General features: G+C 51.8%; 1 protein-coding gene across 5 annotated transcripts; it reads right to left on the bottom strand.

Moving 5' to 3' along the window:
• Positions 1-11,857: 11,857 nt before the first annotated feature.
• Positions 11,858-57,485, bottom strand: fam83h (family with sequence similarity 83 member H). 5 transcript variants are annotated; one of them, XM_031903482.1, is made up of 5 exons: positions 57,406-57,485; positions 27,276-27,764; positions 25,966-26,130; positions 16,262-16,386; positions 11,858-15,610 (listed from the first exon to the last, which is right to left on the bottom strand). In XM_031903482.1, exons 2-5 carry the CDS (start codon positions 27,729-27,731, stop codon positions 12,523-12,525), a joined length of 3,834 nt encoding a protein of 1,277 aa, XP_031759342.1. In that variant the 5' UTR covers positions 27,732-27,764; positions 57,406-57,485; the 3' UTR covers positions 11,858-12,522. The 5 variants fall into 5 exon arrangements, with proteins under 5 accessions (XP_031759342.1, XP_031759345.1, XP_031759346.1 ...); XM_031903485.1 differs by lacking the exon at positions 57,406-57,485 and adding an exon at positions 50,705-50,834; XM_031903486.1 differs by lacking the exon at positions 57,406-57,485 and adding an exon at positions 32,846-32,870.
• Positions 57,486-58,320: the final 835 nt, after the last annotated feature.

The raw sequence follows: 58,320 nt of genomic DNA on the forward strand, positions 1-58,320 counted from the left end.
TGTATATAGTGTAACGGTAAGTACCTGTATATAGTGCCAGTGTAAGTACCTGTATATAGTGTAACGGTAAGTACCTGTATATAGTGTAACGGTAAGTACCTGTATATAGTGCCAGGGTAAGTACCTGTATATAGTGCCAGGGTAAGTACCTGTATATAGTGTAACGGTAAGTACCTGTATATAGTGTAACGGTAAGTACCTGTATATAGTGTAACGGTAAGTACCTGTATATAGTGCCAGTGTAAGTACCTGTATATAGTGTAACGGTAAGTACCTGTATATAGTGCCAGGGTAAGTACCTGTATATAGTGTAACGGTAAGTACCTGTATATAGTGTAACGGTAAGTACCTGTATATAGTGTAACGGTAAGTACCTGTATATAGTGCCAGTGTAAGTACCTGTATATAGTGTAACGGTAAGTACCTGTATATAATGCCAGGGTAAGTACCTGTATATAGTGCCAGGGTAAGTACCTGTATATAGTGTAACGGTAAGTGCCTGTATATAGTGTAACGGTAAGTACCTGTATATAGTGCCAGGGTAAGTACCTGTATATAGTGTAACGGTAAGTACCTGTATATAGTGCCAGGGTAAGTACCTGTATATAGTGTAACGGTAAGTACCTGTATATAGTGTAACGGTAAGTACCTGTATATAGTGCCAGGGTAAGTACCTGTATATAGTGTAACGGTAAGTACCTGTATATAGTGTAACGGTAAGTACCTGTATATAGTGCCAGGGTAAGTACCTGTATATAGTGCCAGGGTAAGTACCTGTATATAGTGCCAGGGTAAGTACCTGTATATAGTGCCAGGGTAAGTACCTGTATATAGTGTAACGGTAAGTACCTGTATATAGTGCCAGTGTAAGTACCTGTATATAGTGTAACGGTAAGTACCTGTATATAATGCCAGGGTAAGTACCTGTATATAGTGCCAGGGTAAGTACCTGTATATAGTGTAACGGTAAGTACCTGTATATAGTGTAACGGTAAGTACCTGTATATAGTGCCAGTGTAAGTACCAGTATATAGTGTAACGGTAAGTACCTGTATATAGTGTAACGGTAAGTACCTGTATATAGTGTAACGGTAAGTACCTGTATATAGTGTAACGGTAAGTACCTGTATATAGTGTAACGGTAAGTACCTGTATATAGTGCCAGGGTAAGTACCTGTATATAGTGTAACGGTAAGTACCTGTATATAGTGTAACGGTAAGTACCTGTATATAATGCCAGGGTAAGTACCTGTATATAGTGTAACGGTAAGTACCTGTATATAATGCCAGGGTAAGTACCTGTATATAGTGCCAGTGTAAGTACCAGTATATAGTGCCACCTACCTACTAACCTACCTACCCACCTACATTGCTGAACCTATATTTTGGGCTCTGCATATACAAGTTCCCTGAAACCCCCAGGGCCAATCCCCAGGGGAAGGGGCAGAGGGATATAGGGAGACAGAGGAGGAGGGGCTGAAACACTGGTTCCATTGGAGAAGTGAATTTTAGGGGTCGATAGTGGGGGGCCCCGTACCAGGGCCCATTATAGCGGGGGGGGGGGGGCAAATGATTATAAAACCTGGGAATTTACACAGCTCTGAGCAAAAGGGGGGTACTTACTATATAGGCAGGTTATATATAGGCATTATGGTTGAATGTGATGGACGTATGTCTTTTTTCAACCTAACTTACTATGTTACTATGTTACTATATATACTGACCCTGGGGGTCCCCCGATCACTAAACTGCCCCACAGTGTTACCCGCAGAAGCAGAAAGGAATCAGTGGGGCATTGCCAGTATAAATACCAGGCGCCTTACTGCCCATTGTGCCCGATTGGCATGTAGGGGATTTGCCCCAATCTGTGACAGAGGGCAATGAAATCTGCCCTTCCTCAGCCACTGTGGGGGGCAGAGAGCTAGGGGGCCCCCAGAATGCCCAATCTTTATTGTACAGTGCTACAAGGTATATAGGGGGGCCCTACAGATGTGACTGGGGTACCCCGGCTGCTGGCAGGGGCAATATGGCAGCCAATACAAGTGCTCTAACTGCAAGCTCTTCAGGGCAGGAATAGCTTTCTGCCCCCCCCCCCCCAACTAGAGGTTGTTTTGCTTTACACACACATAAACATTTCTATTGATCAGCCCTCGCCTAGTGATTCTACCCCCCAGGGGGCAAAAAACTTTCTCTGCCTTTGTGAGTGGGAGTCTCCCCTTGAGATGCTAATGGGGGCATTGTCTGGTCTGGGGGCTCATGTCAAAGTCTATGGCCTGATGGAGGGACCCCCAGCGCATATAAATCAGCCTGAAGGGGGCTCCACCCAAACTGAATGCGGGGGGGTCTCTAGAGTGAGTGTAATTGTACCCCAGTGGGTGCAGTGATACTATTTGCCCCAAATAAACTCACGATGGGGCAGTTGTTGGTTGCACGGGACCCGGACAGAACCATTTGCCTTTCCTTCCTGCCTCCCTCCATCTGTTAACTACTAATGCTAAGTGGTTGCTAATGGCCTGTGTCCCTGGCAACCAAAACCCAGACTGCCTGTGAGCCCTGATTGTTTGAATAGTGCATTTTATCTGTTCTCCTTGCTTTTGCCTTTGCCCCCCCCCCCCCCCTTTGCCCCAGTCTGAGGGTTGGAGGTAAGTACATGTGGGGTCACAGGGGGGCATCGGCCGGGGGGGTTGCATTGCTCAGATTTGTCCAACTGCAATGTTACGGTTGTGCGAGGGTGCTGGGAGTTGAAGTTGAACAACAGGGTGGCTGAGATGGATTAATGCTGCCCCCCTTCTCTAACCCAGGCACCTGGCTGCAGGGGGGCCCCTAGGGCATTATATGGCCAGTAGAATAATTACCCTTGGGGCCCCAGGAGTTGTAGTTGCTGTATCACAGCCAGTGGTCCCAGAGCACCCACAGGGGTACAGAGCTCATGTACCATCTGGGACCCCCCTGCCCCACATGCACAGGGTGCCCCCTACCAGCACAGGGTACCCCCTACCAATGCCGGGTACCCCCTACCAGCACAGGGTACCCCCTACCAATGCCGGGTACCCCCTACCAGCACAGGGTACCCCCTACCAATGCCGGGTACCCCCTACCAACGCTGGGTACCCCCTACCAGCACAGGGTGCCCCCTACCAGCACAGGGTACCCCCTACCAGCACAGGGTGCCCCCTACCAACGCCGGGTACCCCCTACCAATGCCGGGTACCCCCTACCAGCACAGGGTGCCCCCTACCAACGCCGGGTACCCCCTACCAGCACAGGGTGCCCCCTACCAACGCCGGGTACCCCCTACCAGCACAGGGTGCCCCCTACCAACGCCGGGTACCTGGCTCCCTGAGGGAAGCTCAGTGGAATTATGGGTAAAGCCAAAAACACTACTCACTACTAATACTTCTCGATCTCTCTGCTGCTTCTGACACTGTGGATCCCCCTCTTCTCCCCCAGACTCCCCGCTCTCTTGGCCTTCGTGACACTGCCTTATCCTGGTTTCCATCTTATCTCTCAGATCCCTCAGTGTCTCTTACAATGGGGAATCCCCTTCTCCCCTGCCTCTCCCTGTTGGGGTTCCTCAAGGCTCTGCCCTGGGCCCCTTACTATTTTCTCTCTATACCTCCTCACTGGGCAAACTAATCAGTTCTTTTGGCTGTCAGTCCCACCTCTATGCTGGGGATACTCACATCTATCTTTCCTCTCCTGATCTCAACCCAGAGCTTCTAACTGGCGTCTCTCCCTGCCTGGCCGCTATCTCCACTTGGATGTCCCACTGTTCCCTTAAATTAACCCTCTCTGAGCCTGAACTGGTTCTCTTTCCCCCATCCAACGCCCACATTGTTCCCGAGGTATCTATAACGGTAACAATTCTACCATCACCCCATCTTCCCAGGCCCGGTGCCTTGGGGTTCCCCCTGATTCTGCCCTGTCCTTCCCCCCTCATATCCAATCACTTATCAAATCATGTCACTTTCACCTAAGAAATATCTCCAAAATCCGATCATTTATCACCCAAGATGCTGCCAAAATCCTTATTCACTCTCTTATAATATCCCGCCTGGACTACTGTAACTCCCTATTAATTGGCCTTCCCCTCCAAAGCCTGTCCCCTCTCCAGTCCATAATGAATACTGCTGCCCGGCTCATACACCTCTCCAACCGCTCCTCCTCTGCCGTGCCACTCTGCCAATCCCCCTGCCGTGCCCCTCTGCCAGCCCCCCTGCCGTGCCACTCTGCCAGTCCCCCTGCCGTGCCACTCTGCCAATCCCCCTGCCGTGCCCCTCTGCCAATCCCCCTGCCGTGCCCCTCTGCCAGTCCCCCTGCCGTGCCACTCTGCCAATCCCCCTGCCGTGCCCCTCTGCCAGTCCCCCTGCCGTGCCACTCTGCCAGTCCCCCTGCCGTGCCCCTCTGCCAGTCCCCTGCCGTGCCACTCTGCCAGTCCCCCTGCCGTGCCACTCTGCCAGTCCCCCTGCCGTGCCCCTCTGCCAGTCCCCCTGCCGTGCCCCTCTGCCAGTCCCCCTGCCGTGCCGCTCTGCCAGTCCCCCTGCCGTGCCACTCTGCCAGTCCCCCTGCCGTGCCACTCTGCCAGTCCCCCTGCCGTGCCACTCTGCCAGTCCCCCTGCCATGCCACTCTGCCAGTCCTGGCACTGGCTCCCCCTACCATCCAGGATAAAATACAAACTAATGACTCTCACATACAGAGCCGCCCATAACTCTGCCCCCCCACCCTACATCTCTGAACTCATCTCTAGGTACCACCCAACCCGCTTGTTACCCCCCTACTGACCTGCCCCCCAACTCCTCCCATTCCCCCCTCACACACTCACACACACGCCTGTGCAAGGGCTGCCCCCCTTCTCTGGGATTCGCTCCCACAAACTGTCAGACTTTCCCCCAATCTCTCTGCCTTCAAGAGATCTCTAAATACCCATTTATTCAGAGAGGCTTCCCCTAATCTAGTTCAGCAACACCCTGTGCCCCCCCTCTCCCAGCTCCGCCCATTCCCACACCTTGTGTCTCAGCCCTTTCTCCTTGTAGAGTGTAAGCTCTTTTGGGCAGGGCCCTCTTCCCCTCCTGTATCGGTTACTGATTGCTTTATATGTTACTCCTTGTAGAGTGTAAGCTCTTTGGGGCAGGGCTCCCTTCCCCTCTTGTATCGGTTACTGATTGCTTTATATGTTACTCCTTGTAGAGTGTAAGCTCTTTTGGGCAGGGCTCCCTTCCCCCCCTGTATCGGTTACTGATTGCTTTATATGTTGCTCCTTGTAGAGTGTAAGCTCTTTGGGGCAGGGCTCCCTTCCCCTCCTGTATCGGTTACTGATTGCTGTATATGTTACTCCTTGTAGAGTGTAAGCTCTTTTGGGCAGGGCTCCCTTCCCCTCCTGTATCGGTTACTGATTGCTTTATATGTTACTCCTTGTAGAGTGTAAGCTCTTTTGGGCAGGGCTCCCTTCCCCTCCTGTATCGGTTACTGATTGCTTTATATGTTACTCCTTGTAGAGTGTAAGCTCTTTTGGGCAGGGCTCCCTTCCCCTCCTGTATCGGTTACTGATTGCTTTATATGTTACTCCTTGTAGAGTGTAAGCTCTTTGGGGCAGGGCTCCCTTCCCCTCCTGTATCGGTTACTGATTGCTTTATATGTTACTCCTTGTAGAGTGTAAGCTCTTTGGGGCAGGGCTCTCTTCCCCTCCTGTATCGGTTACTGATTGCTTTATATGTTACTCCTTGTAGAGTGTAAGCTCTTTTGGGCAGGGCTCCCTTCACCTCTTATATGGGTTACTGATTGCTTTATATGTTACTCCTTGTAGATTGTAAGCTCTTTTGGGCAGGGCTCCCTTCCCCTCCTGTATCGGTTACTGATTGCTGTATATGTTACTCCTTGTAGAGTGTAAGCTCTTTGGGCAGGGCTCCCTTCCCCTCCTGTATCGGTTACTGATTGCTTTATATGTTACTCCTTGTAGAGTGTAAGCTCTTTTGGGCAGGGCTCCCTTCCCCTCCTGTATCGGTTACTGATTGCTTTATATGTTACTCCTTGTAGAGTGTAAGCTCTTTGGGGCAGGGCTCCCTTCCCCTCCTGTATCGGTTACTGATTGCTGTATATGTTACTCCTTGTAGAGTGTAAGCTCTTTTGGGCAGGGCTCCCTTCCCCTCCTGTATCGGTTACTGATTGCTGTATATGTTACTCCTTGTAGAGTGTAAGCTCTTTTGGGCAGGGCTCCCTTCCCCTCTTGTATCGGTTACTGATTGCTTTATATGTTACTCCTTGTAGAGTGTAAGCTCTTTTGGGCAGGGCTCCCTTCCCCCCCTGTATCGGTTACTGATTGCTTTATATGTTACTCCTTGTAGAGTGTAAGCTCTTTTGGGCAGGGCTCCCTTCCCCTCTTGTATCGGTTACTGATTGCTGTATATGTTACTCCTTGTAGAGTGTAAGCTCTTTTGGGCAGGGCTCCCTTCCCCTCTTGTATCGGTTACTGATTGCTTTATATGTTACTCCTTGTAGAGTGTAAGCTCTTTTGGGCAGGGCTCCCTTCCCCTCCTGTATCGGTTACTGATTGCTTTATATGTTACTCCTTGTAGAGTGTAAGCTCTTTGGGGCAGGGCTCCCTTCCCCTCCTGTATCGGTTACTGATTGCTTTATATGTTACTCCTTGTAGAGTGTAAGCTCTTTGGGGCAGGGCTCTCTTCCCCTCCTGTATCGGTTACTGATTGCTTTATATGTTACTCCTTGTAGAGTGTAAGCTCTTTTGGGCAGGGCTCCCTTCACCTCTTATATGGGTTACTGATTGCTTTATATGTTACTCCTTGTAGATTGTAAGCTCTTTTGGGCAGGGCTCCCTTCCCCTCCTGTATCGGTTACTGATTGCTGTATATGTTACTCCTTGTAGAGTGTAAGCTCTTTGGGCAGGGCTCCCTTCCCCTCCTGTATCGGTTACTGATTGCTTTATATGTTACTCCTTGTAGAGTGTAAGCTCTTTTGGGCAGGGCTCCCTTCCCCTCCTGTATCGGTTACTGATTGCTTTATATGTTACTCCTTGTAGAGTGTAAGCTCTTTGGGGCAGGGCTCCCTTCCCCTCCTGTATCGGTTACTGATTGCTGTATATGTTACTCCTTGTAGAGTGTAAGCTCTTTGGGGCAGGGCTCCCTTCCCCTCCTGTATCGGTTACTGATTGCTGTATATGTTACTCCTTGTAGAGTGTAAGCTCTTTTGGGCAGGGCTCCCTTCCCCTCCTGTATCGGTTACTGATTGCTGTATATGTTACTCCTTGTAGAGTGTAAGCTCTTTGGGGCAGGGCTCCCTTCCCCTCCTGTATCGGTTACTGATTGCTGTATATGTTACTCCTTGTAGAGTGTAAGCTCTTTGGGGCAGGGTTCCCTTCCCCTCCTGTATCGGTTACTGATTGCTGTATATGTTACTCCTTGTAGAGTGTAAGCTCTTTTGGGCAGGGCTCCCTTCCCCTCCTGTATCGGTTACTGATTGCTGTATATGTTACTCCTTGTAGAGTGTAAGCTCTTTTGGGCAGGGCTCCCTTCCCCTCCTGTATCGGTTACTGATTGCTGTATATGTTACTCCTTGTAGAGTGTAAGCTCTTTTGGGCAGGGCTCCCTTCCCCTCCTGTATCGGTTACTGATTGCTTTATATGTTACTCCTTGTAGAGTGTAAGCTCTTTTGGGCAGGGCTCCCTTCCCCTCCTGTATCGGTTACTGATTGCTGTATATGTTACTCCTTGTAGAGTGTAAGCTCTTTGGGGCAGGGCTCCCTTCCCCTCCTGTATCGGTTACTGATTGCTTTATATGTTACTCCTTGTAGAGTGTAAGCTCTTTTGGGCAGGGCTCCCTTCCCCTCCTGTATCGGTTACTGATTGCTGTATATGTTACTCCTTGTAGAGTGTAAGCTCTTTGGGGCAGGGCTCCCTTCCCCTCCTGTATCGGTTACTGATTGCTGTATATGTTACTCCTTGTAGAGTGTAAGCTCTTTGGGGCAGGGTTCCCTTCCCCTCCTGTATCGGTTACTGATTGCTGTATATGTTACTCCTTGTAGAGTGTAAGCTCTTTTGGGCAGGGCTCCCTTCCCCTCCTGTATCGGTTACTGATTGCTGTATATGTTACTCCTTGTAGAGTGTAAGCTCTTTTGGGCAGGGCTCCCTTCCCCTCCTGTATCGGTTACTGATTGCTGTATATGTTACTCCTTGTAGAGTGTAAGCTCTTTAGGGCAGGGCTCCCTTCCCCTCCTGTATCGGTTACTGATTGCTTTATATGTTACTCCTTGTAGAGTGTAAGCTCTTTTGGGCAGGGCTCCCTTCCCCTCCTGTATCGGTTACTGATTGCTGTATATGTTACTCCTTGTAGAGTGTAAGCTCTTTGGGGCAGGGCTCTCTTCCCCTCCTGTATCGGTTACTGATTGCTGTATATGTTACTCCTTGTAGAGTGTAAGCTCTTTTGGGCAGGGCTCTCTTCCCCTCCTGTATCGGTTACTGATTGCTTTATATGTTACTCCTTGTAGAGTGTAAGCTCTTTGGGGCAGGGCTCTCTTCCCCTCCTGTATCGGTTACTGATTGCTGTATATGTTACTCCTTGTAGAGTGTAAGCTCTTTGGGGCAGGGCTCCCTTCCCCTCCTGTATCGGTTACTGATTGCTGTATATGTTACTCCTTGTAGAGTGTAAGCTCTTTTGGGCAGGGCCCTCTTCCCCTCCTGTATCGGTTACTGATTGCTTTATATGTTACTCCTTGTAGAGTGTAAGCTCTTTTGGGCAGGGCTCCCTTCCCCTCCTGTATCGGTTACTGATTGCTGTATATGTTACTCCTTGTAGAGTGTAAGCTCTTTGGGGCAGGGCTCCCTTCCCCTCCTGTATCGGTTACTGATTGCTGTATATGTTACTCCTTGTAGAGTGTAAGCTCTTTGGGGCAGGGCTCCCTTCCCCTCCTGTATCGGTTACTGATTGCTGTATATGTTACTCCTTGTAGAGTGTAAGCTCTTTTGGGCAGGGCTCCCTTCCCCTCCTGTATCGGTTACTGATTGCTGTATATGTTACTCCTTGTAGAGTGTAAGCTCTTTTGGGCAGGGCTCCCTTCCCCTCCTGTATCAGTTACTGATTGCTTTATATGTTACTCCTTGTAGAGTGTAAGCTCTTTGGGGCAGGGCTCTCTTCCCCTCCTGTATCGGTTACTGATTGCTTTATATGTTACTCCTTGTAGAGTGTAAGCTCTTTGGGGCAGGGCTCCCTTCCCCTCCTGTATCGGTTACTGATTGCTTTATATGTTACTCCTTGTAGAGTGTAAGCTCTTTTGGGCAGGGCTCCCTTCACCTCCTGTATCGGTTACTGATTGCTTTATATGTTACTCTGTATGCCCAATGTATGTAACCCACTTATTGTACAGCGCTGCGGGGTATGTAGGCGCTTTATAAATAAATGTTAATGTAATGTAATGGGTAAAGTTGGGGGAATGGGGGTTACCACATGGTGGGCAAGAGGGGTGCCAGTGATGCCCGTGGGTAACAGAGAGAGGAGGGGCAGAAGATGGTAAATACTGAGTTCTTACTTGTCCTTTAAAGGGGAAGAAAGTGACTGAACAGGGAAATTCACTTACAATTGTTGGTTTTATTTTTAAAAAAACATTTCAGAATTTCAACATTTTCTCTTTCACCATAAAAATAGAATTTATGCATTAAAATGTCCCCCCGGCCCACGTCAGTAGCCCCCCGGCCCACGTCAGTAGCCCCCCGGCCCACGTCAGTTGCACAGTCCCAGCATCCTCAGCCCACAAATAGGGAACGTACTGTCTCTTTAAATGTTTAACCCTTTCAGTGCTTGTCTGCCGATATCTGTCACAAGCGCTGATATCATGTGACTAGTGAGGTCATTAAAGGGGCGGTGCACCTTGGCCTATTCCTAGCAACTTTGCAATTGGTCTTTGCTATATATATTTTTTTATAGTTTTTAAATTATTTCCCTTCATCTTCTGACTCTTTGCAGCTTTCAAATGGGGGTCACTGACCCCGGCAGCCAAACCCTATTGCCCTGTGAGGCTCCAGTTTTATTGTTATTGTTACTTTTTATTCCTTATCTTTCTATTCAGCCCCTCCCCTATTCATCTATTCAAACCACTGCCTGGTTGCTACGGTAAACAAGACCTTAGCAACCAGATACCTGATCGATCCCCCAAACTGGAGAGCTGATGAACAAAACAACAAAATAACTGGGAAAACCACACAAAAATACAAAATGAAAACCAATTGCAAATTGTCTCAGAATATCAATGTCTATGGCACACAGAGAGTTAATTTAAAGGTGCAGGGCCCCTTTAAGGGAACAAGCTACAAAACAGCCGTATAGCCCAATGGCTAACATGAGATTTTGTCCCCTCCCCTCCGACCACTTTATCCAATCGGAGGATTTGTTTTGGGGGGGGGGGGGGACATATGGCACCAGTTGGCTGCTCATCTGGGCACCTGTTAAAGGGGTTCTTTAAAGGGAATGAAGACTTGGGGTGGCACATTTGCATTAACCCCACTAGGGGCACTTTCTGGGTAAGAGAATCCAACCCCTGCCCTTGCCCTGGGGCAGAGCTCGGCTGCTCTCTTTCCCATGGTCAGGTTATGGGCGGGGCTTAGGTGCAGCTGCATGACTCCAACTGTCCAACTGGCTTCTTAGCAGCAAGCCCCTCCCCTGTACCGACCACGGGGAAGAGAACAGCCCAGGAGCTAAAGGGGGACTTCTCCCTTAAGCAATATGTTGGCACAAATGTGTGGCACAGTCCTGGGTACTAGGGTCCCGCTGCCTATTACTGGCCCAGGGGAATGCTGGGAGTTCTAACTGACCAATAGCAGCAGTGAATCAGTCTCTAATGACGTTGCATAGACTCGAGCCTCATTCTGTAAGGGAAGGTGCCCAACCTGCAGGGGGCGCAGCAATGCCAGTCAGTAGCCGGGCACGGCCGCCCGCAGTCACATGATCACATCTCATGGAATTATGGGTCAGTACCACAGGCCCCACCCCCCCCCCCCCATACACTGGAATTATGGGTCAGTACCACAGGCCCTGCCCCCCCCCCCCCCATACACTGGCATTATGGGTCAGTACCACAGGCCCCCCCCCCCCCCCCCCCCATACACTGGAATTATGGGTCAGTACCACAGGCCCTGCCCCCCCCAATACACTGGAATTATGGGTCAGTACCACAGGCCCTGCCCCCCCCCATACACTGGAATTATGGGTCAGTACCACAGGCCCTGCCCCCCCCAATACACTGGAATTATGGGTCAGTACCACAGGCCCTGCCCCCCCCCATACACTGGAATTATGGGTCAGTACCACAGGCCCTGCCCCCCCAATACACTGGAATTATGGGTCAGTACCACAGGCCCTGCCCCACCCCAATACACTGGAATTATGGGTCAGTACCACAGGCCCTGCCCCCCCATACACTGGAATTATGGGTCAGTACCACAGGCCCTGCCCCACCCCAATACACTGGAATTATGGGTCAGTACCACAGGCCCTGCCCCACCCCAATACACTGGAATTATGGGTCAGTACCACAGGCCCTGCCCCCCCAATACACTGGCATTATGGGTCAGTACCACAGGCCCTGCCCCCCCCCCCAATACACTGGAATTATGGGTCAGTACCACAGGCCCTGCCCCCCCAATACACTGGCATTATGGGTCAGTACCACAGGCCCTGCCCCCCCCCAATACACTGGAATTATGGGTCAGTACCACAGGCCCTGCATAAGTATCACCACTCTTTGGATTCATCATTCTGCTGGTTGCCACAGTAACTAGCCCTAGCAACCACCCATCATTTCAAATGTGACATTTCTGCAAAGTCAAAACAAAAAAGCAAATAATGCAAAACCACAAAAAATAAATAAAATGATCTTTCCGGGATAATTCCCACCTCAGCGAGGGGCTTATTTACTAGCAGAGGTGCTATTGCACCGGTGTAGTTACCCATAGCAACCAACCAGATCTCTGCTTTCATTATCTAACTTGTAGCAGACTGATCAACTGGCGGCTGACTTGTTGCTACGGGCAACTGGACCTGTGCAATTGGGCACCTATGTTATTGCAAATCAGCAGCTAAAAGTTAACTTTCCCTTTAGTCACCCACTGGGGCAAATAGATCAATGACTTTGTTCCCGTTCTTTCAGCACCTACTGGGGGGGGGGGTGTGTAGGCAAGTACAGTGTGCAATGGGGGTCAGTGCCGCTACGTAGCCGACCAATAGACAACCGGCTCTGTGCTTGGTACTACCCTCCCTTGGGGCATGAGTGCCAGGGATTTTGTCCTGCCCTGCACTGGGGCAAGTAGACAATGGCTTTTGTGCTGGTCTCCGAAGGGAGTATCCCTAAGACTCACAGTTCATGGGGAATGGGCAATAACCCAAGGGGCAATAACCCCAGAGAGTGGGGCAGGAGTTTAGTAAATGTCATGTTGCTATATAGAACGTTGGTCTCCAAAAGGGGAGGAGTTAAAATGTAGGCCGTCCCACAGGAAGCATTTAAATAAGGTGGCACTTGGGGGGCTATTTCTTTATCAAGTTTCCCAATAGTTTAGGAATAATTTTCCCGGCTTTCTTATCGTCGTTGTCGTCGGCGTGGCTGGGCTGCTCGTCCTTCTTGCAGAACACCTCAAACCTACTGTAGACGCGTTTCTCTTTACGGATGCTCTCCATGCGCTTCAGCAGGATGTCTCGGTCCTCGGGCGAGCTCGGCGACGGCCTGGAGAAGCGGCTTCGGCTGAGGAAGCTCCCAGTCCTGGTTATGGCCGCCGCGTCTGTACTGGCGGTTCCCTCGGTTTTGCTTTCAGGCTTGGAAGTTGCGGGGTCTGGATCCCCGGTGGCTTGGATCTGCTGCGCCTGTTTCACCATCTCGGCCCGGTTCTTCTGACTGTTGGCGGAAATCTGCTCCAGAATAACCTTGGTGTCATCACGGAGATTACTGCTGAAGATGACATTGGATGTTGAAGCCGACAGTCGGCTCTGAGAAATAGAGGAGGTCTTGGGAGGAGACACGGATAAGGATTTGGCTGACTTCTCCTCCATGTCTGTGCTCGCCGCCACCTCCTGACTGTCAGATTTGGAGAGGCGCCTGAGGGTGCTGTGCTGCTTCTCCGCCTTGGCGTTATCTGAAGCGAGGTCTTCCTCTGCCTTCTTCTCTGCCTTTGACTGCAGAAACTGTTTCAGCCTCATAGAACCTTTGCGGAAGAAGTTCTGGTCTGTTTTGGCCAGGTCCTCCTCCGATTTATTTAAGGAGCTGGAAGGAGTTGGGTTCTGGGACATACTTTCCAGGGCACTCCCAAAATGGAAAGCAGAATTGGGTCTGGTTGGTAAGTTCTCTGAAGACTGGGTCGCCTCTGTGACTTCTGTTATGGTAGGTCCGCTTTCCTTACTGTCGGGGGGAGCAGGGGAGATGTTCCCGATGGTTTGGATGGTGGAAGATGTCTGTTCAACTTTACTCATGGACATGACCTGTTGGTCTCGGTTTAACAGGCCTTCCAGCTTAGACGTGACCACAGATTTGTAGTGGGACTCTTGTTGCATGTGGCTTATGGAGCTCTGTTTATGGACCTCAGAGAGTTCTGGTACTGTAGGTCCACTTTCAGAAGGAGCAGCTGAGATGTTCCCTATGGTTTGGATACTTGAAGTCATCTGTTCGACCTTACTCATGGAAAGGGTTGTCTGGTGTTTACCTAAAAGGCTTTCTAAGTGGGAAGAGGCTACAGATCTGTACTGGGACTCCTGCTGCACGTGGCTCATAGAGCCTTTGGTATCAACAGTAGATTCTACTGCCTTATAGGCCACCTCTTCTGCACTCACGCTCTGGCCATCTTCTGACTCCTCGTGGATGGTTCTGGAAGCTGCCTTGGCTTGGGTCACAGTGGTGCTATTGGCGTCCTTGTTAATCCCTCTGTATTTCTGAAGGATCTCAGCCACTTTGGATGTTGTCCTCCCAGTTTCATTTTCACTGACCAACTCGCTGGTACTTTGTTCTTTCTGCATCTCCTGTACGGACTCTGCCGTTGAAGTGTGCTGCTCCAATTTGGAACTGCTGAAGATGAGAGAGGACCTCAGACGAGAGCCCCTCTGGATAAGTGGGTTGGTCCTAGTTCTAAACGAATCGTGTCTAGACAACAGTCCTTCTTCCTTCTCTTTCTCTGCAGGGGGGTTTTCCTTGGCCTTTTCTACCGACAGGTCCCCCGTAGACCCAAAAGTTTTGTATGGCGGAATTGGGTCAACAGAGTATCTTGATAGAATCTCATTTGCAGTTGGTTTTCGCTCAAGTGGCATAGGCACATCGGTGCCGGCAACATTGGGCTTGAAAGGCGGGATTGGATCGAGCGAGTACTTCACGAGACTCTCATTACCCGCTCTTTCTAAATGCATCGGAACATCTTGAGAAGGAACGTTGGGTCTGTGCAGCTGAACTGGATCCATGGAGAACTTCATGGGATTCTCATTTGCTCTGTCATAAGGCAGATCGTGTGGCGCTGTGCCGGGATGGTACGGGGGCACTGGGTCCATGGAGTATTTGAAGAGAGTGTCACTAGCTGGCACTGCCCTTTCCACAGGTACCAAAGCATCATCGTATAGTTCTGGATCTAAAGGAATGGGCAGGCCCTCTTCATCCTGGTCTGACTGGATGCCGCTCAGATAGGAGGAGATCCTCCAGCTCCGCAAGCCTTGCTTGTTTTCCTGCGGCTTTTTATCGGCATCTTGGTCATGGAAAAAATACTTTGGCTCCATCCCCTGTTTCTGTGTGGGGGAGATCTGGCACATGAACTTCTGCCTTCCCAGAGATCTTTGGCCAAACCGTCCCTCCCCACCAATCACCATCTGGTCCGACCCATGCCTCACTTCCCGAGATGAATTGGAAGGGTTATAACCAGGCCTCATGGGAGGTCCGTCAAGTGCAAAGTGACCTTCTCCTGGCAAGCCCTTGGTCGGGTAGCGGGAGTCAAACTCATCCATCTCTTGCAAACCCTGCCGACCGCCCCTGATCTTCTCAAACAGCCCCTGAGGCCGGGCAGTGCCAAGGGGGCTCTGGAACTGCATGAACTGACTTTTCTGCACTTGGCTTGACTGGAGTCTGTACTCGTCGTTGTTGTTCATGAACATTTGCCGGCTGTACTGCCTGGAGGAGGTGTAGTTCTCAAACGTTCCTTCTGCAAAGCTGTGTCTCTTAAAGGCCTCCATTGCCTCCAGCTGCTTGTTCTGCACAAAGGACATCTGCATTTTGTCCATTGGGTCCCCAAGGTTCTTGCCGTACATACGCATGCCCCCCGGGTCCATGGTCTGCCGTATCATGTCTTCCCTTCTGAAGGGCTGGAAGTAATGTCGATCCGGGTCGACGCCATAGGAAGGAAACTGCTGGGATGGATTCTCTTCTCTAGGAAACATGAAGTGAAGCTTCCGGTCAAACATGGGCCGGGGTCCAGCAAAAGGCACCATCCCCATGTACGACTTGTCCATCTTTGCCAGGGCACTTTCTGAAGGAATTAGGGGGTCCGACTGGGCAAACAGGATCCGAAACTCTTCGTCAAAGCTGGAGACCAGCTCCCCTTGGAAGATGTGGGCGATGCTGCGATGGATCTTCTCAAAAGACCACATGAAGCTGTAGGAAGCAGAAGAAACCTTTCAGGCAAAGTCAAAATGAACATATGGGAAAATCTGTGGGGCTAATATGTGGGTATCAGACAATCCCATAGACTGGGCAAAGCTGGGCCACACAGGGAGATATAGGGGGGCTAATGTGTGGGTATCAGACAATCCCATAGACTGGGCAAAGCTGGGCCACACAGGGAGATATAGGGGGGCTAATGTGTGGGTATCAGACAATCCCATAGACTGGGCAAAGCTGGGCCACACAGGGAGATATAGGGGGGCTAATGTGTGGGTATCAGACAATCCCATAGACTGGGCAAAGCTGGGCCACACAGAGAGATATGGGGGGGCTAATGTGTGGGTATCAGACAATCCCATAGACTGGGCCACACAGGGAGATATGGGGGGGCTACAGAGGGTATCAGACAATCCCATAGACTGGGCCACACAGGGAGATATGGGGGGGCTACAGAGGGTATGTGGGGCTACAACTCCCGACAGGAGGCCAACGAGATCTTGCGGTGTATTAATTGGGGTATTAATGTGACCACCTTGTGTTGCGCATTAGATCTCCTATTCAGATTAGGATAAGCCCATTGGCCCAAAATTATGCACCTCCCCCTCCATAATAAATTCCCAATTGCCCCTCCGCTCCCCCTACCTGTAAGTGCCACTCAGCACCATGGTGCAGTCGACCAGCAGAAACTTCTCCTGGAGATTCCCCTTGAAGGTGGATCCCTTCCTGCAGAAGTAGGTGGGGCCCGAGACTGTCCGTACCCTGAGGAACTGAATGAGACAGCCTGGTCAGCAGTTTCCTATGCACTCTATGTGACAGTTACACAGCGCTGGAAACTGGAGGTGACACCAGAGGGGCACGAGACCACCTGCCCTGTAACAATTGCCCAGGCAGGGGCAAAGCTTGATTTTATAGAGCAATGTTTGTGATGTGGCTCCATGTTAGGGCCACGCATCAGGGGCAATAAAACAATTTCTAGAGGGAGGTACTGGGATGTACTGGGATGTACTGGGATGCACTGGGACGTACTGGGATGCACTGGGATGTACTGGGATGTACTGGGGTGTACTGGGATGCACTGGGATGTACTGGGGTGTACTGGGAAGTACTGGGGTGTACTGGGATGCACTGGGATGTACTGGGGTGTACTGGGAAGTACTGGGAGATACTGGGATGTACTGGGACATACTGGGAAGTACTGAGAGATACTGGGAGATACTGGGATGTACTGGGATGCACTGGGGTGTACTGGGATGTACTGGGGTGTACTGGGGTGTACTGGGGTGTACTGGGATGTACTGGGGTGTACTGGGATGTACTGGGATGCACTGGGACGCACTGAGACGTACTGGGATGCACTGGGACGCACTGGGACGTACTGGGAGGTACTGGGACGTACTGGGACGTACTGGGACGTACTGGGACGTACTGAGACATACTGGGATGCACTGGGACGTACTGGGATGCACTGGGACGTACTGGGATGCACTGGGGTGTACTGGGATGTACTGGGAGGTACTGGGGTGTACTGGGATGTACTGGGACGTACTGGGATGTACTGGGATGCACTGGGACGTACTGGGATGTACTGGGACGCACTGGGACGCACTGGGATGTACTGGGATGTACTGGGATGCACTGGGACGTACTGGGAGGTACTGGGATGTACTGAGACGTACTGGGACGTACTGGGATGTACTGGGACGTACTGGGGTGTACTGGGACATACTGGGAAGTACTGGGGTGTACTGGGACATACTGGGATGTACTGGGAGGTACTGTGACGTACTGGGAAGTACTGGGGTGTACTGGGACATACTGGGATGTACTGGGACATACTGGGAAGTACTGGGACATACTGGGAAGTACTGGGACGTACTGGGGTGTACTGGGACATACTGGGGTGTACTGGGATGTACTGGGAGGTACTGGGGTGTACTGGGACATACTGGGATGTACTGGGACGTACTGGGGTATACTGGGACATACTGGGATGTACTGGGACTTACTGGGACATACTGGGATGTACTGGGATGCACTGGGATGTACTGGGATGTACTGGGATGCACTGGGATGTACTGGGATGCACTGGGAGGTACTGGGATGCACTGGGATGTACTGGGATGCACTGGGACGTACTGGGACGTACTGGGAGGTACTGGGACGTACTGGGGTGTACTGGGATGCACTGGGACGTACTGGGAAGTACTGGGGTGTACTGGGACGTACTGGGATGCACTGGGACATACTGGGATGTACTGGGATGCACTGGGACATACTGGGATGCACTGGGACGTACTGGGATGTACTAGGAGGTACTGGGACGTACTGGGATGCACTGGGACATACTGGGATGTACTGGGATGTACTGGGATGCACTGGGACATACTGGGATGTACTAGGAGGTACTGGGATGTACTGGGATGCACTAGGACGTACTAGGAGGTACTGGGACGTACTGGGATGCACTGGGACATACTGGGATGTACTGGGGTGTACTGGGATGTACTGGGATGTACTGGGAAGTACTGGGACATACTGGGAAGTACTGGGGCATACTGGGAAGTACTGGGGTGTACTGGGATGCACTGGGACATACTGGGAAGTACTGGGGTGTACTGGGATGCACTGGGACGTACTGAGATGTACTGGGACATACTGGGAAGTACTGGGACATACTGGGATGTACTGGGATGCACTGGGATGTACTGGGAAGTACTGGGACATACTGGGAAGTACTGGGACATACTGGGAAGTACTGGGACGTACTGGGATGCACTGGGACATACTGGGATGTACTGGGGTGTACTGGGATGTACTGGGGTGTACTGGGATGCACTGGGACGTACTGGGGTGTACTGGGGTGTACTGGGACGTACTGGGAAGTACTGGGGCATACTGGGAAGTACTGGGGTGTACTGGGATGCACTGGGACATACTGGGAAGTACTGGGGTGTACTGGGATGCACTGGGACGTACTGAGATGTACTGGGACATACTGGGAAGTACTGGGACGTACTGGGACATACTGGGAAGTACTGGGACATACTGGGAAGTACTGGGACATACTGGGAAGTACTGGGGTGTACTGGGATGCACTGGGACGTACTGAGATGTACTGGGACGTACTGGGAAGTACTGGGACATACTGGGATGTACTGGGACGTACTGGGACATACTGGGAAGTACTGGGACATACTGGGAAGTACTGGGACATACTGGGAAGTACTGGGACGTACTGGGATGCACTGGGACATACTGGGGTGTACTGGGATGTACTGGGATGTACTGGGGTGTACTGGGATGCACTGGGACGTACTGGGGTGTACTGGGAAGTACTGGGATGCAATGGGACGTACTGGGAAGTACTGAGACATACTGGGATGTACTGGGGTGTACTGGGACGTACTGGGATGTACTGGGATGCACTGGGACATACTGGGAAGTACTGGGACGTACTGGGAAGTACTGGGGTGTACTGGGACATACTGGGAAGTACTGGGAAGTACTGGGGTGTACTGGGACATACTGGGATGTACTGGGGTGTACTGGGGTGTACTGGGACGTACTGGGATGTACTGGGAGGTACTGTGAAGTACTGGGGTGTACTGGGACATACTGGGATGTACTGGGACATACTGGGAAGTACTGGGACGTACTGGGGTGTACTGGGACATACTGGGGTGTACTGGGATGTACTGGGAGGTACTGGGGTGTACTGGGACATACTGGGATGTACTGGGACGTACTGGGGTGCACTGGGATGTACTGGGATGCACTGGGATGTACTGGGATGTACTGGGATGCACTGGGATGTACTGGGATGCACTGGGATGTACTGGGAGGTACTGGGATGCACTGGGATGTACTGGGACGTACTGGGAGGTACTGGGATGCACTGGGACGTACTGGGGTGTACTGGGATGCACTGGGACGTACTGGGAAGTACTGGGGTGTACTGGGACGTACTGGGATGCACTGGGACATACTGGGATGTACTGGGATGCACTGGGACATACTGGGATGTACTGGGATGCACTGGGACGTACTGGGATGTACTAGGAGGTACTGGGATGTACTGGGATGCACTGGGACATACTGGGATGTACTGGGATGTACTGGGATGCACTGGGACATACTGGGATGTACTAGGAGGTACTGGGATGTACTGGGATGCACTGGGACATACTGGGATGTACTGGGGTGTACTGGGATGTACTGGGATGTACTGGGAAGTACTGGGACATACTGGGAAGTACTGGGGCATACTGGGAAGTACTGGGGCGTACTGGGATGCACTGGGACATACTGGGAAGTACTGGGGTGTACTGGGATGCACTGGGACGTACTGAGATGTACTGGGACATACTGGGAAGTACTGGGACATACTGGGATGTACTGGGATGCACTGGGATGTACTGGGAAGTACTGGGACATACTGGGAAGTACTGGGACGTACTGGGATGCACTGGGACATACTGGGATGTACTGGGGTGTACTGGGATGTACTGGGGTGTACTGGGATGCACTGGGACATACTGGGGTGTACTGGGGTGTACTGGGATGCACTGGGACGTACTGGGAAGTACTGGGGCATACTGGGAAGTACTGGGGTGTACTGGGATGCACTGGGACATACTGGGAAGTACTGGGGTGTACTGGGATGCACTGGGACGTACTGAGATGTACTGGGACATACTGGGAAGTACTGGGACATACTGGGATGTACTGGGACATACTGGGAAGTACTGGGGTGTACTGGGATGCACTGGGACGTACTGAGATGTACTGGGACGTACTGGGAAGTACTGGGACATACTGGGAAGTACTGGGACATACTGGGAAGTACTGGGACATACTGGGAAGTACTGGGACGTACTGGGATGCACTGGGACATACTGGGGTGTACTGGGATGTACTGGGATGTACTGGGATGTACTGGGGTGTACTGGGATGCACTGGGACGTACTGGGGTGTACTGGGGTGTACTGGGAAGTACTGGGATGCAATGGGACATACTGGGAAGTACTGAGACATACTGGGATGTACTGGGGTGTACTGGGACGTACTGGGATGTACTGGGATGCACTGGGACATACTGGGAAGTACTGGGACATACTGGGAAGTACTGGAACGTACTGGGATGCACTGGGACATACTGGGAAGTACTGGGACATACTGGGATGTACTGGGACATACTGGGAAGTACTGGGGTGTACTGGGATGCACTGGGATGTACTGGGAAGTACTGGGGTGTACTGGGATGCACTGGGACGTACTGGGGTGTACTGGGATGCACTGGGAAGTACTGGGACATACTGGGATGCACTGGGACGTACTGGGATGTACTGGGACATACTGGGATGTACTGGGACGTACTGGGATGTACTGGGACATACTGGGAGGTACTGGGATGTACTGGGACATACTGGGAGGTACTGGGAGGTACTGGGATGTACTGGGATGCACTGGGACGCACTGGGATGTACTGGGACATACTGGGACGCACTGGGACGCACTGGGACGTACTGGGATGCACTGGGATGCACTGGGACGTACTGGGATGTACTGGGACATACTGGGACGCACTGGGACGCACTGGGACGTACTGGGATGCACTGGGACGTACTGGGACGTACTGGGAGGTACTGGGGCGTACTGGGATGTACTGGGATGCACTGGGGTGTACTGGGATGTACTGGGATGCACTGGGGTGTACTGGGATGTACTGGGATGCACTGGGACGTACTGGGAGGTACTGGGGTGTACTGGGAGGTACTGGGGTGTACTGGGGTGTACTGGGAGGTACTGGGGTGTACTGGGATGTACTGGGATGCACTGGGAGGTACTGGGATGCACTGGGACATACTGGGATGTACTGGGATGTACTGGGAGGTACTGGGATGTACTGGGATGTACTGGGGTGTACTGGGATGTACTGGGATGCACTGGGAGGTACTGGGATGCACTGGGACATACTGGGACGTACTGGGATGCACTGGGATGCACTGGGAGGTACTGGGATGCACTGGGGTGTACTGGGATGCACTGGGAGGTACTGGGATGCACTGGGACGTACTGGGATGCACTGGGACGTACTGGGATGCACTGGGACGTACTGGGATGCACTGGGATGCACTGAGAGGTACTGGGATGCACTGGGACATACTGGGACGTACTGGGATGCACTGGGAGGTACTGGGAATGCTCAGCAGGATTATCAGGGAGCCTCCCAGTTGCAGAGAAACCTACAGAGACATTTGGCTCCGTTTCCCACAAACAGGTCGGAACAGTAACAGACGCGCGGCCCTTGGATGGGAGCCCAGAGGGGTCAGAATTCTGACGGAGCAGCTCAGCACATTAAAGGGAAAGGGCGGGTCCTTATTAACCCTCGCACGCCATGCAGTGTGGGCTCTACTCATGTACACGCTGTGCAACTGTAACTCCCACCCCGAGTAGCTACTACCTCTTGCTGCCAGTCTGGAACATATTTACCCAAGAGGCACTCAATGTTCCGTGCCCGGGGCGGCAGCTTTATGGGGGTGTTTATAGGGTAAGGAAATACACTCCCCCGTGCACAGGAAGCAGAGACAGTCACATGGGTACCAGGAAATACACTCCCCCGTGCACAGGAAGCAGAGACAGTCACATGGGTACCGGGAAATACACTCCCCCGTGCACAGGAAGCAGAGACAGTCACATGGGTACCAGGAAATACACTCCCCCGTGCACAGGAAGCAGAGACAGTCACATGGGTACCAGGAAATACACTCCCCCGTGCACAGGAAGCAGAGACAGTCACATGGGTACCAGGAAATACACTCCCCCGTGCACAGGAAGCAGAGACAGTCACATGGGTACCAGGAAATACACTCCCCCGTGCACAGGAAGCAGAGACAGTCACATGGGTACCGGGAAATACACTCCCCCGTGCACAGGAAGCAGAGACAGTCACATGGGTACCAGGAAATACACTCCCCCGTGCACAGGAAGCAGAGACAGTCACATGGGTACCAGGAAATACACTCCCCCGTGCACAGGAAGCAGAGACAGTCACACGGGTACCGGGAAATACACTCCCCCGTGCAAAGGAAGCAGAGACAGTCACACGGGTACCGGGAAATACACTCCCCCGTGCACAGGAAGCAGAGACAGTCACATGGGTACCGGGAAATACACTTCCCCGTGCACAGGAAGCAGAGACAGTCACATGGGTACCAGGAAATACACTCCCCCGTGCACAGGAAGCAGAGGACAGTCACATGGGTACCGGGAAATACACTTCCCCGTGCACAGGAAGCAGAGACAGTCACATGGGTACCAGGAAATACACTCCCCCGTGCACAGGAAGCAGAGACAGTCACACGGGTACCGGGAAATACACTCCCCCGTGCACAGGAAGCAGAGACAGTCACACGGGTACCAGGAAATACACTCCCCCGTGCACAGGAAGCAGAGACAGTCACATGGGTACCAGGAAATACACTCCCCCGTGCACAGGAAGCAGAGACAGTCACATGGGTACCGGGAAATACACTCCCCCGTGCACAGGAAGCAGAGACAGTCACATGGGTACCAGGAAATACACTCCCCCGTGCACAGGAAGCAGAGACAGTCACACGGGTACCAGGAAATACACTCCCCCGTGCACAGGAAGCAGAGACAGTCACACGGGTACCAGGAAATACTCTCCCCCGTGCACAGGAAGCAGAGACAGTCACACGAGTACCAGGAAATACACTCCCCCGTGCACAGGAAGCAGAGACAGTCACATGGGTACCAGGAAATACACTCCCCCGTGCACAGGAAGCAGAGACAGTCACATGGGTACCAGGAAATACACTCCCCCGTGCAAAGGAAGCAGAGACAGTCACATGGGTACCAGGAAATACACTCCCCCGTGCAAAGGAAGCAGAGACAGTCACACGGGTACCGGGAAATACACTCCCCCATGCACAGGAAGCAGAGACAGTCACATGGGTACCGGGAAATACACTCCCCCGTGCAAAGGAAGCAGAGACAGTCACATGGGTACCAGGAAATACTCTCCCCCGTGCAAAGGAAGCAGAGACAGTCACACGGGTACCAGGAAATACACTCCCCAGTGCAAAGGAAGCAGAGACAGTCACACGGGTACCAGGAAATACACTCCCCCGTGCACAGGAAGCAGAGACAGTCACATGGGTACCGGGAAATACACTCCCCCGTGCACAGGAAGCAGAGACAGTCACATTTATACATATGGGTAGGAGGTGCCATAGTGTTTCCCTTAGACAGTACAGTATGGGGGTACAGCTTATTGTGTGCCCAGAACATTCCCTCTCTGTATATTTGTATTTATACATATGGGTAGGGGGTGCCATAGTGTTTCCCTTAGACAGTACAGTATGGGTGTACAGCTTATTGTGTGCCCAGAACATTCCCTCTCTGTATATTTGTATTTATACATATGGGTAGGGGGTGCCATAGTGTTTCCCTTAGACAGTACAGTATGGGGGTACAGCTTATTGTGTGCCCAGAACATTCCTTCTCTGTATATTTGTATTTATACATATGGGTAGGGGTGCCATAGTGTTTCCCTTAGACAGTACAGTATGGGGGTACAGCTTATTGTGTGCCCAGAACATTCCTTCTCTGTATATTTGTATTTATACATATGGGTAGGGGGTGCCATAGTGTTTCCCTTAGACAGTACAGTATGGGGGTACAGCTTATTGTGTGCCCAGAACATTCCTTCTCTGTATATTTGTATTTATACATATGGGTAGGGGTTGCCATAGTGTTTCCCTTAGACAGTACAGTATGGGGGTACAGCTTATTGTGTGCCCAGAACATTCCTTCTCTGTATATTTGTATTTATACATATGGGTAGGAGGTGCCATAGTGTTTCCCTTAGACAGTACAGTATGGGGGTACAGCTTATTGTGTGCCCAGAACATTCCTTCTCTGTATATTTGTATTTATACATATGGGTAGGGGGTGCCATAGTGTTTCCCTTAGACAGTACAGTATGGGGGTACAGCTTATTGTGTGCCCAGAACATTCCTTCTCTGTATATTTGTATTTATACATATGGGTAGGGGTGCCATAGTGTTTCCCTTAGACAGTACAGTATGGGGGTACAGCTTATTGTGTGCCCAGAACATTCCTTCTCTGTATATTTGTATTTATACATATGGGTAGGGGTGCCATAGTGTTTCCCTTAGACAGTACAGTATGGGGGTACAGCTTATTGTGTGCCCAGAACATTCCTTCTCTGTATATTTGTATTTATACATATGGGTAGGAGGTGCCATAGTGTTTCCCTTAGACAGTACAGTATGGGGGTACAGCTTATTGTGTGCCCAGAACATTCCTTCTCTGTATATTTGTATTTATACATATGGGTAGGGGGTGCCATAGTGTTTCCCTTAGACAGTACAGTATGGGGGTATAGCTTATTGTGTGCCCAGAACATTCCCTCTCTGTATATTTGTATTTATACATATGGGTAGGAGGTGCCATAGTGTTTCCCTTAGACAGTACAGTATGGGGGTACAGCTTATTGTGTGCCCAGAACATTCCCTCTCTGTATATTTGTATTTATACATATGGGTAGGAGGTGCCATAGTGTTTCCCTTAGACAGTACAGTATGGGGGTACAGCTTATTGTGTGCCCAGAACATTCCTTCTCTGTATATTTGTATTTATACATATGGGTAGGGGTTGCCATAGTGTTTCCCTTAGACAGTACAGTATGGGGGTACAGCTTATTGTGTGCCCAGAACATTCCTTCTCTGTATATTTGTATTTATACATATGGGTAGGGGTGCCATAGTGTTTCCCTTAGACAGTACAGTATGGGGGGTACAGCTTATTGTGTGCCCAGAACATTCCTTCTCTGTATATTTGTATTTATACATATGGGTAGGGGTGCCATAGTGTTTCCCTTAGACAGTACAGTATGGGGGTACAGCTTATTGTGTGCCCAGAACATTCCTTCTCTGTATATTTGTATTTATACATATGGGTAGGAGGTGCCATAGTGTTTCCCTTAGACAGTACAGTATGGGGGTACAGCTTATTGTGTGCCCAGAACATTCCCTCTCTGTATATTTGTATTTATACATATGGGTAGGGGGTGCCATAGTGTTTCCCTTAGACAGTACAGTATGGGGGTATAGCTTATTGTGTGCCCAGAACATTCCCTCTCTGTATATTTGTATTTATACATATGGGTAGGAGGTGCCATAGTGTTTCCCTTAGACAGTACAGTATGGGGGTACAGCTTATTGTGTGCCCAGAACATTCCTTCTCTGTATATTTGTATTTATACATATGGGTAGGGGGTGCCATAGTGTTTCCCTCACCTCCACATAGTTGAGATTGACCCGGTATTTGGCGGCCATATCTAGGAAAAGCTGACAGTTCATCTGATCCAGGATGATGTAGACAGGGATGCGCCGATTGGCCGCGTCGAGCAGTTCGCTCAGAATATCCGCATCGGTGAATATGTCCATGACGATCCCAATTACCTGGCAACAAAAGCAGAAAGATTAGTGGCAGTTGCACTGGCCGGGGCTTCCCTGATAGAGCGCGTTGGTCTCAAAGGCCCCAGATCAGACCAAAGGGTTTTCTGGTCAGAGGTTAAATGTCGGGGTACAGTCAGGTACCCCGGGGCAGATTCAGTATATTTACCTGTATGTACAGCCCGAAGGGTTATATATAGCCCCTCCCTCTCATATTGTACAAGGGAACCCCCTATACATTGCCCCTGTGGGGCACTCACCCCCGTACATCAAATCGACAGAAGATTCCAGAATGACATGTAATGACTCGTAGAAGCTTCTGATTGGCCAACTGTTTTTACTATTAAATGGGAGGCACCTGTGGCTGTTTTTAAGCATCTACCATAGAAAATCTGTATATACCCCGGCGGGCAGCACATACAGGTATATACCCCGGCGGGCAGCACATACAGGTATATACCCCGGCGGGCAGCACATACAGGTATATACCCCGGCGGGCAGCACATACAGGTATATACCCCGGCGGGCAGCACATACAGGTATATACCCCGGCGGGCAGCACATACAGGTATATACCCCGGCGGGCAGCACATACAGGTATATACCCCGGCGGGCAGCACATACAGGTATATACCCCGGCGGGCAGCACATACAGGTATATACCCCGGCGGGCAGCACATACAGGTATATACCCCGGCGGGCAGCACATACAGGTATATACCCCGGCGGGCAGCACATACAGGTATATACCCCGGCGGGCAGCACATACAGGTATATACCCACCGGCCGCCGGCCAGCACATACAGGTATATACCCCGCCGGCCAGCACATACAGGTATATACCCCGCCGGGCAGCACATACAGGTATATACCCCGCCGGCCAGCACATACAGGTATATACCCCGCCGGGGAGCACATACAGGTATATACCCCGGCGGGCAGCACATACAGGTATATACCCCGGCGGGCAGCACATACAGGTATATACCCCGCCGGGCAGCACATACAGGTATATACCCCGCCGGGCAGCACATACAGGTATATACCCCGCCGGGCAGCACATACAGGTATATACCCCCCTGAGCAGCACATACAGGTATATACCCCGACAGGTGATAACACAGAATGATTTACCTGCTTTAACCCCTTACCTGCTGGGCGGATCTGATCATCCTTCGCACCTCCTCTTTAATGGTTGGGTTGTCGGGGGGCGGGGGGTGCATTAAGGTGGTCACTTCCGTTCCCTGGAAGCCGTAGATCGTGGGCCAGCCAAGATCCAGTTCTGGGGCCGCCGTGTCCGAGTCCATTGGCCAGTAAGTCCCCGAGGAGCCGTCGGCATCCTCCTGCGAGCCATACACGCTGTCGGGGTACGGGTTCTCCTGGCCGCTCTCGGGGGGTCTCTGCAAACTCCTGCTGATATGTTCCACCTCGTTGGGGCACAGGAAGTCGGGGGCCCCCTCCTCCATAAGGAACTGCTCGTAGGCCTCGGGGCCATTCTCCGCCAGCGCATCGATGGCGATACGGTAATACTCCTTATAGTGCGGCGGCAGGTAATTGGGGTCCAGGGGATTCTCCCCCTGCGAGGAGCTCTGGGAGCGACGGGCCATCGGGCTGCACCACAGGGGGGCGAGAGGCGGGACCTGCCAGGAAACAGAGTGTTAGCCTTTGGGCCCAAACATATTACATACATGCGCAGCTACACGGGAACATCATATGAACTCGCTTTCTCCAACGTGAAACTTTAAATGTTATCTAGTTGCTAAGGACAATGCCCCCAGCAACCAGAAATCCAAAGGATCGATCAGCCATAACATATTGCTTTCCTGCCGCGCGGTCCCTTCCATCTGCCATACTGGCCCTTGTTACTAGGACAACTAAGCCTTAGCAACCTCAAAAGCCACAAAACCATTGGAGTTCATAGATCACCCACTTCTCCTGAGTATTTACAGGCAAACAAATCCCCATGTACTTTCCCTTTAACCATCCCGGGCGGCCCTTCCGGTTTAGTCAGCAGCATCTGAACCCCCCCAGGCCCTGGGCTGCGCCCCTTCCATCCAATCTGCATTCATGTCTGTGCTCATAGGGGCCCCGGGAATCCCACGGTTGGTCTCTAAGGGCCGGCTTTACAGCCCTGTGGCCCCCGGCGTTAGGTGCCCCCCAAGCAGACAACAGCAGATGAAACTGTGGGTAGGTACACAGGGCAGGTAGGTACATAGGGCAGGTAGGTACATAGGGCAGGTAGGCACACAGGGCAGGTAGGTACATAAGGCAGGTAGGTACACAAGGCAGGTAGGTACATAGGGCAGGTAGGTACATAGGGCAGGTAGGTACATAGGGCAGGTAGGTACATAGGGCAGGTGGGCACACAGGGCAGGTAGGTACATAGGGCAGGTAGGTACATAGGGCAGGTAGGTACACAGGGCAGGTAGGTACATAGGGCAGGTAGGTACATAGGGCAGGTAGGTACATAGGGCAGGTGGGCACACAGGGCAGGTAGGTACATAGGGCAGGTAGGTACATAGGGCAGGTAGGTACATAGGGCAGGTAGGCACACAGGGCAGGTAGGCACACAGGGCAGGTAGGTACATAAGGCAGGTAGGTACACAAGGCAGGTAGGCACACAAGGCAGGTAGGTACACAGGGCAGGTAGGTACATAGGGCAGGTAGGTACACAGGGCAGGTAGGTACATAGGGCAGGTAGGCACACAGGGCAGGTAGGCACATAGGGCAGGTAGGTACACAGGGCAGGTAGGCACACAGGGCAGGTAGGTACACAGGGCAGGTAGGCACATAGGGCAGGTAGGTACACAGGGCAGGTAGGTACATAGGGCAGGTAGGCACACAGGGCAGGTAGGTACACAGGGCAGGTAGGCACATCAGGGCAGGTAGGTACACAGGGCAGGTAGGTACACAGGGCAGGTAGGTACACAGGGCAGGTAGGTACACAGGGCAGGTAGGTACACAGGGCAGGTAGGCACACAGGGCAGGTAGAGCTGCACCACTGCCGTGAGCAATTCCACCCCACCAATAGGGAAGGTTGCCCAGTGCCCAGCAATAACCCCCATGCGGGGCAACAACTCCCAGCAATTTGCAGCCAATGAGAAATGAGCAGCACTGATACTGCAACGGCCGAGCCCTTTATCCAACAGAACCCGGGGCCCAAGGATTCTGGATAACAGATCCCACAGCATATCCCATGTAATTCCTGGGGCCCATATCCCCGGCCGGTGCCGCTGAGAAGCCCGGGGCAGATTGGGGCCCATATCCCCGGCCGGTGCCGCTGAGAAGCCCGGGGCAGATTGGGGCCCATATCCCCGGCCGGTGCCGCTGAGAAGCCCGGGGCAGATTGGGGCCCATATCCCCGGCCGGTGCCGCTGAGAAGCCCGGGGCAGATTGGGGCCCATATCCCCGGCCGGTGCCGCTGAGAAGCCCGGGGCAGATTGGGGCCCATACGGGGCCGGTGCCGCTGAGAAGCCCGGGGCAGATTGGGCCCATACGGGGCCGGTGCCACTGAGAAGCCCGGGGCAGATTGGGGCCCATACGGGGCCGGTGCCGCTGAGAAGCCCGGGGCAGATTGGGGCCCATACGGGGCCGGCAGGATCCAAACAAACCCAAATTCTGAGAAGCAACAAATTCCCTTTGTAAGAAAATTCCCCCAAAAAGAAGCAACTTCCAGAGATGATTCCGGGCCGGTTCCTTCCCACTCGGATCCCTCGGAACCTTAGGCCCAACTGCCCCCGAGCCCATAAGGAAAGGCACCTGGCAATGAGGTGCGGCCCATGGGCCGGCGGTTCCGCAGGGTCCCGGGCTCAGCGGTGCAGTCAGTGAATGGGCTCTTGGGGCCCCCGGGGGACACAGGAAGGGTGTGAGTCCATGAATGGAATCTGACACATCCTGATTGTACAAACAGACAGGTTGGGGCTCCGCCTCCCGCCCAGATCCGTGCAACGCACACTCTTAAAGGCACAGCGCGCGGGAGAGTAGTGGCCCCCGGGCAGCTCCAATCAACACAGCCCTTTGCTCTCAGTGGGGGCTGTTATAGAGTTCAGGGTCTGTAGGGCCCCCCAGGGGCTGGAACCCAGGGCCCACTTATGTATCACTGTAGGTAGTTATATGGGCCCTAAGGTGCGGGGCCCGACAATCCTGCCCCATAACGATGTTCCGACAGCCCAAATAAACACAACGATAGGAAGGGGTAATAACACACCGGGGGCAATAACACACCGGGGGCAATAACACACCGGGGCCCTCGTCCATCCATTTGGCCCCTTCTGGCCAAGGTCAGACTGTGTACGGCTTCCTTAAGCCTGGGGCCCATTAGAACCGGGGGCCCATTAGAACCGGGGGCCCATTAGAACCGGGGCCCAGTAGAACCGGGGGCCCATTAGAACCGGGGCCCAGTAGAACCGGGGGCCCATTAGAACCGGGGCCCATTAGAACCTGGGCCCCATTAGAACCGGGGCCCATTAGGACCGGGGCCCATTAGGACCGGGGGCCAGTAGAACCTGGGCCCATTAGAACCGGGGCCCATTAGAACCGGGGCCCATTAGGACCGGGGGCCAGTAGGACCGGGGGCCAGTAGAACCTGGGCCCATTAGAACCTGGGCCCATTAGAACCGGGGCCCCATTAGAACCGGGGCCCATTAGGACTGGGGGCCAGTAGAACCAGGGCCCAGTAGAACCGGGGGCCAGTAGGAGATTCTCTGGTACCCCGGAAGGCCAGTCCAACCCTGTCCCCATAGGGTTAAAGGGGATCCCCAGCATGATGTAGGGAGTGACAGGTTGCAATTGGTCTTTTTGCGGTTTGTTCGGCAGCTCTCGGAATGCCCCCCCCTTTACCCACCAGCAACCCCATTGTGACGTCAGTCAGTGTCAGAATGAAATGCCCCGTTCTATTGGCCGGGATTTCTCGTGAGTCGGAACCACAGTGTTACACAGCATGGCAGCTCCCACCCACAGGCACAGGCACATCGGGGTGTTCCTATAAGTCACATGGTACGGGGGGGGGGGAGCCACGTCCCATACAGATGTGCGGCAGTTGCCCCGGGGGCAGTTGCAGGGAGTTGCACCCGGAATCTCAGGAATGGGAGAAGTCGAGTCATGTCAGTTCCGAGCGATGAGCTTTATGTTGATAAATCCCAATCATGTCATTCTGACTAACGAGCCTAACGAGCCGCAATCCAGAGGGGCAACTCACTCAGCAATTAACCCCACGTTGTCTCATTATCGCCTGATTCAGCCGCAGTCCTGCCCTTCCCATCATGCCCTGCTGCTGCATCCAACGCCATGGCCAAAGGTCTAGTAACCCATAGCAACCCACAAAATATTACCCATAGGCCTCTGTGCCCGGTTATGTGACTTTAGCAATGTGGTCACTCCTGAGCCGCACGCAGGGGGCACCGAGCAGCACACGGGGGGCACCGAGCGGCACACAGGGGGCACCGAGCCGCACACAGGGGGCACCGAGCCGCACACAGGGGGCACACGGGGGGCACCGAGCGCCCACAGGGGGCATACACCACGGGGGGCACGAGCGCACACTAGGGGGCAAACGACGGGGGGCACCGAGCCGCACAACAGGGGGCACCGAGCCGCAACAACATGGGGGCACACGGGGGGCACCCTGAGCGACACAGGGGGCACCGAGCCGCACACAGGGGGCATAACGGGGGCACCAGAGCCGCACACAGGGGGCATACGGGGGGCCACCGAGCCGGCACACAGGGGCACAGGGGGGCACCGAGCCGCACACAGGGGGCAACACGAGGGGGGCACCGAGCCGCACACAGGGGAACCGAGCCGAACACAGGGAACCGAGCGCGCACCACGGGGGCACGAGCCGCGAAACAGGGGACACCGAGCCGCACACAGGGACACCGACCGCACACAGGGGCAACCGAGCGCGCACACAGGGGACACGAGCCGCACACGAAGGGGAACCTGGCCCGCACACAGGGGGCACCGAGCCGCACACAGGGGACACCGAGCCGCACACAGGGGGCACCGACGACACGGGGACACCGAGCCGCAACAGGGGGCACCGACCGCACAAACAGGGGACACTGAGCCGCAACAACAGGGGCACACGGGGGCAACCGAGCCCGCACACAGGGGGCAACAGGGACACCGAGCCGCACACCAGGGGGCACCGAGCCGCACCAGGGGAAACACCGAGCCGCACACAGGGGGCACACAGGGGACAACCGAGCCGCACACAAGGGGCAGACGGTCCGCCAGACAGGGGCCTGGAGTCGCAACAGGGGCACACAGGGGGCACCGAGCCGCACACAGGGGGCACACAGGGGACACCGAGCCGCACACAGGGGACAACGAGGCCGCACACAGGGGACCACCGAGCCGCACACAGGGGACACCGAGCCGCACACAGGGGGCACACGGGGGACACCGAGCCGCACACAGGGGACACTGAGCCGCACACAGGGGACACCGAGCCGCACACAGGGGACACCGAGCCGCACACAGGGGCAACACGGGGGGCACCGAGACCGCACAAGGGGCACACGGGGGGCACCGAGCCGCACACAGGGGGCACACGGGGGACACCGAGCCGCACACAGGGGACACCGAGCCGCACACAGGGGACACCAAACACTAAATGCAGTAAAACCCTCTGGGAGGAGACAACGACTCCATTGTATCCAAGTGGCCGAGCCAGACCCGCTGGTTCACTAGCCCAGATGCCACAAAGCCACAGACAAACCTGTTCTGATCGGGATATTGGCCCCGGGCCCCAGGGAGTCCATGTAAGGAGCGGGGGTTGCACACTTGCCCCCAGGGCAAAAACACTGCTCCCTAATTGGGGGGGGGGTCACTTCCAGCAGCGCAGGGCAAATAATATTCCACTGGGGGCAACTGCAACTCCCACATTCACCAACAGCCACACAGGGCAACACCCACAGGTTCAACTGATGCCACAATCACCCACCTATAGGGGGGGAGAGTACCAGGAAATACACTCCCCCATGCACAGGAAGCAGAGACAGTCACACGGGTACCGGGAAATACACTCCCCCGTGCAAAGGAAACAGAGACAGTCACATGGGTACCAGGAATACACTCCCCCGTGCAAAGGTAAAACAGAAGAGCAGTCACATGGTACCAGAAATACACTCCCCCGTGCAAAGGAAGCAGAGACAGTCAACATGGGTACAAGCAAATCACTCCCACATGAACAGGAAGCAGAGACAGTCACCATGACTACCAGGAATACACTCCCCGTGCACAGGAAGCCAGAGACAGTCACATGGGTACCGGGAAATACACTCCCGTGCAAAGGAAGCAGCGCAGTCCACATGGGTACCGGAAATACACTCCCCATGCAGCAGGAAAGCAGCGACAGTCACATGGGTACCCGGGAAATACACTCCCCGTATGCACAGGAGCAGAGCATCACATGACTACCAGGAAATACACTCCCCCGTGCACATGGAAGCAGAGACGTCACATGGGTACCGGGAAATACAACTCCCCGTGCAAAGGAGCAGCGACAGTCACAATGGGTACCGGAAATACACTCCGCCCATGCACAGGAAGCAGGCGGACAGTCCCATGGGTAACCGGGAAAATACACATCCCCATGCACAGGAAAGCAGAGACAGTCCATGGGTACCGGGAATACACTCCCCGTGACAGGAAGGGCAGAGAACAAGGTCAACATGACTACCAGGAATACACTCCCCCGTGCACAGGAAGCAGAGACAGTCACATGGGTACCGGGAAATACACTCCCCCGTCAAAGGAAGCACGACAGTCACATGGGTACCGGAATACACTCCCGCATGCACAGGAAGCAGCGACAGTCACAATGGGTACGGAAAACACTCCCCCATGCACAGGAAGCAGAGACAGTCACATGGGTACCGGGAAATACACTCCCCCGTGCACAGGAAGCAGAGACAGTCACATGGGTACCGGGAAATACACTCCCCGTGCAAAGGAAGATCACATGGGTACAAGGAAATACACTCCCCGTGCAAAGGAAGCAGAGACAGTCACATGTACCGGGGAAATACACATAAAGGAAGCAGAGACAGTCCACATGGGTACAGGAAATACATCCCCCGTGCAAAGGAAGCAGAGGACAGTCACATGGGTACCAGGAAATACACTCCCCCGTGCACAGGAAGCAGAGACAGTCAATGGGTACCAGGAAATACACTCCCCGTGCAAAGGAAGCAAGAGCAGTCACATGGGTACCGGGAAATACACTCCCCGTGCAAAGGAAGCAGAGACAGTCACATGGGTACCGGGAAATACACTCCCCCGGCAAAGGAAGCAGAAAGACAGTCAGATGGGTACCAGGAATACACTCCCCCGTGCAAAGGAAGCAGAGACAGTCACAATGGGTACCGGGAAATACACTCCCCCGTGCAAAGGAAGCAGAGACAGTCACATGGGTACCGGGGAAATACCTCCCCCGTGCAAGGAAGCAGAGACATCACATGGGTACCAGGAAATACACTCCCCGTGCAAAGGAAGCAGAGACAGTCACATGGGTACCAGGAAATACACTCCCCGTGCACAGGAAGCAGAGACAGTCACATGGGTACCAGGAAATACACTCCCCGTGCAAAGGAAGCAGAGACAGTCACATGGGTACCGGGAAATACACTCCCCCGTGCAAAGGGAAGCAGAGACAGTCACAATGGGTACCGGAAAATAAACACTCCCCCGTGCAAAGGAAGCAGAGACAGTCACATGGGTACCGGGAAATACACTCCCCCGTGCAAAAGAAGCAGAGACAGTCACATGGGTACGGGAAATCACTCCCCCATGCAAAGGACAGCAGAGACAGTCCACATGGGTACCGGGAAATACACTCCCCCGTGCACAGGAAGCAGAGACAGTCACACGGGTACCGGGAAATACACTCCCCCGTGCAAAGGAAGCAAGAGACAGTCACATGGGTACCGGAAATACACTCCCCCGTGCAAAGGAAGCAGAGACAGTCACATGGGTACCGGAAAATACACTCCCCCGTGCAAAGGAAGCAGAGACAGTCACATGGGTACCGGGAAATACACTCCCCGTGCAAAGGAAGCAGAGACAGTCACATGGGTACCAGGAAATACACTCCCCCGTGCAAAGGAAGCAGAGACAGTCACATGGGTACCGGGAAATACACTCCCCCGTGCAAAGGAAGCAGAGACAGTCACATGGGTACCGGGAAATACACTCCCCCGTGCAAAGGAAGCAGAGACAGTCACATGGGTACCAGGAAATACACTTCCTATTAACAATGGTGACAGCCCAGATGTCGCTGAACTATCAGTCCCAGCACGCCGGCTGCTCGTTACTTACAGAGAGAGAGGCTGCTGGGGGATGCTGGGATTTGTAGTGCTTTTGCAGCTGGGGGTTGGTCTCTGCCTCTGATTCTAATGATCTGACAGGGCGGGGCCTTAGAGACATCCCTGGGCCCAGAGGGACACTGGGAAATGGATTCCATGAGGGGAGGCAGAATGTATTGGGAGAATGAGGGTCCCTTACTGAATATCCCCCCCAAATGGTTTCCTTGGGGTCCCTGAGGCCATGGAGACGGCGGCCATGTTACCCCACACTATGTTACCCCCCCCCCAGGAATGCCACTAGGGGGTATATTTATCCCAGGATAAAAGAATGGGACACAGGAAGGAGGCAATTGTACTGCAGCTCAGGCCCCTCCCACCCCAATACCCAACCTATCACGCGAGTGAGTGATGTGAGTGTCACTCGTCTGATAAATCCCAGAGTCGTGAGTCAGGGAGGGTGCAGGGAATTATGGGAGAGACCAGGGGCCACACCTGCACTCACAGGGATTCGCCTGCCTTGCTTTATGGCTTTACAGCACTGCAGCCTGGAGTGACCCTGGCAGATTAATCTGGGACTGATATAACTACGTGTGTATAACTTTATTTATAAAGCGCCACAGGGACAGCCTGACTGTATACAGTTACACACAGGGAGGGCAGGAGATATATATTGTATTTATTATAAGTGCCCCGGGGTATGAGACACAGTAGGAAGGAGCTCCCTGCCCCGCAGAGCTTACACTCTAAATGGGCCAGAAAAGTGCTGCTCGGATGTCAGTGGGATTATAATAAAGGCGACAGTATAATAGATTCATTCTGGGGGGTGACCCGGGGCAGATGGTGGGAGGGCAAGTAGTGGGGTGACCCGGGCTAGATGGTGGGAGGGCAAATAGTGGGGTGACCCGGGGCAGATGGTGGGAGCGCAAGTTAGTGGGGGTGACCCGGGGCAGATTGGTGGGGAGGGAAGTGTGGGGTGACCGGGGGCAGATGTGGAGGGCAAAGTGGTGGGTGAACCGCGGGGCAGACGGTGGGGAGGGCAAGTAGTGGGGTGACCCGGGGCAGATGGTGGGAGGGCAAGTAGTGGGGTGACCCGGGGCAGATGGTGGGAGGGCAAGTAGTGGGGTGACACGGGGCAGATGGTGGGAGGGCAAGTAGTGGGGTGACCCGGGGCAGATGGTGGGAGGGCAAGTAGTGGGGTGACCCGGGGCAGATGGTGGGAGGGCAAGTAGTGGGGTGACCCGGGGCAGATGGTGGGAGGGCAAGTAGTGGGTGACCCCCGGGGCAGATAAGTGGAGTGGCAAAGTAGTGGGGTGACGGGGCAGATGGTGGTGAAGGGCAGAAAGTATGGGGTGACCGGGCGATAGTGGAGGCATTAGTGGGGTGACCCGGGCAGATCGGTCGGGAGGGCAAGATAGCTGGGGTGACCGGGGCAGATGGTGGGAGGGCAAGTAGTGGGGTGACCCGGGGCAGATGGTGGGAGGGCAAGTAGTGGGGTGACCCGGGGCAGATGGTGGGAGGGCAAGTAGTGGGGTGACCCGGGGCAGATGGTGGGAGGGCAAGTAGTGGGGTGACCCGGGGCAGATGGTGGGAGGGCAAGTAGTGGGGTGACCCGGGGCAGATGGTGGGAGGGCAAGTAGTGGGGTGACCGGGGCAGACGGTGGGAGGCGCAGTCGTTGGGGTGGACCCGGCAGAACGGTGGGAGGAAGGGCAAGTAGTGGGTCGCTGGCTGGGGAAAAAAAAAAAACCCGCGGGGCAGATGGGTGGGAGGCAGTAGTGGGGGTGACCTCGCGGGGCAGATGGTGGGAGGGCAAGTAGTGGGGTGACCGGGGCAGAATAGTGGAGGGCAATTAGTGGGTGACCGGGCAGATGGTGGGAGGGCAAGTCGTGGGTGACGCGGGGCAGATAGTGGGAGGGCAATTAGTGGGGTGACCCGAGGGCAGATGGTGGGAGGCAAGTAGTGGGTGTGACCCGGGGCAGTAGTTGGGAGGGCCGCAAATTAGTGGGTGACCCGGGTTTGCATGATGGTGGGAGGGAAGTAGTGGGGTGACCGGGGGCAGATGGTGGAGGGCAAGTATGGGGTGACCCGGGGCAAGATGGTGGGAGGGCAAGTAGTGGGGTTGACAACGAGGGCAAAAAGAATTGGGGGTTGGGAGGGGGAAGTAGTGGGGTGACCGGGGCAGATGTGGGAGGGCAAGTAGTGGGGTGACGCCGGGGCATGATGGTGGGCGGGGCAAGTAGTGGGGGTGTACCCGGGGCAGATGGTGGAGGCAAGTAGTGGGGTGGACCGGGGCAGATGGTGGGAGGGCAAAGTAGTGGGGGTGACCAGGGCAGATGGGTGGGAGGGCAAGTCGTGGGGTGACACAGGGCAGATGGTGGGAGGGCAAGTAAGTGGGGTGACGGGGCAGAACCGGCGGGAAAGGGCAAGTAGTGGGGTGACCGGGGCAGAAACGCTCGGCGCCAGTGACGGTAAGCAAGCCTGTGACCTCATCATTTCAGACGCAACAAAGTACAGACTCCGGGTAATAAATTATACGTTTATCACTCGCTGGGGTGTTGGGCCGTTAATTAACAATGCATCTGCTGCTGGTAGCTGGTGTGTGGAGAACTCTATGCAATGTCTGGGATGACTGCAAGGGCCTCCAAGTGTCTGGCAGGGTGGGTTATTATGGGGTGTGGATAACTACACTGGGTTGGGCACTGGGCCCTAAAACTGCTGCTAAGCCCCAATAATGGCAGCTCTGATGTATAATGGGCTTCAACGGGTGGCCGCAGATGTTCCAGGTGGTCAAGTCCAAATGCCAAACTTTATAACTGCCTGCATCATCCTGTCTGTATAATACTAATAGGATAGATTAAATGAACACATAACTCGGTGTTTAATGCCGCGCAGTACAAGAGGTACAATACAGTGCCAATTCATGTACTAATACCCCCAGAACCCCAGCAAGCATAAATAATGCCAATTCCCATGTATAATACCCAGACCCACAGCAGATAAATACAGTGCAATTGTGTATAATACCCACAAGATACGCATCAGCGGGATAAATACAGTGCCAATTCATTGTATATAATACGCAGAAACACAGCAGATAAATACAGTGCCGATTCCATGTATAATCCCGCAGAACCCACAGCAGGATAATGACAGTGCCAATTCCATGTATAATACCCCGCGACCACAGCGGGTATAAATAGCAGTGCAATTCCAATGTATAATGACGCCAGAATCCACAGCAGATAAATAACAGTGCGAATTCCATGTATAATACCCGCAGAACCACAGAGATAAATCAGTCGCAATTCATGTATAATCCCAGAACCTCTGGATCGTTCCCACAGCAGATAAAATACAGTGCAATTCGTGTATAATACCCCAGAACCCCACAGCGGGATAGAATACAGTGCCAATTTCCATGTATAATACCCCAGAACCCAGCAAGGATAAATACACGTGCAAATTCCATGTAATAATACGCAGAACCCACAGCAGGATAAATAGGCCATGCCAATTTCCTATGTATATACCGCAGAACCACATGGCAGGATGAAATACAGTGCCAATTCATGTCTATACCCCCAGAATCCCACAGCAAGGATAAAATACAGTGCAATTTCCATGTATAATACCAACCACAGCAAGGATAAAGTAGTGCAATTCCATGTTAATACCCAGAACACAGAAGGATAAATACAGTGGCCAATTCCATGTATAATACCCCAGAACGCCACAGCAGATACAACATCAGTGCAATTCATGTTAAATACCCCAGAACCCACAGCGGGATAAATTTTACAGTGCCAATTCCATGTATAATACCAGAACCCACAGGGGATAATACATGTGCCAATTCATTATGAAACAGAACCACAGCAGATAAATACAGTGCAATTCATGGTATAGTACCTCAGAACCCACAGCAGGATTAAATACAGTGCAATTCTATGTATAATAACACCAGAACACACACAGCAAGATAAGTAAGTGCAATTCCATGTATATAGGCAGAACCACAGCAGGATAAATCAGTGCAATTCCTGTATAATACCCCAGAACCCACAGCAAGATAAAATACAGTGCCAACTTCATGTATAATACCCAGAACCACAGCAAGGATAAATACCGTGGCCAATTCATGTATTATAAGCCAGAACCCAAGCAGATAAATACATGTGCCAATTCCATGTATAATACCAGAAAGCCACAGAGGAATATAATAAGTGCCAATTCCATTTATAATACCAGAATCCACAGCAGGATAAATACAGGTGCCAATTCATGTATAATACCCCAGACCCACAGCAGGATAAATCAGAGTGCCAATTCCATGTATATATACCCAGAACCACAGCAGAATAAATACACGTGCAATTTCCATGTATAATCCTCCAGAACCACAGCAGGATAAATTAAGTGCAAATTCCATGTATAATAAACCCCAGAACACGCCAGGGGATAATACAGTGCCAATTCCATGTAATAATACCGGCCAGAACCGCAGCGGGATAATACAGTGCAATTCCAATGTATAATACGCCAGAACCCAGCGGATAAATACAATGATTCGTCCAATGTATAATACCCAGAACACCACAGCGGGATAAATACAGTGCCAATTCATGATAAAATACCCAGAACCCACTGCAGGATAAATAAGTGCCAATTCCATGTATATGATACCAGAACCCACTGCAGGATAAATAGCGTGCAATTTCCATGTATAATACCCAGAACTACAGCGGATAATACGTCCAATTCAATGTATAATACCCAGAAACGCCAGCAGATAAATACAGTGCAATTCCATGTATAATACCCCCAGAACCACAGCAGGATATAAATACAGTGCCAATTCATGTATAATACCTCAGAACCCAAGCAGGATAAATACAGTGCAATCTTCCATGTATATACCAGAACCCAAGCATGGATAAATAAGTGGCCAATTCCATGTATAATACCCAGAACCACAGCGGGATAAATAAAGTGCAATTTCCATGTATAAGTACCCAGAACCACAGCGGGATAAAATACAGTGCAATTCCATGTATAATACCAGAAGCCCACAGCAGATAAATAAGTGCCATTCCATGTATAATACCAGAACCCACATTCATGGTAATAATACCCAGAACCACAGCGGGATAAATAACAGGTGCCAATTTCCATGTATAATTAGCACCAGGAACCACAGCAGGATAAATACATGCAGATTCATGTAATTGATACGCCAGAACCACAGCAGGATAAATACAGTGCAATTTCATGTATAATACCCAGAACCCACAGCGGATAAATACAGTGCAATTCAGTATATACCAGAACCCACAGCGGATAAATACAGTTGCCAATTCCATGTATAATACCAGAACCCAACAGCAGGATAAATACAGTGCAAATTCCATGTATATATACCCAGAACCACAGCAGGATATAATACAGTGCAATTCATGTATAATACCCCAGAACGCTCAAGCAGGATAAATAACAGTGCCAATCATGTATAATACCCAGAACGGCCTACAGCAGATAAATACCAGGCCAATTTCCATGTTAATAGCCGCCAGAACCCAAAGCAGGATACATACAGTGGCCAATTCACATGTATAAATACCCAGAACCCAGCAGCAGATAAATACAGTGCCAATTTCATGTATAATACCCCAGAACCACAAGCAGAAAAAAAAAAATTAAATTACAGTGGCCAATTCATGTATATATACCAGAACACACAGCAGATAATACAGTGCCTAATTCCTGTATAAATACACAGAAACCAAGCGGGATAAATTCACAGCGCCAATTCATGTATATACCAGCGACCACAGCAGAATAAATACAGTGCCAATGTCAGTGTATAAACCCAGACCACAGCAGGAATAAATACAGTGCAATTCCTGTAATAATCTGCAGAACTCACAGCAGGATAAATACAGTGCAATTCCTGTATAATACCAGAACCGACAGGGGATAATATGAGTGGCCATTCCCTGTTTAGCAACCCCAGAACCCACTCACAGAAGATAAATAGCAGTTGCAATTCATGTATAATACCCGAACCACAGGGGATTAATAAGTGCGAATTACCATGTATAATCCCCAGAACCCCACAGCGGGATAAATACAGTGCCATTCCATTTTTATAATCCCCAGAACACAGCAGGATAATACAGTTGCCAATTCATGTATGATACCCAGAACCACACAGCAGGATTAATAAGGTGCCATTCCGTGTATTAATACCTCAGACCCACAGCAGGATAAATACACGTGCCAATGTCATGTATATATACAGGAACCACAGCAGGATAATGACAGTGCCAAATTCCATGTATAGTAACCAGAACCCAGCAGGCAGGATAATACAGTGCTAATTCCATGTATAATACGGGCAGAGAACCTCACAGCAAGGATAAATATCAGTGCCAATTCCCATGTATAGAGTACGCCAGAACCTCACAGAGGATAAAATACAGTGGCCATATACCTGTTAGATCACAGAACCCACAGCGGATAATACAGTGCCGAATTCCATGTATAGATTACCCAGAACACAGCGGGATAAAATAGTGGCAATGTCCATGTCTAGATTAACCCCAGACCCACAGCGGGATAATACAGTGCAATTCCATGTATAGTATTCAGAACCCACAGCAGGATGAATAAGTGCCAATTCCATGTTAATCCGAGAACCCACAGCAGGAGTAAATACATAGTGCCATTTGCGTGTATAATACCAGAACACACAGCAGGATAACATACCAGTGCAATTCCGTGTATGATACCCAGAACCCACAGCAGGATAAATACAAGTGCATTCCATGTATAATACCAGAACCACAAGCAGGATAAATACAGTGCCAATTCATGTAATAAACCGCAGAACGCAAGCAGGATAAATACAGTGCAATTCCATGTATCAATAACAGAAACCCTACAGCAGGATAAATACAGTGCCATTCCATGTATAAACCCAGAACCCGCCAACAGCGGATAAATACAAGTGCAATTCATGTATACATACCCCAGAACACAGCGGGATTAAATCAGTGCCATTCATGTATAATACCCAGAACCACAGCAGGATAAATACAGTGCATTCCATGTATAATACCAGAGACCCACGAGCGGGATTAACTACAGTGCCAAGTTCATGTATATGATACCCCAGAACACAGCGAGGATAAATCAGTGCCAATGTTCATGTATAATACCCGAAAACCCACAGCAGGATAGAATACAGTGCCAAATTCATGTATGATACCCCAGAAATCCACGCAGATAAATCAGTGCCAATTCCATGTATGTACCCAGAACCACGCGGGATAAGATACAGTGCCAATTCCCATGTATAATACCAGAACCCACAGCGGGATAAATCAGTGCAATGTCATGTTTAATAATAAAGCCCAGAACCCAAAGCAGGATAATACAGTGCAGAATTCATGTATAATCCCCAGAAACAACAGCAGGATAAGTACAGTGCCGATTCCATGTATAATACCCCAGAACCACAGCGGGAGTAAATACAGTGCCAATTCTGTATATATACCAGAACCACAGCAGGATAAAAAACAGTGCAATTCATGGTATAATACCCAGAACCCACAGCGGGATAAATACAGGTGCCATTCCAGTGTTATCACCAGACGCCACAGCAGATTAATAAGAGTGCCAAGTTCCATGATATATATAGCCCGACAAGGGGGATAAATACGATGTGCCAATTCCATGTATAATAACCGCAGGAACCACAGGGGATAAATACATGTGCAATTCCATGTATATACCCAGAACCCACAGCAGATAAATACAGTGCTAATTCCATGTATAATAACCCCAGAACCCACAGCAAGATAAAATACAGTGCAAATTTCCATGTATTACTCGCCCCAGAACCTGCTACAAGCAGATAAATAAGTTGGCCAATTCATGTTAATATCCCGCCAGCAACACAGCAGGATAAATACGTGCCAATTTCCATGTATAATACCCAGAACCCACAGCAGGATAAATACAGTGGCTGAATTCATGTATAATACCCAGACCCAAAGCGGGATAATGACAGTGCCAAATTCCATGTATAATACCACAGATACACAGCAGATAATACAGTGCCGAATTCATGTATAATACCCCCAGACCACAGCAGGATAAATAAGTGCCAATTCCTAATGGTAAATATCCAGAACCACAGCGGGATAGATACAGTGCCAATTACATGTATAATACCAGAGACCCAACAGCAGGATTACAGTGCAATTCCATGTTGATACCCAGAACCCAAAGCGGGATAATACAGTGCCAATTCATGTAATAATACCCCAGAATTCCCACGCAGATAAATACAGTGGGCGCATTCGGCATGTATATACCGCGAGAACCACAGCAGGATAAATTCAGGTGGCCAATTCATGTGATAATACACAGAAACCACACAGCAGGAATAATACAGTGCAATCCATGTATAATACCAGAACCATAAACAGCGGAATAAATACAGTGAATTCAATGTATATGACCAGAAACCGCACAGGGGAAATAAAACAGTGCGAATTCCAATGTATACAGAATACGCAGAACCACCAGCAGGAATAAATAAGTGCAATTCCATGTAATAAATACCCAGAACCTCACAGCAGAATAATACATGTGCCAATTTCTATGTATAATAGCCAGAAACCCAGCATGGATAAATAAAGTGGCCAATTCCATGTATAACTACCAGAACCACAGCAGATAAATACAGTGCCAATTCATGTATAATAGCGCCAGAACCCACAGGCAGATAAATACAAGTGCAATTCCCAATGGTATAATAACCAGAACCACAGCAGGATAAAACAGTGCCAATTCCATGTATTATACCGCCAGAACCCCAGCAGATGAAATACAGTGCCATTCCTGTATAATACCCAGAACCACAGCGGGATAAATAACAGGTGCCAATTCATGATATATATACCCAGACCCACAGCAGGATAAAATAACAGTGCCATTCCATGTATAATACCAGAAGAACCGCACACGGGATTAAATAAGTGGCATTCATGTATAGAGTCACCTCCAGAACACAAGGCAGGATAAGATAAAGTGCCAATTCCGGTATAAGTACCCCAGAACCACAGCAAGGATAATACAGGCCAATTCGCATGTATAATACGCCAGAAACCCCAGCAGATAAATACAGTGCGCATTCATGTATAATCCCAGAACCGACAGCAGAGTAATCCAAAGTGCCAATTCATGTATAATATCCATCAGAACCGCAACAGCAGATAGAATACAGTGCCAATTCATGTATACTGATTCCCAGAAGCGCCACTGGCAGATAAATACAGTGCCAAATTCCAATGTATATAATACCCAGAACCCAGCAGCAGATAAATACAGTGCCAATTCCATGTAATAAATACACCGAGAACCCCAGCAGGATAAGTACAAGTGCGAATTCCATGTATAATCCCAGAAAACCCCACAGCGGGATAAATACAGTGGCCCAATTCATGTATAATACTCCAGAAGCCCCAGCGGGATTATAATATCAGTGCAAGTTCCATGTATAATACCGGGCCAGAACCCACAGGCGGGAGTAAATACAGTGCCCAATATCATGTATATACCCAGAACCACAGCGGGATTAAATACATGTGCCCAATTCATGTATAATTACCGAGCCAGAACCCACGGGGATAAAATACAGTGCCTAATTTCATGTTATAGCCGGCCAGAAACCACAGCGGGATACTAATACAGTGCAATTCATGTATAATACCACAGAACCACAGCGGGAATAGTAATACAGTGAATGTCTGTATATATACCCCAGAACCACAGCGGGATAAATGAAGTGCAATTGCCATAGTATAGTAACCCAGAACGCACAGCGGGATAAATACATGTGCAATTCCATGTATAATACCCCAGGAACACAGAGCGGGATATAATACAGTGCGCAATTCCATGTATAGTCCAGAGCCCACAGCGGATAATACAGTGCCAAGTTCCATGTATAGATACCCAGAACCACAGCAGGATAAATATCAGTGCAATTCCATGTATAGATACGCAGAATCCCAAGCAGATAAATACAGTGGCCAATTCCATGTATAATACCCAGAACCACAGCGACTAAATTAAGTGCAATTCCATGTATAATACCGTCAGAACCCAGCGGGATAAATAAGTGCAATTCCATGTTATAATACTCAGATACCGCACAGCGAGAAGAATCAGTGGCAAATTCATGTTAATACCCAGAAGCCACGCAGATAAATAATCAGTGCCAATTCAATGTATTAATACCCCAGGACCCAGCGGGATAGAATACAGTGCATAATTTCATGTATAAATAATTCCAAGAACCCAGAAGCAGGATAAATACAGTGCCATGTTTTGATTCCATGTATAATACAGAACCCAAGCAGATAATACAGTGCCAATTCCATGTATAATACCCCAGAACCCACAGCGGGATAAATACAGTGCCAATTCCATGTATAATACTCCAGAACCCACAGCAGGATAAATACAGTGCCAATTCCATGTATAATACCCTAGAACCCACAGCAGATAAATACAGTGCCAATTCCATGTATAATACCCCAGAACCCACAGCAGATAAATACAGTGCCAATTCCATGTATAATACGACCAGAACCCACAGCGGGATAAATACAGTGCCAATTCCATGTATAATACCCCAGAACCCACAGCAGATAAATACAGTGCCAATTCCATGTATAATACCCCAGAACCCACAGCAGATAAATACAGTGCCAATTCCATGTATAATACCCCAGAACCCACAGCAGGATAAATACAGTGCCAATTCCATGTATATACCCCAGAACCCACAGCAGATAAATATCAGTGCCAATTCCATGTATAATACCCCAGAACCCACAGCAGGATAAATACAGTGCCAATACCATGTATAATACCGAAGAACCTCCAATACAGCAGGATAAATACAGTGCCAATTCCATGTATAATCCCCAGAACCCACAGCAGGATAAATACAGTGCCAATTCCATGTATAATACCCCAGAACCCACAGCAGGATAAATACAGTGCCAATTCCATGTATAATACCCCAGAACCCACAGCAGATAAATACAGTGCCAATACCATGTATAATACCCCAGAACCCACAGCAGGATAAATACAGTGCCAATTCCATGTATAATACCCCAGAACCCACAGCGGGATAAATACAGTGCCAATTCCATGTATAATACCCCAGAACCCACAGCAGATAAATACAGTGCCAATTCCATGTATAATACCCCAGAACCCACAGCAGGATAAATACAGTGCCAATTCCATGTATAATACCCCAGAACACAAAGAGTTTACTATAAATGAGGGGTCATTGGATATAGAATATCCCAAAATACATGAAAGTATAAATACAGGGTTAATTCCATGTACAATTTTCCCAGAACCCACTGGGGCTCATTTACAAACAATCAGTGATTGGCTTTATTGAGTCAGCTGCAAGTAGAACAATGAAATCAAACATCTGATTGTTTCCCACGGGTAACTGCCCAGATTGCCCCGTGTTCACAAATGACCCCCACTGAGGTATAAACACAGAGCCAGTGGGTGTATAGTGTCATTGCTACTGCTGGTTCTGACTCCTGAAACAATGTAGCAGAAGCTGCTGATTAACTAACCTGGAGAAACACCGACTTCTGCTACATTATTTCAGGAGTCAGACCCAGAGAGAGAAGAATGAATGGATATTAGGGAGCTGAAACTGTTTTGGGGTGGATTTCCCCTTTAAAAACTAAAAGCCCAGTAGGACAGCGTCGGCCCAGTACGGTTTGTGCAGCCCAGTAGGACAGCGTCGGCCCAGTAGGACAGCGTCGGCCCAGTACGGTTTGTGCAGCCCAGTTCCCTTCAACTACAAATTCTATTTCCTTCCTATTGGCACAAAAAACCAGAATTGAAAACGTAAAACCACTTGGGGGCAAGTTGTTACCCCCCCCCCCCCCCCCCCAGTGATTCTAGTTACTTAAGCATCTGGGCTGCCCCTCCTTTTCCAAAACTACACCACCCTGGGGTACTTCTCCTCACAGTGCCAAGGTGCCTTCTAATATCCTTATCATTTACAGTAGGGGGTACATTATCCCTTATAATACATGAGTGATACTCAGAGTTCCCTGTATAACTCAGCCTGCAGCCTTGTGCCTTTATATGGGGGGCACAGAACCCCTCAGTGACTGCTAATATCCTTATCATTTACAGTAGGGGGTACATTATCCCTTATAATACATGAGTGATACTCAGAGTTCCCTGTATAACTCAGCCTGCAGCCTTGTGCCTTTATATGGGGGGCACAGAACCCCTCAGTGACTGCTAATATCCTTATCACTTAGAGTAGGGGGTACATTATCCCTTATAATACATGAGTGATACTCAGAGTTCCCTGTATAACTCAGCCTGCAGCCTTGTGCCTTTATATGGGGGGCACAGAACCCCTCAGTGACTGCTAATATCCTTATCATTTACAGTAGGGGGTACATTATCCCTTATAATACATGAGTGATACTCAGAGTTCCCTGTATAACTCAGCCTGCAGCCTTGTGCCTTTATATGGGGGGCACAGAACCCCTCAGTGACTGCTAATATCCTTATCATTTACAGTAGGGGGTACATTACCCCTTATAATACATGAGTGATACTCAGAGTTCCCTGTATAACTCAGCCTGCAGCCTTGTGCCTTTATATGGGGGGGCACAGAACCCCTCAGTGACTGCTAATATCCTTATCATTTACAGTAGGGGGTACAGTATCCCTTATAATACATGAGTGATACTCAGAGTTCCCTGTATAACTCAGCCTGCAGCCTTGTGCCTTTATATGGGGGGCACAGAACCCCTCAGTGACTGCTAATATCCTTATCATTTACAGTAGGGGGTACATTATCCCTTATAATACATGAGTGATACTCAGAGTTCCCTGTATAACTCAGCCTGCAGCCTTGTGCCTTTATATGGGGGGCACAGAACCCCTCAGTGACTGCTAATATCCTTATCATTTACAGTAGGGGGTACAGTATCCCTTATAATACATGAGTGATACTCAGAGTTCCCTGTATAACTCAGCCTGCAGCCTTGTGCCTTTATATGGGGGGCACAGAACCCCTCAGTGACTGCTAATATCCTTATCATTTACAGTAGGGGGTACACGATTCTCCATATGCGATGGCACCAGGGGTGACAGAGTTGGGGATAATGATCGCTGGGGGTGGGGGCCTGGGATTCCCATTCATTAGATACAGAGGGGCCACACCCAGGGCAATACAGACAGGTGACAGGTGTGTATGAAGGAGTCCCTGCCCCACAGACTGGCACTGATGCCCCCGGCCTGCCCGCAGGGAGCGGTGCCCATATAAGCGCAGGGCACGGGGCCAACGCAGCAACAAAACATTCCTAGATTTTGGCAGCAAAGAATCTTCGGCAGAAGAGAAACCCGACTGGGTCTCGTTAACCGTTCCCTTCCCAGTGTGGCCCTTAATATGGGGGCCCCTGTAGCACCGCTGGCAGCAAAGGGTCCCACCCCCGAGTCTAGAGGGGAGCCCTATACAGGGGGGGGGGCAGTGGCTGAGGGGGGGGAGCCCGGTGGATAAGGGGGGGGCCCTATACAGGGGGGGCGGTGGATAAGGGGGGGGGCACCATATAGAGGGGGGGGCGGTGGATAAAGGGGGGCCCTATACAGGGGGGGGCGGTGGATAAGGGGGGGGCCCTATACAGGGGGGGGCGGTGGATAAGGGGGGGGCCCTATACGGGGGGGGCCCTATACAGGGGGGCGGTGGATAAGGGGGGGGGCACCATATAGAGGGGGGGCGGTGGATAAGGGGGGGGGCCCTATACAGGGGGGGGGGCGGTGGATAAGGGGGGGGGCGCCCTATACAGAGGGGGGCGGTGGATAAGGGGGGGGCACCATATAGAGGGGGGGCGTGGATAGGGGGGACCTATACAGGGGGGCGGTGGATAAGGGGGGGCCCTATACAGGGGGGGCGGTGGATAAGGGGGGGGGCCCTATACAGGGGGCGGCGGTGGATAAGGGGGGGGCCCTATACAGGGGGGCGGTGGATAAGGGGGGGGCCTTATACAGGGGGGCGGTGGATAAGGGGGGCACCATATAGAGGGGGGGGCGGTGATAAGGGGGGGCCCTATACAGGGGGGGGGCGGTGGATAAGGGGGGGGCCCTATACAGGGGGGGCGGTGGATAAGGGGGGGGGAACCTATACAGGGGGGGCGGTGGATAAGGGGGGGCGGTGGATAAGGGGGGGCACCATATAGAGGGGGGGGTGGTGGATAAGGGGGGGGCCCTATACAGGGGGGGCGGGTGGATAAGGGGGGGGCACCATATAGAGGGGCGGGGGCGGTGGATAAGGGGGGGCGGTGGATAAGGGGGGGGCACCATATAGCAGGGGGGGGCGGTGGATAAGGGGGGGGCCCCTATACAGGGGGGCGGGTGGATAAGGGGGGGCCTTATACAGGGGGGCGATGTGGATAAGGGGGGGGCCCTATACAGGGGGGGCGGTGGATAAAGGGGGGGCCCTATACAGGGGGCGGTGGATAAGGGGGGGGCCTTATACAGGGGGGCGGTGGATAAGGGGGGCCCTATACAGGGGGGGCGGTGGGATAAGGGCCTTACAGGGGGCGGCGGTGATAAGGGGGCCTGTATACAGGGGGGCGGTGGATAAGGGGGGGCCTATACAGGGGGGCGGTGGATAAGGGGGGGGCCTTATAACAGGGGGGCGGTGGATAAGGGGGGGGGGCCTTTATACAGGGGGGGCGGTGGATAAGGGGGGGGGCCCTATACAGGGGGGGCGGTGGATAAGGGGGGCCTTATACAGGGGGGCGGTGGATAAGGGGGGGGCCCTATACAGGGGGGGCGGTGGATAAGGGGGGGCCTTATACAGGGGGGCGGTGGATAAGGGGGGGGCACCATATAGAGGGGGGGCTGCAGGAGGCAGAGCTGCACTTTTGGCTTTAGTTTCCCTTTATTGGCAACTTTGTATCAACAAGTGGGAAATCCCGCCCCCTCGCCCGGAATCGCTTTGCCCCGCCCCCCTGGCAGTTACTGGGGTGGGGCAGTTTCAGCTTTACAGGTGGGGAGGGAACTCTCTTTGCCCCCAGTAATTAATTTCAGTGCAGAGAGGGGGTACTTACCCTGTCACTTACCCCCCAGCAGTACTTACCCCCCCAGCAGTACTTACCCCCCCAGCAGTACAGAGGGGCAGAGAGGTACTTACCTGGGCAGGTGGGACAGGGAAGTCTCTGGGTGTCTCTCTCTCTCTCTCTCCCTTCCTGGGTTTCGTTCCCTCCCATTGGATTTCTGACGCACCCACAGGCACCTCTCTCTCTCTCCCTGGCCCCGCCCTCTCCCTGGCCCCGCCCCTCCCTGTGGGAGTGTCTCAGTGAGAGTGTTAGAGTGTTACACACCCTGCCCAGGGAGCTCTTCACAGATAAGTGCGGAATTCCTCCCCTCCCCCCTGCCCCACACCCATTGGCTGCCCATTGCCCCAGCACTTTCCCAAAGGGTTAAACTGTGTGAGACTCTTGGCACAGACGGGCTCCCTGGCAGCCAATCAGACTCCGTGTTTGCTGTGTGTCTGCGCCACTGACAGCGGCTAAAGGGAGAGGCTCCTGGGAGTTTGGGCTCCTGTTGGACTATAACTGGGCACAAAGGGCAGGTACTGGGGTACCGGGGTACTGGGGTACCGGGGACTGAAACTGGTCAGAACCCCAATAATGGTCTGAGTGGTGCTGCTCTGCTGGGAGTTGCTCAGGACAGTTTCATGGCAAATACTGGGAATGGGATAGGAACCTTAGATTGTAAGCTCACTGGGGCAGGGACTGATGGGAATGTGATAGGGACCTTAGATTGTAAGCTCACTGGGGCAGGGGCTGATGGGAATGGGATAGGAACCTTAGATTGTAAGCTCACTGGGGCAGGGACTGATGGGAATGGGATAGGGACCTTAGATTGTAAGCTCACTGGGGCAGGGACTGATGGGAATGGGATAGGGACCTTAGATTGTAAGCTCACTGGGGCAGGGGCTGATGGGAATGGGATAGGGACCTTAGACTGTAAGCTCACTGGGGCAGGGGCTGATGGGAATGGGATAGGGACCTTAGACTGTAAGCTCACTGGGGCAGGGGCTGATGGGAATGGGATAGGGACCTTAGATTGTAAGCTCACTGGGGCAGGGGCTGATGGGAAGGGGATAGGAACCTTAGATTGTAAGCTCACTGGGGCAGGGGCTGATGGGAATGGGATAGGGACCTTAGATTGTAAGCTCACTGGGGCAGGGGCTGATGGGAAGGGGATAGGAACCTTAGATTGTAAGCTCACTGGGGCAGGGGCTGATGGGAATGGGATAGGGACCTTAGATTGTAAGCTCACTGGGGCAGGGGCTGATGGGAATGGGATAGGGACCTTAGATTGTAAGCTCACTGGGGCAGGGGCTGATGGGAATGGGATAGGGACCTTAGATTGTAAGCTCACTGGGGGCAGGGACTGATGGGAATGGGATAGGGACCTTAGATTGTAAGCTCACTGGGGCAGGGGCTGATGGGAATGGGATAGGGACCTTAGATTGTAAGCTCACTGGGGCAGGGACTGATGGGAATGGGTTAGGGACCTTAGATTGTAAGCTCACTGGGGCAGGGGCTGATGGGAATGGGATAGGGACCTTAGACTGTAAGCTCACTGGGGTAGGGGCTGATGGGAATGGGATAGGGACCTTAGATTGTAAGCTCACTGGGGCAGGGACTGATGGGAATGGGATAGGGACCTTAGATTGTAAGCTCACTGGGGCAGGGGCTGATGGGAATGGGATAGGGACCTTAGATTGTAAGCTCACTGGGGCAGGGACTGATGGGAATGTGATAGGGACCTTAGACTGTAAGCTCACTGGGGCAGGGGCTGATGGGAATGGGATAGGGGCCTTAGATTGTAAGCTCACTGGGGCAGGGGCTGATGGGAATGGGATAGGGGCCTTAGATTGTAAGCTCACTGGGGCAGGGGCTGATGGGAATGTGATAGGGACCTTAGATTGTAAGCTCACTGGGGCAGGGACTGATGGGAATGGGATAGGGACCTTAGATTGTAAGCTCACTGGGGCAGGGACTGATGGGAATGGGATAGGGACCTTAGATTGTAAGCTCACTGGGGCAGGGACAAGAAATGAGGCTTTAAAAACTAAAAGCAGGGTAACAGAAAGCGCTGAGCGTATTCCCTTTATTACATCATATGATATTAATGTCAGGGTACGAAAAAATATAATTTTAAAACATTGGGGGCTACTAGCCACTGACCCTAAGTTTGGCCACTTGTTCAAATTACCCCTGGGATTTGTGCCTCTGTAACTAAACGTGGGGGAGTAGGGGTGTCATACACTGCATCAAGTGCCCCTGGGGGTGGCTTATGTGGGGCAGGCCCAATCTACTATACGGAATTACCAACCCCAATCCCAACCCCCGAGAATTAAGAAAAATTTAAAAAATAAGGAGATTGAAAAGAAAAGGGAGACTTTACTTGCCAAACATTGTTTTACACATGGCCACCAGGGGGCGCAAGTCAGATGGCAGATTTGGGAAAAAATCAAAATTAAAGGAACATTAACACCAAAAAATAAAAGAGCTTTAAAGTAATAAAAATATAATGCACTATTGCCCTGCACTGGTAAAACTGGTGTGTTTGCTACAGAAACCCTACTATAGTTTATATAAATACCCCGCTGTGTAGCCCCGGGGGCAGCCATTCCTGCACCGGTACAGCTGGGGTGTTTGCTACAGAAACCCTACTATAGTTTATATAAATACCCCGCTGTGTAACCCCGGGGGCAGCCGTTCCTGCACCGGTACAGCTGGGGTGTTTGCTACAGAAACCCTACTATAGTTTATATAAATACCCCGCTGTGTAGCCCCGGGGGCAGCCATTCCTGCACTGGTACAGCTGGGGTGTTTGCTACAGAAACCCTACTATAGTTTATATAAATACCCCGCTGTGTAGCCCCGGGGGCAGCCATTCCTGCACTGGTACAGCTGGGGTGTTTGCTACAGAAACCCTACTATAGTTTATATAAATTACCCCGCTGTGTAGCCCCGGGGGCAGCCATTCCTGCACTGGTACAGCTGGGTGTTTGCTACAGAAACCCTACTATAGTTTATATAAATACCCCGCTGTGTAGCCCCGGGGGCAGCCGTTCCTGCACTGGTACAGCTGGGGGTGTTTGCTCCAGAAACCCTACTATAGTTTATATAAATACCCCGCTGTGTAGCCCCGGGGGCAGCCGATCCTGCACTGGTAAAGCTGGGGTGTTTGCTACAGAAACCCTACTATAGTTTATATAAATACCCCGCTGTGTAGCCCTGGGGCAGCTATTCCTGCACTGGTACAGCTGGGGTGTTTGCTACAGAAACCCTACTATAGTTTATATAAATACCCCGCTGTGTAGCCCTGGGGGCAGCCATTCCTGCACTGGTACAGCTGGGGTGTTTGCTACAGAAACCCTACTATAGTTTATATAAATACCCCGCTGTGTAGCCCCGGGGGCAGCCGTTCAGGCTGGAAAAAAGGAGAAAAGGCACAGGTTACATAGCAGATAACAGATAAGTTCTGTAGAATATAATAGTGGTTTATCTCTTATCTGCTATGTGCCTCGGCATTTTCCCCTTTGAATGGCTGCCCCCAGGGCTACACAGCGGGGTATTTATATAAACTATAGTAGGGTTTCTGTAGCAAACACCCCAGCTGTACCAGTGCAGGAATGGCTGCCCCCGGGGCTACACAGCGGGGTATTTATATAAACTATAGTAGGGTTTCTGTAGCAAACACCCCAGCTGTACCAGTGCAGGAATGGCTGCCCCCGGGGCTACACAGCGGGGTATTTATATAAAACTATAGTAGGGTTTCTGTAGCAAACACCCCAGTTGTACCGGTGCAGGAATGGCTGCCCCCGGGCTACACAGCGGGGTATTTATATAAACTATAGTAGGGTTTCTGTAGCAAACACCCCAGCTGTACCGTGCAGGAATGGCTGCCCCCGGGGCTACACAGCGGGGTATTTATATAAACTATAGTAGGGTTTCTGTAGCAAACACCCCAGCTGTACCAGTGCAGGAATGGCTGCCCCCGGGGCTACACAGCGGGTATTTATATAAACTATAGTAGGGTTTCTGTAGGCAAACACCCCAGCTGTACCGGTGCAGGAATGGCTGCCCCCGGGGCTACACAGCGGGGTATTTATATAAACTATAGTAGGGTTTCTGTAGCAAACACCCCAGCTGTACCAGTGCAGGAATGGCTGCCCCCGGGGCTACACAGCGGGGTATTTATATAAACTATAGTAGGGTTTCTGTAGCAAACACCCCAGCTGTACCAGTGCAGGAATGGCTGCCCCCGGGGCTACACAGCGGGGTATTTATATAAACTATAGTAGGGTTTCTGTAGCAAACACCCCAGCTGTACCAGTGCAGGAATGGCTGCCCCCGGGGCTACACAGCGGGGTATTTATATAAACTATAGTAGGGTTTCTGTAGCAAACACCCCAGCTGTACCGGTGCAGGAATGGCTGCCCCCGGGGCTACACAGCGGGGTATTTATATAAACTATAGTAGGGTTTCTGTAGCAAACACCCCAGCTGTACCGGTGCAGGAATGGCTGCCCCCGGGGCTACACAGCGGGGTATTTATATAAACTATAGTAGGGTTTCTGTAGCAAACACCCCAGCTGTACCAGTGCAGGAATGGCTGCCCCCGGGGCTACACAGCGGGGTATTTATATAAACTATAGTAGGGTTTCTGTAGCAAACACCCCAGCTGTACCGGTGCAGGAATGGCTGCCCCCGGGGCTACACAGCGGGGTATTTATATAAACTATAGTAGGGTTTCTGTAGCAAACACCCCAGTTGTACCGGTGCAGGAATGGCTGCCCCCGGGGCTACACAGCGGGGTATTTATATAAACTATAGTAGGGTTTCTGTAGCAAACACCCCAGCTGTACCAGTGCAGGAATGGCTGCCCCCGGGGCTACACAGCGGGGTATTTATATAAACTATAGTAGGGTTTCTGTAGCAAACACCCCAGCTGTACCAGTGCAGGAATGGCTGCCCCCGGGGCTACACAGCGGGGTATTTATATAAACTATAGTAGGGTTTCTGTAGCAAACACCCCAGTTGTACCGGTGCAGGAATGGCTGCCCCCGGGGCTACACAGCGGGGTATTTATATAAACTATAGTAGGGTTTCTGTAGCAAAACACCCCAGCTGTACCAGTGCAGGAATGGCTGCCCCCGGGGCTACACAGCGGGGTATTTATATAAACTATAGTAGGGTTTCTGTAGCAAACACCCCAGCTGTACCAGTGCAGGAATGGCTGCCCCCAGGGCTACACAGCGGGGTATTTATATAAACTATAGTAGGGTTTCTGTAGGCAAACACCCCAGCTGTACCAGTGCAGGAATGGCTGCCCCCGGGGCTACACAGCGGGGTATTTATATAAACTATAGTAGGGTTTCTGTAGCAAACACCCCAGCTGTACCAGTGCAGGAATGGCTGCCCCCGGGGCTACACAGCGGGGGTATTTATATAAACTATAGTAGGGTTTCTGTAGCAAACACCCCAGCTGTACCAGTGCAGGAATGGCTGCCCCCGGGGCTACACAGCGGGGTATTATATAAACTATAGTAGGGTTTCTGTAGCAAACACCCCAGCTGTACCAGTGCAGGAATGGCTGCCCCCGGGGCTACACAGCGGGGTATTTATATAAACTATAGTAGGGTTTCTGTAGCAAAACACCCCAGCTGTACCGGTGCAGGAATGGCTGCCCCCGGGGCTACACAGCGGGGTATTTATATAAACTATAGTAGGGTTTCTGTAGCAAACACCCCAGCTGTACCAGTGCAGGAACGGCTGCCCCCGGGGCTACACAGCGGGGTATTTATATAAACTATAGTAGGGTTTCTGTAGCAAACACCCCAGCTGTACCGGTGCAGGAATGGCTGCCCCCGGGGCTACACAGCGGGGTATTTATATAAACTATAGTAGGGTTTCTGTAGCAAACACCCCAGCTGTACCAGTGCAGGAACGGCTGCCCCCGGGGCTACACAGCGGGGGTATTTATATAAACTATAGTAGGGTTTCTGTAGCAAACACCCCAGCTGTACCGGTGCAGGAATGGCTGCCCCCGGGGCTACACAGCGGGTATTTATATAAACTATAGTAGGGTTTCTGTAGCAAACACCCCAGCTGTACCAGTGCAGGAATGGCTGCCCCCGGGGCTACACAGCGGGGTATTTATATAAACTATAGTAGGGTTTCTGTAGGCAAACACCCCAGCTGTACCGGTGGCAGGAATGGCTGCCCCGGGGCTACACAGCGGGGTATTTATATAAACTATAGTAGGGTTTCTGTAGCAAACACCCCAGCTGTACCAGTGCAGGAATGGCTGCCCCCGGGGCTACACAGCGGGGTATTTATATAAACTATAGTAGGGTTTCTGTAGCAAACACCCCAGCTGTACCAGTGCAGGAATGGCTGCCCCCGGGGCTACACAGCGGGGTATTTATATAAACTATAGTAGGGTTACTGTAGCAAACACACAACTTTTACCAGTGCAGGCAGCAGCACATTATATTTTAGTTACTTTTATACACTTTCATTTTTTGGTGTTACTGTTCCTTTAAACAAAGGTCAGGTAAGGAGGAGGGTATTATCCCAGAGGGGCTGTTATTGGGTTAAACGGTGGATGTTTAGGTGTTTGTGGATATAATGTTGTGTGTTTGTATTTATTACAGGTAAGTGAGTTTGTGAATAGGCTGCAGGGGCAGATCCGTTGGGGCAGATCCGTTGGGGCAGATCCGTTGGGGCAGATATTCTATTGCTTCGGGTTGGGATTCCTGTTTCTAACGAGGGTTCAGTCACATTTTCACTTCACACGAATCACTTACCTTTATGTTCCGGTATCCAGGGGACTCTCTCCTATGATACGATGTCTCCACTCTGCCGGGCGATGGGGTTGGAACAGGAGAAGGGTCCCTTTTGCACAATGAAGGGTTAATGGATTTTTGGCTCTTATTATCCATTCAATGGATTGGAATCCAATTAACACGATGGTGGGTGGAAGTATTGATCCAATTTACCAATTAACTGTGGGGGTGTGGCTAATAAATTGTGTATAAATTCACTGTGTTTTATTGATAAAGGGGTGATTCTGCCCCGAAACGTTGCGCCTCCGCAATAAACGTTGAAGGGCTCGTTCCCCAGTTCGTAGCTCTGAGCGCCATTTGCTTTTTTCCCAAGTTGGTTTTGGGAGAGTGCCGACCCCTCCAGCGGTGTGCCCCGGGCGTTTATTGCTTTGTGTGCGGAAAGGGTCTCTGTTGTGCTCCCCCGGCACCGTCCCACCCTGGCATCGTTCCACCCCGCCTCTCACGCCCCGGCACCGCCCCCCCGGCACCGTCCCACCCTGGCATCGTTCCACCCCACCTCTCACGCCCCGGCACCGCCCCCCGGCACCGTCCCACCCTGGCATCGTTCCACCCCGCCTCTCACGCCCCGGCACCGCCCCACCCTGGCATCGTTCCACCCCGCCTCTCACGCCCCGGCACCGTCCCACCCTGGCATCGTTCCACCCCGCCTCTCACGCCCCGGCACCGCCCCCCCGGCACCGTCCCACCCTGGCATCGTTCCACCCCGCCTCTCACGCCCCCGGCACCGCCCCACCCTGGCATCGTTCCACCACGCCCCGGCACCGCCCCCCGGCACCGCCCCACCCTGGCATCGTTCCACCCCGCCTCTCACGCCCCGGCACCGCCCCCCCGGCACCGTCCCACCCTGGCATCGTTCCACCCCGCCTCTCACGCCCC

The sequence above is a fragment of the Xenopus tropicalis genome, chromosome 6 (genome assembly GCF_000004195.4).
Source record: "Xenopus tropicalis strain Nigerian chromosome 6, UCB_Xtro_10.0, whole genome shotgun sequence".
In the NCBI taxonomy this organism is placed as follows: Eukaryota; Metazoa; Chordata; class Amphibia; order Anura; family Pipidae; genus Xenopus; species Xenopus tropicalis.

Excerpts from the sequence above, each read along its gene's own strand:
- fam83h (XM_031903483.1), bottom strand. Across the intron at positions 26,131-27,275 it reads TGATCAGATCCGCCCAGCAG|GTAATTGGGATCGTCATGGA; the intron begins GTAAGGGGTTAA and ends TTTTGTTGCCAG. Across the intron at positions 16,387-25,965 it reads TCAATCTCAACTATGTGGAG|TTCCTCAGGGTACGGACAGT; the intron begins GTGAGGGAAACA and ends TGTCTCATTCAG.